Raw genomic sequence first — 72089 nt, forward strand, 5'->3', positions numbered from 1 at the left:
AATCAACAATAAAGTGTGCAATCTAATTGTTGACAATGGGAGTACTGAAAATTTGGTGTCGCAAAAGTTAGTTGATCATTTGAAGTTGACTACAGAGATCCATGAAAAGCCTTATACTCTCGGATGGGTTAGCAAGAATTCTCAAGTTCAGGTGTCCTTAACATGCAAGGTTCCTATATCCATTGGAAAACACTACAAAGAAGAGGTACTATGTGATGTTCTTGATATGGATGTTTGTCATGTTTTATTTGGTCGCCCTTGGCTATTTGATAACAATGTGACTTACAAGGGACGTGATAATGTAATGTTATTTAAGTGGGGTGATCGTAAGATTGCTATGGCTCCAGTTCTGACTTTTAATAGTAGTCCAGTTCAGAAAAAGTCTAATTTTCTTGTTATGGCCAAAGATGATAATGATCTTATTGAAGCTATTAAAGAAACAGGAGTTTTCTTCCCTATAGCGATTAAAGGGTTGATGAACGCTACAAAAAAAGAGGCTATTCCGGAAGAAGTGCACAAGATTTTACAAAACTTTAAAGAGCTAATTGCAGATGAGTTGCCTAATGGGTTGCCCCCTATGCGAGATGTCCAGCACCATATTGATCTAATTCCAGGATCTAGCTTACCGAATCTTCCACACTATCGCATGAGTCCCAAGGAAAATGAGATTTTGAGGGAGCAGATTGAAGATTTATTGAAGAAAGGTTTCATTCGTGAAAGCATGAGTCCTTGTGCTGTTCCTGTTCTTCTTGTTCCTAAAAAGGATAAGACATGGCGGATGTGTGTCGATAGTAGAGCTATCAACAAAATAACTATTAAGTATCGTTTTCCTATTCCTCGATTGGAAGACATGCTTGACGAGTTAGCAGGTTCAAAGTTTTTTACAAAGATTGATCTTCGTAGTGGATATCATCAGATTCGTATTCGGCCCGGAGATGAGTGGAAGACAGCTTTTAAGAGTAAGGATGGGTTATTTGAGTGGTTGGTGCTGCCATTTGGCATGTCTAATGCCCCTTCTACTTTCATGAGGCTGATGAATCAAGTACTTCGTCCTTTCATTGGTTCTTTTGTGGTGGTCTATTTCGATGATATTCTGATTTATAGTAAGAACAAAGAGGATCACTTGGCGCACTTGAAAGAGGTTTTAAAGGTTTTGCAAGAAAATCAGTTATATATTAATTTGAAGAAGTGTACGTTTTGCACCAATAAGTTACTGTTTTTGGGTTTCATTGTGGGCGAAGATGGTATTCAAGCTGATGAAGAGAAAGTTAGAGCTATTTTAGACTGGCCTGCTCCTAAATCTGTTACTGAGGTACGAAGCTTTCATGGTTTGGCTACTTTCTATAGGCGATTTGTTAAAGATTTCAGTACTATTACTGCTCCTATAACTGAATGTTTGAAGAAAGGGAAATTTAATTGGGGGCTTGAACAAGAGAGGAGTTTTGCCTTGATAAAAGAGAAACTTTGTAATGCACCTGTTCTGGCTCTGCCAGATTTTGACAAGATTTTTCAAGTGGAGTGTGATGCTAGTGCAGTGGGTGTAGGGGCTGTTCTCTCTCAAGAAAAGAGGCCAGTTGCATTCTTCAGTGAAAAATTGTCTGAGGCGCGTCAAAAATGGAGTACTTACGATCAAGAATTCTATGCTATATTTCGAGCTCTAAGGCAGTGGGAGCACTATTTGATTCAGAGGGAATTTATTTTGTTCACGGACCATCAAGCTTTGAAATTTCTTCACAGCCAGAAAATTATCAATAAGATGCATGCGCGGTGGGTAAGTTTTATACAGAAATTTCCTTTTATTATTCAACATAAATCTGGTACCCTCAATACAGTGGCAGATGCTCTGAGTCGAAGGGTTTCTTTGTTGGTTACCTTGGAGCAGGAAATTTTGGGCTTTGAGTTGCTTAAAGAGTTGTATGCTGGTGATGCCGAGTTTAAGGATTTATGGGTCAAGTGTAGCACAAATCATCCTTTTGCAGATTTTCATATACAAGATGGATACTTGTTTAAAGGAACTCAGTTATGTATACCTTGTTCTTCATTGAGGGAAAAGCTGATTCGAGATCTTCATGGTGGGGGGCTTAGTGGACATTTGGGCCGAGACAAAACCATTGCTAGTTTGGAGGAGAGGTATTATTGGCCGCACCTCAGGAAGGATGCAGGTGCAATTGTGAAGAGGTGTTATACTTGTCAGGTTTCCAAAGGACAGTCCCAAAACACCGGCCTTTATATGCCATTACCAGTTCCCGATGATGTATGGATGGATTTATCCATGGATTTTGTGCTTGGGCTACCTCGGACCCAACGAGGTGTGGATTCTGTATTCGTGGTTGTTGATAGATTTTCCAAGATGACACATTTTATTGCATGTAAGAAGACTGCTGATGCATCCAATATTGCCAAACTATTTTTTAGAGAGATTGTACGTCTACATGGAGTGCCAAAGTCTATTACTTCCGACAGGGACACAAAATTCCTTAGTCACTTTTGGATCACTTTATGGAGGTTGTTCGGAACAGCTCTAAACAGGAGTTCTACAGCTCATCCTCAAACTGATGGGCAGACTGAGGTAACTAATCGAACTTTGGGAAATATGATACGGAGTGTTTGTAGTGAGAAGCCAAAACAGTGGGACTTAGCTTTACCTCAGGTGGAGTTTGCTTACAACAGTGCTATGCATTCTGCAACAGGAAAGTCGCCTTTTTCTTTGGTTTATACTTCTGTTCCTAAACATGTTGTTGATTTAGTTCGGTTACCTAAAGCTTCTGGAGTTAGTGTTGCGGCCGAAAGTATGGCTCAAGAAGTAATTTCCGTGAAAGAAAGTGTCAAGGCTAAATTGGAAGCTGCAGGAAGGAAGAACAAAGCTGCTGTAGACAAACGAAGGAGATTCAAAGTCTTCAAAGAGGGAGATGAGGTAATGGTGTTCTTACGCAAGGAAAGGTTTCCGGTTGGTACATATAGCAAGTTGCAACCACGAAAATATGGTCCGTTTAAGGTGTCGAGGAAGATCAATGATAATGCTTATGTTGTGGCTCTTCCTGATTCCATGAACATCTCCAATACATTTAATGTGGCCGATATTTTTGAGTATCATGCTGATTCTGTTCTATATCCGGATGAGAACTCGGGGTCGAGTTCTTCAGAGGTGGAGGAGACCAACTGACGCAGTTCGGAAGCGTAGGAAAAACAAACGTTAATCCTAAAGAACAAGATTGATTCCGCAAGCACAAATTCAATCGATAATTCCGGAATCCACCAGAAAGATGAGAAAACTCTCTAGGTTTTGATATCAATAATAATTCATCATATCCATCATAATATGGTTTTTATAGGGATATAAAAACCCTACAAGGAAATAAAGACATGTCCTAATTAAAGCCAAATAATAATAAAGTAGGAAAATCCTAATTAAAATCAAATATTAATAAAGTAAGCATGATCATGTTGCTTTGAGCATGACCATGCAACCAAGCCCTCCATCCCTCGCCTGTGCTACTGGATGGTTTTGCCAATCTGGCATGATCATGCAAGTTTTGGCAGGTTCATGCTAAGCCTTTAGCATGATCACGCCGTCCGTAGACGCTCTTCTTTCTATCCATTGCGTCTTCTATACGTGCAGCTAATCGTCCTACATCAGTCATGGATCTCACACTGCTTCAACGGCAGCAGGAGAATTAGTGTATGATACTAGCTACCATGGGATAGCTGCAGGTGATGTGAGAGGTGCAGTTCCAAATGCAAGAATTGCTGTGTACAAAGTTTGCTGGACAAATGGCTGTGCCTCTGCAGATATTTTAGCCGCCTTTGACGATGCAATTGCAGACGGGGTTGACCTTTTATCAGTTTCCTTTGGATCCGTGTTCCCAATCCCCTATCATGAGGAGCCGATCTCTATTGGTTCTTTTCATGCAATGAAAAATGGCATCTTAACCTCTTGTTCAGCTGGAGATAATGGTCCATACCGCAGAGAGATTGCTAACTATTTTCCTTGGGCACTGACTGTGGGTGCTAGCACTATCGACAGACTTTTTGTCACCAAAGTAGTGCTCGGAAATGGACAGCAAATTCTTGTAAGGGTTTACAGATACGATAAAGATTGTTATTTCTTAGTAATCAATCTTTAAGTGACTATGTCTTTTTTTTAACCTACAGGGCAATTCACTTAATAGTTTCTATTTGGGTACCACGACATTCCCCTTGGTGTACTCTGGTGATGCAGGGAACGTGACATTTGGTGTTGACTTCAATATTGCTAGGCTCTGCATTCCTGGAACTCTCAACACCAATATAACCAAAGGAGGAATACTTCTCTGTGACAAAGCTGTTGATGGTGAAATAGTCACAGCAAGCGGAGCGGTTGGGATGATTGCACCCGCTTACAATGATTTTATATCTTATGCATTCGCAGTACCCGCTGTAATCATCAGCCCAGATGACTATGAAAGTATAATTGAATACACAAGAACTGCACAGTAAGTATTGTTAAATTGATCATGATCCATTGGAGTCTCTCTGCTATTATCCTAAGTTTTAGTACACTTAGTAATGTAACATGGAGGTCAGAGCTCTTTTGACCTAGAAACTATTTGTACAGCTCACCAACTGCTACTATTTTTACAACGGTATCAGAGGTAGATGTGATGGCTCCTACTGTGGCTGACTTCTCAGGAAGAGGGCCAAACCCAATCAGCCCAAATATTTTGAAGGTAAATAAGTAGTACTAAATTGCGTTGTATATCATCAGTTCTCTTGATGTCTCAATCTTCTTCTCATTAACCCAATGTTTTAATATTAACACCAATCACAACAGCCTGATTTGACCGCACCTGGTGTAAATATCTTTGCGGCCTGGTCTCCCCTTGCATTCCCATCTGTAGATGCGAATGATCCACGACAAGAAGACTATTACATTGTATCAGGCACATCCATGTCCTGCCCTCATGCCACTGGTGCTGCTGCGTATGTTAAGTCTTTCCATCCGTCATGGTCCCCCGCTGCAATCAAGTCAGCCCTCATGACTACGGGTAAGACCAGAATTAGCCATTTGGCTCATGTAGCACAAATTCTTAATGTATAAGAAGCTATAATTCTCAATGTTCTTTTTATATTTTTAGCAACCATTGTCGACCCAAGGAAGAATGAGGATGGAGAGTTTGCTTATGGCTCTGGACAAATCAACCCGATAGAGGCAGTTGACCCTGGCCTAATCTTTAATGCATCAGAAGCAGATTTTGTAAATTTTCTCTGTGCAGAAGGTTACAACAGCACTCTAGTAGGACTCATATCGGGTGATTCAAGCACTTGCCCTGGCACACTTGGCAAAGCAACAGACCTCAATTACCCATCTTTCGCTCTTTCATTGCTTGATGGAGAGCAGATAGATGTCACATATCCAAGAACCGTCACCAACGTGGGGTCTCCTAATTCTACCTATTTTGCCTGGGTAACAATGCCTCCAGAGTTCACTGTGGTCGTAGAGCCCTCAACACTGACATTTGGAGAAGTTGGAGACACGAAATCATTTACAGTAAGAATAACAGGATCGCCTTTATACCAAGTACCGCTAGTCTCAGGATCCATTCAGTGGACTGATGGTACTCACAATGTTAGAACTCCGATTGCACTTTTCAACAACATGCCTACTATTTGGGCATCTTTGGGTAGCACCTCTCCGCTAGAGAAGAACACGCAGCCATGGAATGCCCCTGCAGTATTCAATAATTAATAAATTAACGCTGGTATCTTTTGGTAATAAGAGGTCAAGGATATTTAGCTGGATGCATTCATATATGTTACCAGAATTTAGCTCCTTCCAAAACCCTGATTCCATTTTAAGGAAGATTACAATAAGAATCATTGTGCAAACGCAGACTCTATATGTAAACCACCATTATCCTGATACTGTCAATTAAATTTGGTTGAGGATTATGAAAAAGTCACAGCTTTTCGCAAGCTCGATTTCCCTCCGTCTAGCAGTGCACAAGGTCCACCTCCCAATATTTGCTAAGATTTCCAGACAAGAATTAAGAGAATGAACACAATCACCTCCTTGATAACTCTCATCCCTTAAAATTTGTACAAAAACAATGTTATCCATTTATACCAGAAGATTATTTATACCAATAACTCTTGCTATTTTGGCTAGGCCATCAGCTCATCTTCGAAAGAATTGCAGTAACCCAATCTTAAAAAAAAAGAGTTAAAAACACTGTAATGTACTGAACCATAGCTACTATGGTGAATCATCCTCCACCCCCAGCAGTTCAGGAAGATTCTTTTGCCGCTCCATTCCACCTCCAGTGAACCAAGATGCGTTGTTTTGGACTTTTGGCAAGTCAAAAATAGGCTTCTTGTGGGCAGGTTCGGGCTGGGATTGGGATTCTGCTATATGTGACATGTCCTATATAAATTTTGTTTAACCATCTTCGCCCATTTCTCGTGGAAATTTGTTTTTACTGCGCGAGAGCATAAGAGTGAATTGCATTTTGCATCCCTTATCTATGGGCAAAAAACAATTTTGTATACCTTTTCAAAATTGCGTTTTGCATGCATCCCGTATGTTTCAAACTCGATACAAACTACACTCTCAATCCGTTTTAGCATCCAATTAAGACGTTAACGTTAAGTTTTTAAAGGTACAATAATATTTATACATTTCAACGGTTATATTATTACCACTTTAGGCATGTACAAGTCTTTTCAGTTAGGTTTACAACAATCTCATGATCCCCGCTGACATTGTGACGCGAACTTGTCATCGCCATTCCATGCTGGTATTGCTTGCGCAGCTTTCTCCACAACTCTGTAAATACAAGCTCTCAGTTCATTGAATAGAACATGTTAGGTGCAATTATATAAAGATAGTCACTTATAAGAAGAAACATAATTAGGATTGGGATATAAAGAGGTGATATATACACAATAATATAACCGTTGATATGTATAAAGCCTGTTATACCCTTTAAAAACTCAATGTTAACATCTTAGTTGGATGCTAAAACGGATTGAGGGTGCAACTTGCATCGGATTTGAAACATATGGGATGCAAGATGCAATTTTAAAAAATAGGTATACAAAATTGTTTTTTGGCCATAGATAAGGGATGCAAAATGCAATTCACTCAGAGCATAATTATACGAAACCGGTCCTGGCCGATCCAAACCGTCCAAATCGAATATTTCGATTTCTTAATGGTTTGGTTTGCATTTGATAACTGTAAAACAAGAATTTTGGGTCGACTGAAATATCCGAACCGAACCGTTAGCACATATGTTAATTAAATAATATTTTTATATATTTAGTTAGGTATTTAAGTGTTAAGTGTTGATCAATATTATAATTATTTCTTACTTTTAAAATTATTCTTCCTCTTTTTCTCCATCCTTATTTTATTTACTCTTCATTAATAATCAAACATTCTCTTTTTCCTTTTAAATAAAATATTTTGTTAAGTTTTTAATATAAAATGAATTATTTATTTTCATAACAATGTATATGGGTAACACCTAAAATTATTTATATCGAAGAGATATGCAAGTTTCACTTTTATCTTTTATTAAATATTTTGTTAAGTGCCAAAAAAGGGAAGACCTAGAATTATAATAATTAATAGAGAAAAGTGCATTTTGTGTACCTGTATTATGGCCTATACAACACTTGCAATACTGTAGTTTCATATCCTGCACCCGTGGTACTGGACTATCTAATTTTATGCAGTGAGTGTATCACCGTCAGTTTAACACTGACGCTGTTAGTTTAATTAGGTATCACCAATAAAACAACCCTCCGCCACTGCTTCTTACCTACTCGCAGCACCTCCGATTGAACACCCCCACGCCTCTAATCATACCCATACACATACTACTAATATATAAGTACAACTATATTTCGCCATCACTTCACCCAATCACAGCACCATAACCCATGTTAACACCCATCAGCACCTCTGTTATAACCCCAATTCCGAATCAACCCACGCACCTCCGTCGCTAAACCCACAAACAGCCACTCCCCTTTCAATTCGTCGCCCATCACCCACAACTGCCCAAGAGGTCGCGACCACTTGAACAAGCTCCAGTCGCCTGGCTCCTTACTTTCTCAACCCTTATTCTCATCGCACAGCGACAAATTCAGTATCGCCGTCACTCCGTACTCTTGTAATTAAGGATCAATTGACGAAATAAGCGATATCAGCGGCTTTATCGCGCCGGCCTGCGTGATTAATTGAGCCTCAGCTCGACTGCAGATCAGAACCATGTTTTCGGTTTTCGGTTAATCGGAGATGTGAGAGTCGCTGTGTGTATGTATAGTGTGTGTTGAGGTTGGGAGAGAATGAGTTTGGGAAAGAAGAGAAGATGGGGAAGAAGGAGATGATGAGAACACTTGGAAGAGGAGAGAGCAAGATAGCTATAATGTGTGTTAATTATTTAAAAGACTGAATTAACCCTGCTAATTACATTTTAATCTCACGACGTTATGCGTGAGATGATGGAAGTACACCAACTGCATAAAATCGAGAAGTACGATACATCGGGTGCAGGATATTAAAGTACAGTATTGAAAGTGCTGTAATGGGTTAAGTTCAGGTACACAAAGTGCACTTTTCTCTAATTAATAAAGATGTACATTTATTTTAATATTTTGGTATTAAACCGAAACCAAACCGAACCAATCCGTTAAAAATCGGGTCGGTTTGAATTGGTTCTGTTAACATTCGGTTTGAATACAGTTTGTAAATTTTGAAAACCGAAAAATTCGGTTTGGACCTCCAAAACCGTCCAAATCGAACTATGCTCGCCCCTAGTATTTACCACATGTCCACATCCCATCGGCATATTTTTCTTCCCACCCTGTTATTATATATAGTATATAATTTTTCAGAAAAAAAATATTTATTTGAAATCGTGCTAATTTTCAGAAAAAAAAAAGTAAATAGTATTATCAGAATTGAAAGATGATTTTATTAAATAAATGTTGAGCTTTTATATATAATTGATTAATATTCCGCATTATAATCAAATCATGTGTAATCGTAAAGAGTGACTATTATTTAGAAACAAAGAAAGAGCATGAGGTAAAATATTTTGTTAGTTATAATTTTTTTTCTTGTGAGTTTGTGATCAAAATTGAATCGAGAATTTTGAACATGAAACTGCACTTTGCGAGTTTAAATTTAAAATTCCCGAAACTTCAATTTCTATTGCAGTTTTATCACAAAACCGCCCCAAATCCGCTTAATGGTCTACCCTTGTTTCCAGGGTATTTGGTGTCCAAGATGTTGGGCTCGCTCTTATTTTATAGCCCTGCATGTAACGTACAGTAAAAACAAAAAAACATACGAACGTTAGATTTTCAAAAACTGGTTAAAGCGGATGAGGGGTTTAGATTGCGGATCTCAAAAAAACTAACTTGACGTAGCTAACTCTGGTTAGAGTATTTAATTTGAAAACCCATATAAAGGCCTCTCTGCCCATTTCTATATTCTGCCATCTCCTCTCTGCTGCGTACATTTCTTTAAACCCCTCATTTCAATTCCCGAGAACAAAAGAGCGTACCCGTAGATTATACACTAAAAGTTGTGGTCCTATTTCTTTTTTTTCAGTTCCATACACTTCTTTTATTGAATTTGCACTTTCTTGTTAAACACCTTTCATTTTCTCTCAATGCTGCAAACTTAAAATTGCAGACCCTTTGTGAAACCATAGTTTGGTTATGGGCAAGGAATGGTTGTACCCCTGGGGTGGCGGTCGCGGTGGCAGTGGTAGTGGTAGTAGTAGTGGTAGATCGAGAAGGAGAGGTGACAGTGGAAGTGTTGTTAGTAATAGTACTAGTAGTAGTAGTAGTACACCTTCGGGCTGCATCAATGCTGTCATTCATCTCTTCGATTTTCATCCTTTTCATTTCTCCAGTCATTTGCATCATCAATCTCACGACGACAGTACCAGCTTCATGCCAGATGAAAATAATACTAGTGTTCCTCTCAAAGGTCCGAAATCATCTCCAATTGAACCCACACACAGACACACATGGTGTGTCTCGTATTATTAGTTGTTGTAATAATAGGTGTTGTCTACTTGTGAAATATGCAGGAGCGGAAGCTCTAAGAAACAGTCTGGACATACATGATGGGACCAACTACATGGAAGCGGCAACATTATCATCAGCTAACCTGAAAAAAGAGGGAACTTTACATGTCGAGGTAAGAAAAGAATTTGTACGACCAGTAAATTTATTATGTTTCGCTTTCGTGCTTTTAATGATACATTTTCATCATCACTGATTCTTTTTACAACTGAGAGTAGGTGTTATAGTGATTATTTATAGATAAATAATTCGATTGTTGTGGTTGAAAAATCCAGACGGATATGCAGATCAGAACAAGTGGTCACGCGAGATCATCATTCAGAAGAGACGACGATAATTCAACAATTTGCAGCGATTCACCAGGGGGGACCAAGACTCCCACTTTGGTAGCAAGACTGATGGGTCTCGATCTTCTTCCTGATAGCTCCTCTCCTCGTGTTTCTTCGTCTTCGAGTACAATTAATCATTCATTACAAAATATTGTATTGAACAAAAAGAAAGCGACTCGTTCTTCCTTTTCGAATGCTAGTGATTTAATTAGCCATTCGGTTCCGGTGACACCGAGAACATCATCATCCTCATCAGCACGAAGATCGGATATTGATCAAAGGTTTTCTCTGCAGATAAACAAAGAAAACATTGATGTTGGTAGTTGTCAGGAACTAGAGTTCTCGAGATTTCTGAAATCGAAGATTAATGCGGCAAGGATGCATGAAGATAAGAATATGAGCCCCGGGCACTACGCAAGACAAATAGTTAAACAGTTCAAAGAAAGTGTCAGTAGGCGAGTCGGTAAGGACATTACCAACACTTCTAATCATGATTACCAGAGAAGAGATCAAAATGTTGTTCTTCTAAAACCAAAGAAACCATCTAATCTCGGCAATGGATCTGAAACGACGACTAAATCTCCGAGGCTCAGGCTGTCCGAGACGAAGAGCAGGCCAACAGTGACAAAAGTTCATCAAGATTTTCAGCATTCCCCAAAGCTCTTGTCATCATCACAATTATGCGCGGATAAACAATCCAAACATGAAACGGTGTCTTTAAGATCAAAGCCGCAGAAGGCTGTCTTGATACTGAGGGAAGAAAAAGAGAAGCAAAAAAGTTCAGTTAAAAAGTCCAAGCTAGTTGTTCATGGTGATGAGAATATGAAATGCAGTTCAAAGTTCAAAAAGCCGCCACAAACATGGGATCTGATGAGGAACAAGCAGGAAGAGGCCTTTGTTAGGTCAGCAGCATTAACAAATGCCAGAGCATCCCAAACTTCAGACAATAAATGCAAGAAAACTCCTCTTCCAGATCTTCTTTCACTCAAAAAGAAGGTAATAAAATTATATTCTACACCTAATAATTCTGTTTCTTTTTTACTGCAACTCTGCAAGGGAGACGACAATAATGGAGTCTCCCTGGTAGCCCGTTTGGGTAAACTTAAAATAAAATTTACGTATCACTTTTAAGTTTAGGTAGAATTACTGTATTTGTCTATACTCATGCATGCATATTATTATTAGACTACATGTGCATAATTTATGCAATCATGAACTAGTAGTCAGGTGTGTTGCTTCTGAATAATAATTGCTTTTCAGCACTAAATACTTTTCAAAAATAGAAAACATTTATGTATTTCTCTTCATATATTGTTTGGTTTTTCATATGTATGTAGGAGTTAAAAAGGCAAAAGAAGTTCTGTGATTCTGAAGCATCTGATCCTCCTTCAGCAAAAACGAATACAAAGCTGCTATCTTGTAACTTGAGCCAATCGTGCCAACAAGACCCGAATGACCAAAACAGTTTGATGGCAGCAGAACAACTAACTGACTACATTTCAAGAATCTTAAACTGTACGGGCATTTTCCCTTTTACTCCGATATCAATCTTCAAATTTAACTCTCTTTTACACCCTCTACATCCATCCGTATTTCATCAATTGCCAAAACTACCCAATGGGAAGCTCGTTTTCGAGCTGGTTGATCAGCTTTTGGCTGGAATCTTGCAGTCTCATTTTGGTGAGAGGTTTATGTTCGGGGATGAGTTAAAATGTTATACCCGGTGCACAAAACTCGAGCATACAGGGAAAGTCCGGCTCGACCGGGAGCAATTGTTAAATACATTGTTCAACAAAATAAAAAACTTTCGGTCGGTGAATTGTCTAGTTCAGGAAGACATTGATGAACTGATAGATAAAGATCTACCACCCAAGTTGTTGGAGTTTGAAGAAGAAGTTGAGGGAATAGTGATGGAGATTGAAGATTACATCTTGGAGAGGCTTGTGCATGAAACTGTGACCGTTTGTTGATTGTGTGGTAGTCCGTACAGAATGAAGAGAATAATTATTTGTATGTTTTTCATTTAAATTCAAAAGGAGGGAACACAATCTGACTCGGGTCACATGTGATCGGAATTCACGTGACGCAATGAGATGCTATTCGCATGGTTCTTTGCCTCGTGTCTCGTTTCTATTCTCATTGTAATTGCATGTGTAAATCAAGATTTTATGAGTCGAGTCATTTATTTGTATGATAAGTTTGTTAATTGTTATATATATTTGTGAAAAAATGTTTTGTATATTAGTTATATTAATTGTTCAATCAATCTCCATCTCTCAAATTTATTTAGGTGGAATGAAATTTTTATTATAAATTGAGGGTGATTAGAAAAAATTATCTATAATTATTCATTCATTAAATCATTTCATTCCAACTATTTGAACTACAAATCTAACCTACATTTTTGGAAGAAATCTTCATTCCATTTGTTTATCATGTTTTCCTATCATCTTTTTTATGAAAATTTTTAACTCACTCATATTTAATCATTATTATCTCATACTTTCTTCCTTCTCCATAAAATTTCTCTATATATTTTCATTCCATTCTCCCTTCATTCCATTCATCTAAATGAACACAATTTTAATTTCCATCTCTCAAATTTATTGTACGACATTTTATTTGTTAATAAAATCTGAAATTTGTTATTATTATTATTATTATTATTATTATTATTATTATTATTATTATTATTATTATTATTATTATTATTATTATTTGTCATATGAAATCTATTATTTTAATATGACGTAAATATGTAATACCAGGCATAATAATAATTCAGACATGATACAGTAGTATTTGTACCTTTGTATTCATTGTACAAACTACAAAGGTACTTTCTTTTCCTCTAGCCGTTAATGCACTGCTAATTATCCTAGTCTCTTATATTTGTGAAAATGTGATGCACATCATTAAACAATTCTATTATTATATAACTTTTTGAAATACAAATCTTTAAATTTTGATTTTCAGGCACGGTCCTCTACACTCTCGTAATCATTTAACACATTTTCTAGTGTATCCCATGCACTCACCAGCAACTTATTATTCAATCTTATCTTATTAATATGGGGCCGTTTGGGTGAACTTAAAATAAGTACTTCTTGCTTAAAATTAAAAAATGGAGTAGAAGTTAGAAAACTTATAAGTGATTAAAGTGTTTGGAAAATAAGCAGAAGCCCTCAAACAAAAGCTAGCATTCCTAGCTTTTTATAAGTGCTTCCTGACTTTTTACACAAACGATACAAATAAATTGCTTCTAATTTATAAACGAGAAGTCCGGTTTTTAAGCCGCAAACAAACACCCACTATAATGACTCTCTTCATCAACAAAATTCTCAACAATTAAAATTTTCCACCTAAAATTGTTGTTAATTTGTGTCTATCAATAGATATTAAAAACACCCGTCATTTAAAAGTGCTAGACTAAGGGGCCATTTGTTAATGGCTTAACTGAACAGGACGAGACGGTGCCTTTATTCAGATCATTTGGCTCGCTGCACTTTTTGCTGGACGAAATAAAATTAGCTGGACGACTCGATAAAATTAGCTGGATGACTGAGGTGAAAATGGAGGTGGTTTCGTCCGGCAGCCTATTCTATACTCTATAAACATTGTTACGTTTTTTAATTTTTTTAATTTTTGTTGAAATTGATTACTTTGAAAAATTTCACCGTTAAACTTTTTTCCTCTTGTTAACGTGAGCTCGTGGGTTTACCCAGTGCGCACCCGAAGGGTAGCGGCTGCGGGTTCCTACGTTATAAAAAAAAAAAAAAACTTTGAAACTATGTAAAATTTATATTTATGATTTATAACTTACATAAATATTGATAATTAAATCTAGATTTGTGCTTGAATTAAAATAATCAAATATATTTTAATTTGGTAACTATTAAAAAATAAATAAATATGTTAATAAAATGACTAAATTATCGATGACAAACCAGATCACAAGTATCAATCGAGTGACCAATAAATTTTTGATTTTTAATAATCTAATAATGATCAGTGACTAGTCGCTATCCATATATCAATCCAATAACTATCAAATTTTTAATATCTTGGTACATATTTTTATAAAATATAGTATATTGAGTGTGATTAAATAATTCAAGTGGTTAAGGACAAAATTTGAATTTTCTTATAATGACATGCACAAGTTTATAAGGTATATAAGTCTAATTGTCGAAAATTTTTTATTGTATTTCTTATATAATGCTATTATGTAAATAGTATTTTGTAAAAACAACAATATATCATTAAGTATAAAAAAAAAAGAAATTTCAAACAAATATTATCATTCAGAATTTTGGAAAATTACATTTGTCAAATGACATCACTCATTCATGATTCAGATTATCACTGGTTCAGATATAAATGGTCCAGAAGTTATGATTAAGACTAAACAAATGACCCCTAACAGCTCACGACATCATTAAATAAATTTAAACTATATTTCATTTTAATCTCCATTGATTATGTAAATTTCTGATACTCTTTCTTGTCATTTTTAAAACAAATTTGCCCATGAACACATGTATTTATATTTTTCAAAAAAAATTATGTGTAATGTCATAAAATATCCCTACATTTATAATTTATCTTTATAATTTGATTTAAAATAAGTTGGTTATTCCGACAAAAAAAGTTAATTTCTTACCTATTTATAGGTGAAGCAATTATTAATCTATTTGTTTAAAGATAAATTATTATCAAAAAAAAATTATAATAATCTGTCATTATGTAGTAGTCATGATTATTTCTTATATTTGCTATATAATTTCATAATATATATTCAGGACGTTTGACTTAATTTTAAAAAATGATACGTAATCTATTAAAGTGATCTTTTACCTAAATTGGATCCTTTATCTATATGTAAAATTAAATTTCAAAACTAAAAATGACGCGCTAAAAAAATTAAGATTTTTGAATTTGACTTGTAAATTATTACACTATTTTTGACTTGTAAATAAAAAAACTCGACTTTTAAATCCAACCAACCCCACCTCATATTCAGACTTCTGCGAACAATCGTGACTTAAAATCCTCCCTCACTCTCCAACATTTTCGAAAACTGAGACTCCTAGTGTTGGGTTATAAGCCTTTCGGCCCAATCCATTACGGCCCAAAGCAGGTCCAGCCCACCGTTTGAACTTAAACGTTACTATGGCAACGGTCGAGGCGAGAGAATCCCGCCTCCTTTACTCATCATAACTTCCCTCCCGCATCGGGCGGGAACGTTACATAGCAGGGCTCCTCCTCCTCCTATAAAAAGTGGGTAAATCAGTGGTAAAATTCATTCACAACTTTATACATTCTTACATACTCGCTTGCAGTTCTCTAAACCCTTCCTAGAGCCACTAATTTATTCTCACACCGGAGGTGAATCGGGGGGACAAACCCTCGCATTCTTCTCTGTTTCAGGTCATACTTCGGCTTTGGTATCCGGCAGAACTTTGGCTCTAACATTGGCGCCGTCTGTGGGAAACTGCAAGTAGAATTTCTCATAAATCAACACCATGACAAACACCACCGAACAAACCACTGGAAATACCTCCAACCCAAACCCAGGTTTCGACTTTGGCAATAGTCCCGAAGGGCTGTTGCCCACCCCCGAAGAACAACAGCAGATGCTGTTGAAATGGCGAGAAGAGCAGGCTGCTAAAGCCCAATCTTCCAAGACCAAGGAGCAAGAAGCTGCCCGACTAGCCAAGAAGAGGGAAGCCGACGAACTCCGGCTGAAGGCCCTCCAGCTACAAAGGGAAGAGATTGAGCTCCAAGAGAGAGCCCTCCGAGAGGCCTTGGAGGCCGAAGGAGATCGAGTGCCGGAAGGCGAAGGAAATAAGAAGAGGAATCGGGAAGACCAAGACGGGTCTTCGGACTCCGAGTCGCATTCCCGAGGGCCTCGTCACAGGCATGTCACACCTTCGGATACCGAAGGAGAGGAAGGTCCCCACGTTAGGGACCGACTTCGCCGAATGGAGAAGGCCATGTTTGGGGACAAGACGTTGACCCATGAGCCAGTGATAGTCGAGGAGATCGAGCAATATCGGCCGCCCCCGGGTAGACAGTTCCCGAAGATGAATGAATTTAACGGGAAGGGCGACCCGATCGATCACTGCGACAAATACGAGTCCCTGATGACTGGAATGGGACATTGTGACATCATGCTATGCAAGATGTTTAAGACCTACCTGAAGGGATCCGCTACGATGTGGTACCGATCCCTACGACCAAGGTCGGTCAGTTCTTATGATCAATTGAAACGCAAGTTTTTGAGGCACTACTCTCACTTGTGCCGAAGAGAGAAGGATACAGAAGCCCTAATTCATTGCCGACAGAGACCCAATGAGGAGTTGGGCGACTACTTGGCCAGGTTCAAGGAAGAAGCTGGGATGGTCACTAATCTGGATAAGGTGAAGGCTGCAGGGTTCCTGACGGCCGGTCTGGATCCGGTGAAGGGTAAGAAGCTCCGATCATCTTTGTATGATATACCCCCTAAATCGCTGAATGACATCTATTTGCGGGGAGAAAGCATCAGAAGGAAGATGGAATCCATCGGGGGACACAAGAGCGATCGGAAAGATGATCGGTACAGTTCCCGTTCGGACGGCAGGGGAAAAAGGAATGATAGCCACCGAGGCAGGAGAGATGAAAGGGATGAAAAGCTGGATCGGGGGGCCGAACGAAGGAGAGATAGAGACAGCACTGTGTTCACTCCTCTGAATACATCTGTCTCCAAGATTCTTAACGAAATTAAAGGAAAACCAGGATTCGTTCGGCCGCCGAAGATGAAGATCCCAGATTACAAGAAAAACTCTGATAAGTATTGCGACTATCATCGTGACAACGGGCACAATACCGATGAATGCTACCACCTGAAGAAGTTAATAGAGAGGATGGTCAAGGCTGGAGATTTGAACCAGTATGTTAAGGATCTGAGGGATCGGTTGGGTCCCAAAGAAGATAAAGGGAAGGCGCCCGAAGAAGGTGAGAGGTACAGAGGTGAGGTCCGAACGATTTTCGGGGGAACAATTCTGGACCGAAGTAGCAAAACGGCTAAGAAGAAGTACGCCCGACAGGTCTACAACCTCTATAGCATCAACTCCACCAAACAGTCGTATCCTATAATGTTTTCACAAGAAGATTATGAGGATGTTATGCTGCCGCACGAGGATCCGTTGGTCATTAATCCCGTGATCGGCCAAAACAAGATCTGGAAGGTTCTGGTTGACGGGGGAAGTTCTGTTAACGTCCTCTACTACAACACCTACCAGAAGATGAACCTGGAAGGCAAGCAGATCGATACCTGCTATGAGGCACCCCTCTATGGCTTCGGCAATCAGCCGGTCCCGATCGAAGGTACGATCCACTTGCCCCTATTGCTCGGTAAATCCCCTTATACTGTGGAAAAACAGGTCAAGTTTTATGTGGTCCGAGTTGAGAGTCCCTTCAATGCCATCTTGGGGAGACCTGTTCTCACTGCTTTCGAAGCCATTGCCTCTATTCCCCATCTTAAGTTGAAGTTCCCGACCGAAAAGGGGGTGGGAGAGATGAGAGGTGATCAGAAGGCAGCTAGGATCATTATGCTGGAAGACTTGGAGAAAGAAAAGGATCTAGGTGGCGCCGAAGGAAACAAACGGCGCCGAACCGAAGATGGTCCTGGGGGCAGCGGCCATGCCCTCCATATTGAGTTGGAGAAGTTTGGAAATGATCTCTCAAACCCGATAGCCGAACCGGGCACCGAAACCGAAGAGGTGGAATTATATGCAGGGTGCTCGGGAAAAATGGTTCGGATCGGTAAAGATATGGAGCCAGGGTTGAAGGAAAAAGTGATTGATGTGGTCCGTCGCTACCATGATGTCTTTGCCTGGGGACCCGAGGATATGCCAGGGTTGGATGAGTCGATCGCTCGGCACAGGCTAAATGTTCATCCTCAGGCTGTGCCCGTGAAGCAGAAGAAGAGGAACTTCGCGGTGGAGAGGCAAAAAGTGATTGAGGCCGAAGTGGAGAAGTTACTGGAGGCCAAGTTCATCGAAGAAATCGAGTATCCAGAGTGGTTGGCAAATGTGGTGGTGGTCAAAAAGTCAAACAACAAGTGGAGAATGTGTGTCGATTATACCGACCTCAACAAGAATTGCCCGAAGGATCACTATCCTTTGCCGAACATCGATCAGCTGATAGATGCCACCTCTGGCTATCAAATACTCAGCTTTTTGGATGCATTCTCAGGGTATCATCAGATCGCCATGGATGCCGAGGATATTCCGAAGACAGCATTCATCACCCCGAAGGGAACCTATGCTTACATCAAGATGCCCTTCGGCCTGAAAAATGCGGGGGCCACTTTTCAAAGGATGGTGAACAAAGTCTTCGCCGATCAGATAGGCCGAAACATGGAATGTTACGTAGATGATATGATAGTGAAGTCCTTATTTCAAGATCACGCCGATGACCTCAAGGAATGCTTCGAGACCCTAAGACGGAACAACATGAAGATCAACCCCGCCAAGTGCACCTTCGGGGTTTGTAGTGGCAAGTTCCTAGGGTACATGGTCAGCGCAAGGGGGATCGAGGCGAATCCCGAGAAGATAAAGGCAGTGATAGAAATGGAAGCCCCGAAGACCATTCGGGACATTCAGAAGCTAACGGGGCGACTGGCAGCCCTCCGAAGGTTCATCTCTCGGTCGGCAGAAAAGGCGCTCCCCTTCTTTGAAGTTTTGAAGGGAGCCAAGAATTTTGAGTGGGGGCCGAACTGCATAAAGGCCTTCGAAGAAATAAAGGAATATCTGGTTAAAGCCCCTCTGCTGCTGAGGCCCGATCCGAAGGAGACCCTCCAGTTGTACTTGGCAGTAAGTGACCGAACCCTTGGTGCGGTCTTGGTAAAGGAGCACGAGAAAAACCAACATCCGGTCTTCTATGTGTCTCATATGCTGAGGGATGCCGAAACCCGATACCCGAATGCCGAGAAGTTCGCATATGGGCTGGTCATGGCCTCGCGAAAATTGCGACACTATTTTCAAGGGCGAACGATACAAGTGGTCACCGACCAACCTCTGAAGAAGATTCTCAGCCGACCGGAGGCTTCGGGCAGAGTCGTCGCCTGGTCTGTAGAATTGGGGGAATACGACTTAGAGTATGTTCCCCGAACAGCCATTAAAGCCCAAGCCTTGGTTGACTTCATGGTAGAGTGCCGTTTTTCCGGGCCGACGGACTTGGAACCGAAGGAACAGCTCATTCGGACTCCTGGTAGGTGGAAGTTGTTTGTGGATGGGTCGGTGGCCGGGTCAAAATGTGGGGCCGGATTGATCCTTTCTAGTCCCGATGGATTTGAGATTTGTCAAGCCATCCGGTTCACTTTCCCTTTGACCAACAATGAGGCCGAGTACGAAGCCCTCTTGGCAGGAGTGGGTCTAGCCAAAAATCTGGAGGTAAGGCACTTGAGGGCTTTCAGCGACTCCATGCTGGTTGTCAAGCACTTTTCTGGGGAGTATGAACAGAAAGAGCCCCGAACGAAGGCTTACGCCGCTAAAGTACGCGAACAAACTCAGTTTTTCGAAACATTTGAATTGAGCGCCATCGGTCGGGAAGACAATGGCCGCGCCGATGCTCTCTCTCGATTAGCCTCGGCCGAAACACAGAATTTGACGGGGTCCATCTACTTGACGGAGGTAAAAATGCCTTCGGTCGACAAGAAAGCTTGCCTGGAAATTCATCAAGGCATAAATTGGATGACCCCCATCAGAGCATACTTGGAAAAAGGGTTCTTGCCCTTAGAGAAGAAGGAAGCCCAAAAGATAAAGTACCGAGCAGCTAGCTACACACTGATCGGGGGCCGACTCTTTAGGCGATCAGTCTCTCAGCCGCTGCTCCGATGCTTAGATCCAGAAGAACAACTTCTAGCCCTGGAGACAGTTCATGAAGGCATCTGCGGCGAGCACCTGGCCGGCCGATCCCTAGCCCTAAAGATACTCCGACAGGGATTCTTTTGGCCGACCATCAGAGAAGATGCAGCCAACTATTCAAAGAAATGCCGACAGTGTCAAATCCACAGCAATGTTCCGAAGCAACCCCCGGAAGAAATGACTTCGGTCCTCAGCCCAATCCCTTTCTCCATGTGGGCCATCGACATAGTCGGAATCCTACCAACCAGCACCCGGCAAGCCAAATATTGCATAGTGGCCATTGACTACATGACAAAGTGGGTCGAAGCCCGACCGCTCTCAGCTATCACCGAACAGGCTGCCAAGAAATTCTTCCTGGAGCAGATAATTGTGAGGTTTGGCATACCGATGGTGTGTGTGTCCGATAACGGCACCCAGTTTGTTGGGAAAAAGTTCAAGGAATTCTTGGCCAGCTTCGGCATTCAACAGAGGTTCAGCTCGGTCGGTCACCCCCAAGGAAACGGGGCGATCGAGGCAGCAAACAAGATCATCTTCCACGGAATCAAGAAGCGCCTTGGAGAAGCTAAGGGACTATGGGCCGAAGAGCTCCCTTGGGTCCTGTGGGCATACCGAACCACTCCTCGCTCTTCGACAGGAGAAACCCCATTTCGGTTAGCTTACGGGACCGACTCGCTTGTCCCGGTTGAGGTTGGCCTGGAATCTTACCGAACCCAGGTCTTCAATCCTGATACCAATGAATATGGCCTCCGAGGCAACCTGGATCTCTTAGAAGAAGAAAGAGAAGCCGCCCATCAGAGGAACGTCCGATACCAACAGCAAGCATCTCAATATTATGATTCGGGTATCCGAAAACGTTCTTTCAGAGTTGGGGACATGGTTCTCCGAGACTTGGCTACTTCCATGCCGACGAAGCAAGGAAAGCTTATGCCAAACTGGGAAGGCCCCTACACTGTTGTTGAGATAGTTCGGCCGGGAACGTACAAACTTGCCACTCCAGATGGAAGCCCCATTAAGAACACCTGGCATGCTTCCCAGCTCCGGAAATATTATCAGGGCAACCTGATCAAAATTACGGGACCAAAGGAGTTATCCTTGATTTAACTTAATATTTGCACGATTGTTTTTATCTACAATGGGGCCGATCGAATACATAACTTAAAGATAATAACAATCCCCAAATATTGGGGGATCGAGGCATTGTGCTGAAGCCAATTTTTAAGGCTAAATACGCACATTTCCGAATTCAATTAGTGTGTATCGAGATTTGTCGGTCAGACGTAAAACTGAGACCGAACGGTCAAAGACGTACATATAAAAAAAAATATATATATATCGAACATGTATTGAAACCCTTCGGTTTAAGACATACATACAGTCGCAAAAAAGCTTACTGGTCGGCCTAAAGGTTGCGACAACAAAAGTATGGAGACCGACCGGTCGAAGACATACACTATCTAAGACATACATCAGAAACAAAAACATGTATGGAGATAAAACCAAGTATGAAAAGCAAGCCCGAAGGCAAAATTAATTAGAAGCCCGAAGGCGAAATATTTATACAAAGCCCGAAGGCAGATCGTTTTTACAAATAATGGCCCGAAGGCCAATGAAAGTACAAAATTAGAATTACTCCGAGTAGTCAGTCTCGGGATCGGATGAAACAACAAGGGGTTCGTCCGGATCCTCACGGCCGACCGGATCAGAAGCTCCTTCGTCCAAAAGTAACTTGTGATCCAAGCCTTCCTTGTGAGCCCGACGGACCGCCTCGTCATATCCAATGTCGAGGAACCGATCCTCGGTCTTCTCAAGAAGCTTCCTCGTCTTCTTCTCCTTCTTTCGGGCAGCCTTCAACGCCAGGTTGCGGCGCTGAACCCTCCTGGTCAGAGTATCGACTTGCCCCTTCAGACGGCCTTCCGACTCCCGAAGGTCCTTCAGGTCCTGGTGGGCAGCATCCAGCTCCGTCTTCAGGGCCGCCAGGGTATCTTCAGCTAGATTGGCTCGAATAGTAAGGGCGTTCACCCCAGCCATCTGCTTCTGCATGTCCTGGACCTTATCAGTCACCGCCGCCGCCCAAGGAGAAGCCTGCACATAAATGGACAAGTTAAAAAAGATATACCGGGCCCATAAAGTGGAAGGGACTAAAGGATGAGAACACTTACCAGAGATAGGAAGCACATCAGCTGCTCGCACGCTTGCAGAGCAGTCGCCGACTCATAGGTCCCCCGGTCGGCCGGCAACATTTGCGATCGGCAGAGATCGCCCGCAACTTCCTTGATCCGATCAGGAGCCTGGATCGCAATCGAATCGGTCGCCAAAACCGACCACTCCGGAATGTAAGGCCGGACCTCCGATGAACCGTCCGGCCTGTTCCTCTTCCTAGAGGCTTCGGCGGCCGGAATCTCCACCACCTCGGAGGCTTTCTCAACCGTCCCCTCCGCACGACCAACCTCCGGGGTCTTCTCCTTCGCCACATCCGCCTGGACTATGGCACCAACTGTTGTTTCGCCGCGGGCCTTTGCTTCGGCCTCCTTCTTTGCCGCCATGGCCTTCGCCGTCTTCCTCTTCAGGGCTTCGGTTCGGGAAGACACTGCACAAAGAAGACAGCGTTAAAACAATAAACAGGTACAAATCAAGTGATCAACTATCGAGGGAAAAGCAAAGAAGAAATAGAAAGACTACCGTCACTACCCCAAAGAGTGAAGAGCCACTCCTTCTCCCGACTGGTCGACAGCAGAATCCGGTTCGGCTCCTGGACTTTGTTCAATTTCTCAAAGTCCTCCAGGTCCTTACCGACCAGAGGGGGAGTGGTGATGATGGAGGGGTCTACCTCCCTCCACAGAGAGAACTTGTGGATCGAGTGACCCCCCAGGTAGAACCACCGTTCGTGGGTACCCTTGTTGCTCGAGTTGGTTTCACACCAATTCGGTCGGCCGGTCTTGCGGCCGATGGTATAAAAGCCATTGCTCTTGGCGTTTTTCTTGAAATCATGATGATTCCAGAAGAGAGCTGGCCGAGGAGACACGCCGGCCATCAGACACCGATGCTGGAATACGTTTATGTACGTAAATCCGTTCGGGTCCAACTGGCCTAAGGCGATCCCCGTCTGCTTCAGAAGTTTCTTCAGCAGGGGGAGCATCGGGAGCCGAAAGCCGCACTTAAAGGCGTTTTCGGAGATGCCCACACACTTGTGCCCTTCTTCCGACTCAGGTGTTTGGTAGATACAATCGCTCTCTATGGCTGGATAAATATCCCACGACCGATGTATCTGGTACTTTATCCGAAACGACTTCAGATCCGCTTCGGTCAGTAAGGAAGGAAAGTTGGCCATAGGAAACTTCAGCACATCGCTAAAGTGATCCGCGGCCGAATAAGACGTCCCGACTATGTCACCCGACCGATCCATTTGCCTGCAAACGAGAGAAGGCAAACATGAGCCATGTACTCGGAAAGAAAGAAAAAGAAGAAAAAGAAGCAAGCCCGAGTACAGAGGGCCGAATCGGGTCGGGCCAGCAGGACTCGACTAACCTAACCCTAGAAAGCCGACTCAGGCAACAAACATTCAAAACTCAAACAAGAATTAAAGCACAAATAACACAATAAGTGGAGGAAGCGACGGCGACAAGTCACCGGTTATAAACTCAGAGACCGCCGGAAAACCCCTACTGCGATCCTGATCTACGACTACCAGTACAATGCAAGCACATAACAAGAACAAAAAACCCCCCAAAAATCGGTAAGCCGGCGGGACAACTCCTACCAGGAAAGAAAATACGCAAAGCAACAAAATACAGTGCACTAACATCTAGCAGCATCCTAAACATAAAGGATGATAACTGACAAAGAGGGGAGAACAACTTACTTGTCGTAGAAGAGATGTGGAGAAAACGGGTGAAAGAAGCCGGAAAAAGAACCACCGCCGGTTAACAACTATCGCCTGGGAGCAAGAAGCTTGAGAGAATGGAGAGTTGAGAGGAAAACAAGAGGATATTGGAAATATGAAAAGAAACGGGTGGTAATGATTTGTATTTATAAACGAATTGTGAAAAGGCGCGCCCTATTAATGGCACCCTTTGGAATGCACGGCCCAGATTCAGCGCGTATCTCGAGGCCACGCCATCCGGCGCCCAAACGACACCACGCGTCCATCGGACCAAGCATTTTGAAATCAGACCGAAACAACTGCTCAGCTCCCACTACAGCCTCACCCTGTCGGTCGGTCAAAGACAACTTAGGCTTCGGCCGCGTTTGAAACCCGACCGAAGCCTGGGGACATGTTGGGTTATAAGCCTTTCGGCCCAATCCATTACGGCCCAAAGCAGGTCCAGCCCACCGTTTGAACTTAAACGTTACTATGGCAACGGTCGAGGCGAGAGAATCCCGCCTCCTTTACTCATCATAACTTCCCTCCCGCATCGGGCGGGAACGTTACATAGCAGGGCTCCTCCTCCTCCTATAAAAAGTGGGTAAATCAGTGGTAAAATTCATTCACAACTTTATACATTCTTACATACTCGCTTGCAGTTCTCTAAACCCTTCCTAGAGCCACTAATTTATTCTCACACCGGAGGTGAATCGGGGGGACAAACCCTCGCATTCTTCTCTGTTTCAGGTCATACTTCGGCTTTGGTATCCGGCAGAACTTTGGCTCTAACACCTAGTCTCCTATGCACCAACAATTTTGCAGCATAAATTTGAGCACAAGAAAAACGCGGGAATGCAGCAAGTAAACAACCACCATAATTTAAACTTGATTTGACCTGCAATATCTAATGACGACAACAACCGGTATTTAAACTTGATTTGACCCAGTACAATAGAAGATGAAGATCCACCCAGTCTCAAGTGTTATGAAGACACTTGAATGCAATTTAAATGTCGAGCTATAATTGTTTAAAATGGTAGTACTCTGAATTAAAATGACAGGAGTAATTAAAATTGAAATGTCAATAAAATAGACTAAACCGGGTGGACCACTTGCCACTCAATTAATAGGTGAGCCAAGGAGTTACTGAGATTTTCTGTTTCTGCAACCGAAAGATGCCTGACATATTTAAATACATTTTTCTGTAAGTAATTTATTGAGATATTTGTTCCGATTCATATTTTTGTTTTATCGGTGTAACTTGGAATTTGTAATTTTTAGATACTTACATACTACTTGTATATGTACATATATTGAATTGCATATTATAGTGGCGGATACTTGGAAGTGAAATGTTTTGTAAATGTATATTGTATATAAAGTAAAATATGTACATCGATAGATAAATATTTAATAAAATAAAAATCTCTACGGAATGAATACTTTCGTACGCTTTCTAAAAATGGTGATGCTAGGACTGTAAGCTGAACAACCTGGATTGCTAGTAGATTATCATGTGACTCTGTGCTAATAGATCTAGTACATACGGGACATTTGAATTTCTGTCGAATCGGATAGAAATACGGAGATTATAGAATAAACTCAATATTTATGTTTGGTCCTGAAATTGCTGAAAATCTGCCTACGTAAGATATGTCGGACATATTTTGTTTGATTTAATGCAGTTTTGACCAAATATCTACGAGACTACGAATAGTATTTTAAAATATGTTTTCTGAATAAAAAAATTAATATTTTTATTCAGAAAAAAAATTATAAAAAATCATAATCATCTTGTATGGCTATTCTATCGAAAGGTAGAATGCCATAACTTATAAGAGTAACATCGTCCAGACAAACCCCCCAAAAGGTCTGTAGAAGTTGAAAAATCAGAGTATAATTGGATTTCAATAATTCTTTTCATTTGAAATCTTAAATCATTTACTTGTGGCTCCTACAACGCTCTCGAAATTATTCTAAACACGTACATGCAGATATGTTTTAATATATTTGTCGTCGAGAGTTCAATCGATTGACACTATATATCTACTTGGTTTATGCAGGGAAAAGATTATTCTACCAGGAAGTAGCCAATAAGCCAAGCACTAGTGGGGAGCATTCAGTATATAAAACAAAGTATGTTTCGGAGAATCTTCAGAATTATCCCTGTTTACCTTTTACTTTGTCTCTGGATCATCTCACTTCTTATCTTTTCTTCACAATAATCCAATGCCTCTGTTCCATTCACCAACCAAACTCTTTAAACATAATTTCCAGATTGTCAATTTTGCAAATACACAAGTCCATGATGGATCTAACATAAATCTAAAAGCAATAATAAGTCTCTCAGTTTCAAATGTCACAGATAATGCTGCTGTCAGATAAACTGCACCAGTATACAAGTCAGGACAAAAGATTCCAGGACAAACAATTGATGTCCATATCATAGTTAACTTGCTAGCTTGGAGAAAAAAAAGGGTAAAAATGACACCTGCCAGAAATGTGGGTGTTAAACATGGCACTGTTATTGCTAAAAATATATCCAGAATACCAGGGCATATTAGTATAATATTGTAACACAGACATACATAAACATGATCATCTCCCCGAGACAGAATCACTCTATTATATTTTAAATAATATACATAAAACCATTCAAAATATATTCATCACTGGAAAAGGTGCAGCTATTATAACATGACATAAATACCTGAAGTGATGTAAACATTGGCAAATCAAACTGTTGTAGTGTAGCATGTGTGTGCATATTCATAATAATTGAGATAAAGCTATAGCACTGCTGAGTATAGTCATTGTCAATGTATATAAAGTATATAACATGTAGTAAGGCACTTGTTACAGTTTAAATTGTTCAATTTCAGTTCATATAGCTTTGAACCAGTACCGTGTACACATACATATGCCTTTGAAATACCAGATTATACAGTAGTGTTGTTGGTTTAGAGAATTAAGATGTATGGAAGAACTTCCTTTCTTACTTGCTACCAGATCCCCGGGTAGCAATTTCGGTAACGGGGGATTCAGCAAATATTAGATTGTCGCAATTTTGAACTATTCTAACTTCTATAGTGCGAAGGATACACAAAGTTCAATATTAGAACGGACCAAAGAGCGGGATCACATATCTCAATGAACTGTAGAGAGGACAGGTTATGTTTAGTCTTTGGAACGACATGGAATGGACCAGAATGGGGCCGATATGGACCAAAACCATAAAGTGATTACTACATAAACAAGACAACTCAGCTCAAACACATAAACATGCCATAACTCATAAGAATGAAGGCAATAATGAAATCATAACATAAAAAATTTCGTAAGTATGGATCACTATTATCTCCAGCATCAAAGAGGTCCAAAATTTGACACTGAAACACCCATTCATATAACATAGCAACATAAGAAGCTAAACATTCAGTTCTCTCAGATCTCTACTCATGTAAGAAACATATAGCTAGGAAAATGATACTATTACTATCTGTGCAGTTGAAATAGAACTAGTACTTCAAAAATAAACAGAACTCTTCACCAAGTTACGTGACTACACCAACATTACCAAGTCTAATTATTGCTGAAAGGGGAAACCAAAACAAATAGAATTCAGTCCTTTCTGATTTTTCACGATCCCGCCCTGAAAAAGATCTCCAATTTGACTGACCATGGCATGGTGATCAGACCACCGTCTAGTCCTGGACGAATAAACCTGTTCAGACCGGGGGTTTTTTTAGGAAAATGATTTGTTATAAAAAAGTAGAATGTTGCTTGGAAAATGGTGAGAGGCGATAGTATCCGGTGCAAAGAGCTCCCGTACCAATAGGCCAGATACAAAGCCGTTACTAACTTTACCTAATACCATCTAAAGTCATTCAGCTCTTAGCATCACCCCTATATAACCGGTAACAGGAGTTGGGGAGTTATTTTATATAGAAAATGGAAATATACACCTTTAACAAATAATGGGCCAGAACCTAGACTAGTTCTATTCTCTTTCCGATTAGTATTTATATTCGCTTTCCCATTAGTATTTATACATCTTCTCTTTGTAAAATTACAGAAGTCGTAAGCAAATGGTTATGGATATTTGATATCTGACACCAGAAAATTTCGCTCAACATTGGGAGGTAATGAACACGTATAATAGGTATTGAAATAGTTTTAAGCAATTACTCAGTTAATATTCTGTACAAAATAAATAACACAAATATACAGAGTAATGAAAAAATCTCGAATAAAAAGGACTAAACAATATACCTGCAACTTTTAAAAGTCTTTCACCCCCATAGTTCCAGTAGAGGATAGTCATTCTTATGAACTTCTACCATCAACATTGAACCCAGCCCCATGCAATCTGGCCCAGCATGTCCTCTACCCTTGGGTACTGCTCCACTCCCTTCTTAGTCCTTGGACTACAGTTCTCTTCTTCCTTCACCATCAACTTGAGCTTGTTGACGGTGACCACTCATTTCTGTAGCATTCCCAACATTTCCTTGATTAGACAGATTGCCGGGGATCTAATACATGATACCAGTGAACTAAGAACTGATACTGTAACAGGACCTGTTGTGCTCTGTGCAGCCCTCCCGTACACAAAATATTATTTATCAGTAGTTATTGTACTTTCTACTGTGTTTACACAATAACCACATCCCAGCTACTGAAAATGTCAACAGCTGAGCAATCAGAAAATCTCAAAACTTTTTAAGGATAATTAATTCACTTTGGCAACACATTCAAATAATAAGTCAATTAGGTATAACTATTCCCTGCACAGGTAACTGCAGACCTTCAGCAACTAGTAGCATTATGCGATCCGACACAGTGCATGCATATAATATATATTACATTAACTGTCACTGATTAATGTTTTCTGACACTGCATGTAATGCAAATTTCTTAATCAACCAGGCAACATAACCGCGTAAGTTACCCAATCTTTGAATAGATAATCCGCAGCAATGCTATTATAATTTATCACCGTTAAGAATTACAGCTTGCATATATGTATACACACAAACACATCATCATCAGCATAATATGGTGCCTTAATGATACCAATTGTCACCTGGATAGAAAAATTAGGACTTAAGGTAAACAATAGAGTACTTGGACAAAATTCGCTAGCAGGGTTGGAGGAAGTTAGTAGATATTGTAAGAGAATCAAATAAATTAAATACACTTGTGCTAGGTTAAGATTTGTAGATTTATACTAAATTCATTTTTATTATTCACTTTGTAGATTTACGCTAGTAATTTTTTCTTGTTTGTGCTTTATCCAACCCATGTAAAGTAAGCTCATATTTACACAACTTGCTTGTTTGTGCTTTATCCAACTTGCATTAACGATAACAAAATAACTTCATAATGCAAGAAAATCACATTTATTTTCAAATAAATTATATTATCTTTCATTTTCTTATTTCAGCTTTTATGTATGTAGACATGAATTTCTAAAATTCGAGGGTAGAATTGTCCCGATCATGGTTGTTACGTCGCTTGACTAGTCGCGACTAGTCGACGACTAGTCGAGCAGTCGGTGGAGGACGGTCGACTGGCCTCCTCGACTGGCTGTTTGTAAGTATTTCGCTCGACTGGTTCATGACTGGTCGACTGGGTCGACTTGTCGACCCGACTGGTCGACCCAGTCGCCCGACTGGTTCCAGATTTGCAAAAAAAGCCCAGATTTGCAAAAAAAAAACCATCCAATCGGCCTCCAGTCGCCCTAATTCGCCTCCAGTGGCCTCTAACTCCAAATTTTCACAGGTATGCTTCATATTATTTGTAAAACCAGAGTACCCACACTCATATATACATACATAACACATATATATACACAGACTCACTGAGTCATATATGTATATACACACAGAATAGTTGTATGTATAAATACACATAGTCAAACAATATATATTACACACAATTATACACACACACTTATAGAACAGATACTGGAATTAATACACTTGTTTTTTGTTTTTTGTTCAATGTTCCAGGATAACAGAAAATGGAGGACACAACTGACCCAACTGACCCTAATTATGATCTCTGTCTTAGTTTACTTTGCTTCCTATAATCCTATTTGTGCAGTCAATTGTGTGTAGAAGTGTAGAATATGTAGATATATATAAAATTACTAATTTTATACTTTGTCGACTAGTGTTGACTAGTCTACGACTAATCACGACTCGACTTGCCGGACACTCCGGTCGACTCGACTCGACTTACCGACATAACAACCATGGTCCCGATACGAAAGTTGACGAGTCTGAACTGTCAAAATTCTGAAGTCCAGGGACCGATTTATTAATTTCTAAAACTTTGATGACTAGTTGCAGTCTTAGGAAATCAAGGGTCTGAATTCTGAAATCTGAAGCTTCAGAACCTTAATTTTAGTTTCTACGAGTTCAGGGTTTCTTCTTGAAAATCCAAAATCTTAAAGGTAAATTATAGTTTTTCCAAATATTTTTTTAAAAAAATTAGTTTTACAACTGTTATTATAACCACAACGGCAGTTGATGATAGCAGCGGCTCTAGATGCTAATTTTTAACTCACCCCCTTCTTTTCTTGAATCTAATTCCTCTCCCTAGTGGAATTTTTTTCTGTTGTAAATGGTAACTCCAACCTCAACAAAAATGACGGCCCATGAACAGTGACTCCATTGGATAGTAACCAAATGAACATGAACTCCGGTGAACAATACTACCTTCTTAGGCTCAAATTTCAAGAACTGTCAACCATTAACAAACTGATAGGGTAACCTCAGATCTCATACTAATTTGACGAAAGACAGAATTGCAAAGCACTTATTGCAGTGGTTTCTTTGATAAGAAGAAATAAAAATAAGAGCAAGATTCGCTTGGGTGATTAACAGCAATTATTTACTATATCCCAAGGGTTTCCAGAGAGAAGGGAGAACATGGATCACAAAAAGACTCAATTATATACTTCAATATTATTTCAGCAACCAAGTTTAATTGAACAGAGGTGCAAAATAATGTGTAGATGCTGACCACTAGGGCCGATCAACAACAAGGTCTTTGATAAATAGTATATAGAGCCTACACAATCATACATATCTTTTGAATATTATGTTAGGTCCTATTAATTCACTATATAATATGATATAGTGATCACAATCTGTAAAACAGTAAGACAATATGAGTAATTGGAAACAATAAACTCTTATATTCACAAAGCTTTGAAGGTTACAAAAACTCTCTCAGTGATTTATATTCTATCACTGAGAGCTGCTAGGGTTCTTAATAATGTACTCGATAACTCAACTCCTATAGAGTAACCCTAATCTGTGTTTATATAGACACAGTTACAAAATCAATCTCTGATTTGATATCCTATAAATCAGCTAATAAATCTATCAATCAAAGATTGCTCCAGTTTTCTGTTTAGTTTCCATAGTCAGCAAATCACTCCTCAGCTTCTATCCTTCCTTGAAGTATATCCGCTTCTGAGCTCTTTCCACGTGTAAACTCTGATAGATCTTGACTATGTAAACTCTGATCAGACTTTATTAAACTCTGTCAGACTTTGCTAAACTCTGATCAGCTTCTAGCTTAAACTCTGATGATTCCTGTTCTAAAACAAACTTTAAGAACATTAGTAATCATCAATTATATCTAACAATCTCCCCCAACTTGTGCATAAATAAATTATGTGCAAGTTAACAGATAATTGATGATGTCAAAACATTTAAGTCAAATGCAACAGAGTTTAACTATATAACAGAAAACTTTTAAAACTTACAGATACTTTACTCCTTAGCTGCATAGACACCATTTGCTGTCTTTAGATACTCTCTGATGAGTTCTTTTTCAGCATCTTCAAGCACTGTAATCATTTGTCTCTTGATCTCTCTTAACTCTGGATCTGAAACTCCAGTTTGATAAATTGCAGCTCTGAGATCATATATCTTGTTCTTCTTCAAGTCCCTATCCAGCCTGATATTGTAAGCTTTATCAGACTCTTCATTAAATGCAAGAGTTCTGATTCCACCTATTGTTTCAATCTTTGCTGAATTTTTCTTCATCTCCACCAGCTGTCCTTTATGATTGAGATATTTGGGAATGAAAGGTCCAGCATTTTTGTTTCCTGTAATCCCCATCTTCCTTCTGATTTGATCTTTTAGCAGGTTGGAGATGTGTTGTCCTGACTTGTTCTTCACTTGAAATATGTATGATACATATCTCAATTCTTCCCAGTGTTTAGCATATAGATCTGCTTCAAGTACTCTAAACACTGTTCCATCAGACATGAAGTAGATAAGGATATTATCTCCTCTGTCATTCTTTACCAACTGGACTGAATCAAGCTTGTCCATTTTGTCTTGCAATACTCCAGTCTTGGGAGCACAGAGAGATGAGGGGTCATCTGGTCTTGATCCTATACTCTGATCAAATTTTTCATACTTGGATCCCAGCCCTCCTTTATCTCTTCCTGCCTTTTGATGAGAAAATGGTTTGATTGAGCCTTTTTCAAAACTTATTTCAGTCATCAAAGTAGGCTTTGCAAATCCAGCCAGTGGAGTAGTTGTTGGTTTGAACACAACTTGAGCTATGTCAGAGACTGTGTCTTTCTTTGCTTCCTTATTGACTTGAGCTGTGTCAGAGGTCAATCTCTCTTTTTGAGGTTCTGCAACATGAGCTTTGTCAGAGATTGCAGCTTCTGTTTTCTTTTCCTTCACAACTTGATCCTTGTCAGAGGTTGTAGACTTCTTCTTTTCCCAGCCTTTCTCCAGATTTTCATCTACTTTGCTTTTACCCTTGGAGGTGTATTCATCTTTGGAGTATACCTTCTTGATTGGTAAACTCTGATCAGCAACAGTAGCTTCCTTGATCAGTATTCCTTTTTCTTTTGGCTTGGTAGTTGACTTTGCAGGCTTTTGGATCTTTCCAGAGTTTATGGCTTCAATATGTTCCTTTTTCAGCTCTTCTTCCTCTGCAGCAATCAACTCCAAATCCAAATTTGCTTCTGGATTTTCTTGTTCAAAAATCAATCTAGCAAGCTCTTCATCAGTCATGGGTTTGTCTGATCCAGTCACTGGTCTTTGCTTAGATCCAGATGTGATGTTGTGAGTTGGACCAGACTTTGTGCTTTGCTTAGATTGTTTCTGACTGTCAGAGTTTGAAACTCTTCCACCAGTCCCTGCTTGAAATCTTTTGTGCTTTGTAAAATCATCAGCATCATCATCATCATCCTTTTTCTTCCTTTTCAGAGGTTGAGTAGTAGACTTGCATTTGACTTGAGCTACTCTCTCCCCCTTTTTGACATCATCCTCATCAGGAATCAGAATGGATGTGATCAGAGAAAGTGAAGTTTGGATAGCTTCAAGCTGCTTTGCCATCTTTTCTTGATTGGATTCAATCAAGGTCATTCTTTTGTCCAGGGATTCATTTGTAGTGACCAGCTTCTGTACACTTTCTTTCATAGGATTGATGGTCCTCTTCTTTTCCAGTTCATTTGTCTCCTTGACACTTGCCACCTCTGTTCTTAGACTATCTATAGATTTAGATGTCTGGGCATGAGCAGGATGAAATGTCTTCAGATATAGAATTGTGCCCTTGAGGCTTGACATAACATCAGAGTTTGTAATTTTCTTTTCTGCCATAGATAAGAACTCTTCAGCTTTAGGTGTTTCCAAGGAATGCTGGTGGCTCAACCAGAGTTTATCCCAGACTTCATTTGGTGGATCAACCTGAAGATCCCTTGGGAGTGGCTCAGAGGCTGTATTCAGAGTTTGTAGCCTGGCATTGAACTGGCTAGTAGACTCCCATTTCTGTTGTGTCAGAGGAGCTCCATCATTTTCATCCTTGTCAGTATCTGAACTGGCATCATCCTCAGTATCAGAGTTTGCTTTTTCATCTTCAGGAACAGGATCAGCAACTTTTTCCACATTTTCCTGAGCAGATTTTTCTTGAGCTTCAGACTGTGATTTGATAGGCTCTTCACCAGTCTGAGCAAGAGATTGTAAAGTTTCCACTGCTACTTTGTCAGTTTCCTCAACTACATCAGACCTGTAGTTCTCTGGAGCTGTATCATGAACAATGGCATCCTCAGGAATTTTCATTGGAGATTGAGGAATTGGACCATGATCAGATAATGGAGTTTGAGAATCAGACAAATTTGCCCCAGCTTCAGCAGTAACTGGTTCATCACACTTGATCTCTTCATCTACCTTGGGAGATGTAGGAGATGATGATGTGGCATCAGTGATAGGAACAGCTTGAAGAGGTTCCACCATCAGAGGTTGAGAAGGATCATCAGGAATTTGGCTTGATGGTGCTTGCTCTTCTTGGATAGTGAAATCAGTAATTTCAGATTCTGGAATTTTGGCCCTCTTTGGCTTGTGTGCCCTTCTTTTGAATCTAGCTGGTTTTTGTTGAGGACTGGGCTGTGCAGGTTCATTGGTTGTGGTAGGTGTAGGTTCAGAGTTTACATCTTGTGCAGGTTCAAGATCATCAAAGTCATATGCTGCAACAAGTCTTCTTCGTTTCTTCTGCTTTGGAGGAGAAGCAGCTTCAGTGTTCACGGGGATCTCAGAGTTTGGAGTATCAGAGTTTAAGTGAGCCTCAGAGTTTACTGGCTCATCAGCGTTTGTTGCTACAGCAGAGTTTGTTGGCACATCAGAGTTTGGTGTAGTAACAGAGGTTCTTGTTCTTTTGGCAGTAGAGGGGGCTGCATCAGACTTTGCAGCCCTTTTGGTCTTGGATGCAGAAGTTCTGGGTTGTTTGGGGATGGTAGTAGAGACTGGAGGTTGAGGCTGTTGTGGTTGTGGTTGTTGGTGTACTGGGAGCACATCCATCCTAGCTCTAACTTGAGCTGGAATTAAAAGAGGTCTTTGAATTGGATACTTCTCATCCTTGGAGATGAGGTCCTTAAATACTCTTTTATGAAGCCTGAATGGCTGGATTTCATCATCAACACCAAAATCTACCTCACCAACAGTTTCATTAAACAATAACTGACAGAATCTTGAGAAATATATTACTTTTCTATTCTCATGCATTCTCTCACCAATGTTTCTAAGAACTAATCTACCAAAATCAAAATTAGTAGAGTAGAGCAGAGAATACCCAATCTGCAGCATGTCCATTGGAATGGCATCCCAGTTTGTAGACTTCTTTTGAAATGCCCTGGTGATGCAGTCGAAAAAGAAACTCCATTCTCTTCTGAGCCCTGGGCGCTTTAGTTGTCCCAATTTGTCAAGCGATTCACTGTAGCCCAAATCAATCATCATAGTTCTCAGATTTGCATCTCCATTTGTGACATAAGCAGTGTCGAGCTCTGGCAAATTGAAAGCAGTTCTGACTGTGGCTGGAGTAACAAAATACTCCTCCCCTTCATACGAGAACACAATCGATGGTGATCCCTCATCACCACCATTGTCATACTTACCCGTCCTCCAGAAGTTTATGATCTGGCTGCCTGAAAGTCTGGCAGGAGCTGTGAGAGCGGTAGCAATGGCACTCTGTGCCAGAAATTGCTGCATAGGGTGGTAATCCCTTGGAGCGTCGGCAGTGTTTAGAATAGCAGCATGGTTATTGGTGACAAATTCCACACCTGCAAAGATGAATGCTGTAGTGGCCATTAGAACAGAGTTTAAGAAAGAAGGTGTTTGAGGAAGTGTGTGTGAGAAAATTTGAATGTCAGAGAGAAGAGTTTGTTGAGAGAGTATGTGTAAGAGTATAAGTGAATAAGTGTATAAGTGAATGATGAGAATTAAAATCTGATGTGATAAACCCTTCAGATTTTGTGTAGTTGTACACGCATGACTCTTTGTTCACTCGGACACCTGTCAGATTTTAACTTGTGGATGAGAGTTAGTGGCATGGAGAAAAGAAAGTAATCATTATGAGCGCAGTAAAACAGTGCAGTTATAAATGCTGATTACACGTTCTCCTATTAAAATGTTTTTCATGTAAGCCCACTAACAATACACCCGTTTGAAATACTCCTTTCATATTCTCTGAATATTTGAACTCCTGTAATGTATAAGAGTTTAGAAAATCAAGATCAAATTCTTCAAATTTTAAACTCTGAGATTTACATTAAATAGAGTAAATTCCAAATACCTCAGAATAAAGACATGATTTTCAGAATATTCATCAATAAATCAGAGTTTGTCATTAAATCCATAGCTCAAGAATGTGCTTGTGAAATAATGTGTGTGATTAACATATTAAAACAGAGACTAGAGAATTTCACAATTTCGTAATTATAAGGTAGACAAGAATAATTTATTTAAACTCTCAAGACATAGACAATTTGGCATACTCTGATGAAGAAATATATGAAATAACCTAACCCCCCCCTTTTTTTTTTTTTTTTTTTTCAAGGACGCTTTTCAGTGTAAATGAATCACGACCTTTAAATATTATTTGGCAACAGTATTTCTCCAGTAATCAGAGATTGTGACTGGTCACCATAGATTGTAAAATCTTGGCAATTACTTAATACCAGTAAGTGTTTGGGTCTTTCCAGTCACTGTCATATAGACATCTAAGATCTCAAAGGAGTACTATGCTTATTTGCAGGGGTTTTTATCTAGCATCAGAGTTTATAAACACTGTCTAATTTTCTGAGAGAGAATGCAAATTAGTCAGTCTCACTTATAATTAAGATATGTGAAGTAATAGAGTCTCAATGATATCAACATGCATATAGTGTAAAGTAGTAGCACAAAATTGAGATCAAGATTAAAGAACTGAACTGAGATTCAGGATTACTAATTCATATCATGCTTCATAGTATCTTCACAGGTTTGTTTTCTCAGAGAAATAAAAATGAGATTATTAATCAAGATTCAAAGTTTACAAACATCAGAGAATATTGTCAGAGAATGACGATCAGAGAATATCATCAGAGTATAACACACAGAGTATATCATCAGAGAATGTCATTAGATATTAACAATCAGAGTATATCATGGCAGATGTGAGTGATACATATGGTAAATTTGACAATTTAAATTTTAAAGATCTAACCAATATGTTTACTCAGTTCCTGATATCATTCCCAGCTCATTCACCAGCCTAGTAAAAGTTGCTTCACTTAATGGCTTGGTGAAAATGTCTGCTAGCTGCTGTTCAGTAGGAACAAAGTGAAGTTCAATGGTTCCTTCCTCCACATGCTCCCTTATAAAATGATATCTTATACTGATGTGCTTTGTCAGAGAATGTTGAACTGGATTTCCTGTCATAGCAATAGCACTTTGGTTATCACAATAAATAGGAATTTTAGAGAAGGATAACCCATAGTCCAACAGTTGATTCTTCATCCAAAGAATTTGAGCACAACAGCTGCCTGCAGCAATATACTCTGATTCTGCTGTTGATGTTGAGATGGACTTCTGCTTCTTACTGTACCAAGAAACTAGTCTTCCACCCAGAAATTGACAACTCCCACTTGTGCTTTTCCTGTCAATTTTGCAACCTGCAAAATCTGCATCAGAGTATCCAATTAGACTAAAGTCTGATTCTCTAGGATACCATAATCCCAATGATGTGGTTCCTTTGAGATATCTGAATATCCTCTTTACTGCAATCAGATGAGGCTCTCTTGGATCTGCCTGAAATCTTGCACATAGACATGTGGCATACATAATGTCTGGTCTACTTGCAGTCAGATAAAGCAAAGATCCAATCATTCCTCTATAGTTTGTGATATCCACTGATGCACCAGTATCTTTGTCTAATTTTGTTGCTGTTGCCATAGGGGTAGTTGCAGCAGAACTGTCTTGCATACCAAATTTCTTTAACAGATTTCTGGTATACTTGGCTTGATTTATAAAAATCCCATCTTCAGTCTGTTCAACTTGTAAACCCAGAAAATAACTGAGTTCCCCCATCATGCTCATTTGGTACCTAGACTGCATGAGCTTGGCAAATCTTTGACAGAGTTTAGCATTAGTGGAGCCAAAAATAATGTCATCAACATAGATTTGAACTAAAAGCAGATCATTACCATGATTCAAATAAAACAGAGTTTTATCTATGGTACCTCTAGTAAATCCACTTTCAAGAAGAAATTGAGCTAGAGTTTCATACCATGCCCTTGGAGCCTGCTTTAGTCCATAAAGTGCTTTGTCTAACCTGTAGACATAGTCTGGATGTTTTGTTTCTGAACACCCATTTTGCACCAACTATGGATCTGTCTTTAGGTCTTGGCACTAGGGTCCAGACTTTATTTCTTTCAAATTCATTTAACTCTTCTTGCATTGCTTGAATCCAATCAGGATCTTGAAGAGCTTCCTCCACCTTTTTGGGTTCTGTTTGTGACAGAAAGCAATGATGTAGACACTCATTGGCTGTAGCTGTCCTTGTTTGTACACCTGCTTCTGGATTTCCAATAATCAAATCAGGTGTATGAGATTTTGTCCACTTCCTTGCATGTGGAAGTTGACCATTTTCATCATTGGATCCTCCCCCTTGATCCATGCTCTCCTGATTCTGCTGATTATTCTCTGTAGCTCTTCCTGCAATTGTGCTATCAGAGTTTGAATCAGTATTCTCTGATGAGTTTGAGTTAGCATTCTCTGATGAGTCTTGAGTAGAGTCTGAAACATTTTGATGCTCCCCCTCAGCAAGTGCTTCATCATCATGAACTTGTGAATTTTCACCAGAGTTTGCTGTGTTTTGTTCACAGTCAGAGTTTGACTGTTCATCAGAGTTTGTTGAATCAGAGGATATTTCTTCATTTTCAAAATGCAGTTCTTCATGATCATCCATATCTGCTAAGCCCATAATTCTTTTGTCATCAAATGACACATGTATGGATTCCATGATGACCTTGGTTCTCAGATTATAGACTCTGAAGGCTTTTGTTATCAGAGGATAACCTACAAAAATACCTTCATCAGCTTTTAAATCAAACTTGGTAAGCTGTTCTGGATGAGTCTTCAATACAAAGCATTTGCACCCAAATATATGAAAATACTTCAGATTTGGCTTCTTTTTCTTCACCATCTCATATGGGGTTTTGCCATGCTTATTAATCAAGGTTGCATTTTGAGTGAAACAAGCTGTTTGAACAGCTTCTGCCCAGAAATAAGTAGGCAATTTAGCCTCATCAAGCATAGTTCTGGCAGCTTCTATAAGAGTTCTGTTTTTCCTTTCAACTACACCATTTTGCTGTGGTGTACCAGGTGCAGAGAACTGTTGTACTACACCTCTTTCTTTGCAGAACTCTTCCATTGTTGAATTTCTAAACTCAGTTCCATTATCACTTCTAATGATCTTCACTTTGTCTTCAGATCCATGATCCAGTTGTGTCACATGATCCATCAGATGCAAGGCTGTTTCATCTTTAGAGTGAAGAAAATATACCCAAGTATATCTAGTATACTCATCAACAATGACAAGAGCATATTTCTTCCTTGCAATGGATGGTACATTGACTGGTCCAAATAGATCAACATGTAGAAGATGATATGGTTTGTTTATTGAGAATTCAGTCTTACTCTTGAAAGATGTCTTTCTCTGCTTGGCTTTTTGACATGAATCACACAATCCATCAGATGTCAGTAGTGATTCAGGGAGTCCTCTCTCAAGCTTTTTCTTTATAAGCTCATTTATGGAATTGAAATTTAGATGTGAAAGCTTCTTGTGCCATTTCCAACTTTCTTCTGCAGAGATCCTTGTAGACAAGCAAATTGCTTTTCCTTCAGAGTTTGTAGGCAAGTGGATTTCATAAATATTCCCATGTCTGTGAGCAGTTACTGCCACTTTGCCTGTTGACTTGCTTACTATCTCACTGTGTTCTTCATAGAAATCAACATGATATCCTCTGTCACAGATCTGACTGACAGAGAGTAAATTGTGTTTCAGCCCTTGAACAAGAGCTACATTTGATATGATGACATTTCCAAGATTGATGTTGCCATATCCCAGAGTCCTTCCTATGTTGCCATCTCCATAAGAAACACTTGGGCCAGCCTTCTCCACAAACTCTGACAGCAGGGTCTTATTTCCAGTCATGTGTCCTGAACATCCACTGTCCAAGACTAGGATATTCTTCCTGTTGCCCTGCAATCATAAAGACCACTAGTTGTTAGTTTTAAGGACCCAGACTTGCTTGGATCCCTTGGCCTTGTTAAGTTTGTTAGCTTTTGCAGCGGTATTATTATCAGAGTTTGAGCTAACAGACTTTGCAACAGAGTTTGTACTGGAAACAGAGTTTGTACTTGCAGAGTTTTTATTAACCTTTAAAGAAGGTTTCAATTGATAATAATCATAATACAAACTATGATATTCTTTGCAAGTATAAATAGAATGCCATAAACTACCACAATGAAAACAAGGATCTTGTGGTTTATATCTAATACTACTTTTTCTAACTCCAGACTTTGTAGGTAAAGAGTTAATGTCCTTGTTCTTCCTGCAAAAATTAGCAAGATGATTAGTATTACCACAGTTATGGCATGTCTTCCTAGGTGCATTTGGAACAGGCATGTAGTTATTACTCTTGTCTATGCCAATTTTGCCATTTCTATTTTTCCTAGGCTCCTTGTTTCTGTCATCAGACTTTACCTCTTTAAGCTTATGTTTAAGCTGTTTCTGAGTCATCAGTCCTATGTTAACCTGTTTGGGCTTTTCAGATTTTAAATTGTTGTTAATCTCTGATTTTGGTCTACATTGTTTAGGCTCAGAGGATTCAACAACAAATTTAACAGGTTTAACCTTAGGTTTTTGAGTTTTAACAAACTCTGTTTTTGATGACTCAGCTTCTGTGTTATCAGTGTAACCTAGTCCCTTCTTCCAGTTTCCACTACCTAAGATATCCTGAGTAGTTTTGCCTGAATTAGTCCATGTTTTAATGATCTCTCTTTCCTTGGCAAGTTCTGATTGAAGAGATGCATACCTCTTTGATAATTCATCTTTGACAATGACAGCATCATCTCTTTCTTTTTGAACTTCCAACATTTGAACTAATTCTTTTTCTAGAAAATCATTCCTTTTCTTTACACTCAGAGTTTCAGATTTTAATCTTTCATTCTCTAAAGTCTGATCTCTAAAGCTGATATGTAAAGTTTTAAGAAACAATCTTAACTCAGTTATATCTTCAGTATCAAAGGCAAGAGTAGAGTGAGGTACCTTAGCAGGAGATTCAGTATTGTTGTCAGTGTTTGCCATTAGAGCATAATTGACTTCTTCTTCTGAATCAGATGTATCTGTCCAGTTTCCTTTCTTGGTGATAAAGGCTTTTTCTTTTTCCTTCTTGGCTTTCTTGCATTCAGATGCAAAGTGTCCCTTTTCACCACAGTTGAAACAGGTATACTTGTCAGCTTTCCCAGCTTTTCCTTCTTTGCCCTCATTCTTCTTAAAGTTTTTCTTGTCATAAACTCTGTCAGAGTTTCTGTCTTTCCTTGAAAAACTTTTGCCTTTGTTGAACTTTTTGTAGGCCAACTTCTTGAAGCTCTTCACCATCAATGCTGCTAACTGCATCATCTCATCATCACTTTCTTCAGAGTCTGAGGAAACATCAGAGTTTGAGTCATCAGAGTTTGATGTCTCAATGTCAGACTTTGTGACATGAGCTTTTCCCTTGCTCTTAGCAGCTTCCTCTTGAACTTTCAGAGCAACAGACTTTGTTTTTCCTCCATGTCGTTTGCTCCTCTGTTCCATCTCAAGTTCATGAGTCTTCAGTCTTCCATAAACATCATCAAGAGACATTTCTCCAAGATCAAGATTGTCTCTTATTGTAGTGACCTTCAAATCCCATTTTTCAGGAAGAGCTAGAAGGAATTTGAGGTTTGAGTCTTCAAGATCATATTCCTTGTCCACCAGAGATAAGTCATTCAGCAGTTTGACAAATCTGTCATACAGATCTGTCAGGGACTCACCAGATTTTGAGTCAAAGTGCTCATACTCCTGTGTAAGGATTGTTTTTCTGTTTTTCTTAATGGCCTGAGTTCCTTGACATCTGGTTTCCAGAGCATCCCAGATTTGTTTAGCAGTTTTGCACCCAATCACCCTATTAGACATTGCATTATCAAGGGCACTATGCAACAGATGCTTCACCTTTGCATCTTTACTGATAGATGAGATGTCCTCTGGAGTATAATCTTTCTTTTCTTTTGGAACCATCTTTTGAGGTTCATCTGCAATCCCAACAGAGAGCTTGGTGGGCATATGTGGTCCATCATAAATCCGGTCAAGGTATTCTGGATCAACAGAGTCTAAGAATATGATCATTCTTTCTTTCCAGACTGGATATTCAGATGCCTTAAGGGTTGGGACTCTAAAGGATGAAGCTTGTGATTTTTCAGACATGATTGTGTTTAAGATCTCACTGTAGTAATCTTAACAGACCTGGCTCTGATACCACTTGTTAGGTCCTATTAATTCACTATATAATATGATATAGTGATCACAATCTGTAAAACAGTAAGACAATATGAGTAATTGGAAACAATAAACTCTTATATTCACAAAGCTTTGAAGGTTACAAAAACTCTCTCAGTGATTTATATTCTATCACTGAGAGCTGCTAGGGTTCTTAATAATGTACTCGATAACTCAACTCCTATAGAGTAACCCTAATCTGTGTTTATATAGACACAGTTACAAAATCAATCTCTGATTTGATATCCTATAAATCAGCTAATAAATCTATCAATCAAAGATTGCTCCAGTTTTCTGTTTAGTTTCCATAGTCAGCAAATCACTCCTCAGCTTCTATCCTTCCTTGAAGTATATCCGCTTCTGAGCTCTTTCCACGTGTAAACTCTGATAGATCTTGACTATGTAAACTCTGATCAGACTTTATTAAACTCTGTCAGACTTTGCTAAACTCTGATCAGCTTCTAGCTTAAACTCTGATGATTCCTGTTCTAAAACAAACTTTAAGAACATTAGTAATCATCAATTATATCTAACATATTAAACTATATAATAAATTATATAAACTCTATTTTATTTCCACTTCTGTTCCTCGCCATCTTATCAGGTAGGATTTAGGAATGCTTGAGCTTAGTTTTCAGTGGTACTGATTGACCACACAGGTCATACAATATGGTTGTTCTAGGTAATTTTATTAGGTTCCTAACTCTAGGTTTGTTCCACAAAAATTCATATAATACAAATAGTCAATTTCTTTCACTTTTGTTTTCAGAATTTCTTGATTTGAATACTTAGGGCCTTATTCTTTATATTTTTCTTCTAAAAGATTTATCTTCATTTGCTCAATCAGTTGATTTCAATAATACATGATCACAACAGTTCCCAATGAGCTATTATATGTATTAAGGGTCTATATGACAAAAATATAGGTGATTTTTTTTTAATGCACTTTTACACCCCCACTATTTTCGTTCAAAAAAGGATGTGTCCCAGAACGTTATAAAATGCAAATTACAACCCATAATTTTGGCCCACACAATCATTTTGGATCCCTTCCATTAAATTTCTGTTTAAGGTGATTGTAACTATAAAAACATGAGGGTATTTTAGACTTTTAAATTCGAATGAAAAAAATTATATATATAAACATATTTATGATAAAAAAATTCCCCCAATACACACTGGATAATCAGCACTTTACATGATTTAAAAAAAAATATATGTTAATATATATTTTTATCTTTAAGCTTTAAAAGTCTAACATAAAAATAAAACAAGTAATTACATATAACACAAAATATATAATTATAATGTCTTAATGATAAAATATCTAAATTAAATTTGATATAGCTTTTTAATATATATTTAAAGATCATGCCAAAAATTTCAATTAATTCATATAACTTTGAAGTTTCAAAATTATTTAATTTTAATAAATAAATTACAGAAATTCCCATTTTTCCCCATTTAACGAAAAATTAACAAAAGGGGTGCTAAATGACTTCGTTGGTGAAAGTTATGGGATGCAATTTGCATTTTTTAAACTTCTGCTACACATTGATTTTTGAACGAAAATTGTGAGGCGCAAAATGCAATTACGTCAGAAGAATATGTTATATGACGTGAAATAGTACAACCCCTAATCTCAGATGCTCACAAACAAAAGGCCCTCTTGACAATCTCCGACCAATAATTAACCTACTCTAATTATCCACATATCCGCTGACCAACGAACATTGGCTTATTAAGGCAAAAACAATCAATTGTCTCCAAATTCCTTTGCCTCAGTTTCAATGAACTAAGAGAATCCATATTTCCTTTGATTTTTTGCACATGTAAGATTCAACTTCTTATGTTTGATCAGGCTCAGACTAGATTAATGGCATGTGAAAAATGGATTAGGAATACCCAATGGAGGATCTTATGATATCATGCCTAAAAAATTATGGGAGTTTGGCTCAAAGGGGCTAAAATCCGGATAATAACTTGTAAAGGGTCTGCGAACGAATGTGGATCCTGTTATGGTAGGATTTTGACTCCATTCATGTTGCCACAACCTACTTAAGTATTCTTTTAGAGCCTGTTTGGGTGAGTTTAAAATAATGACTTATGACTTAAAATGACTTTATATGATAAGTAAGGAATAATTTTAAGTTAGTATTTATTTTGGGGTAACTTTTTATATTATGGGGCACTTATCATTTATTAAAAAAGTAAATAAATAATAAGTTCATCGATTGTTCATTTGAATGATGATATAAACTTTTTTTCATTCAAAATTATAAAAATAAAGTAAGATTTTCGAAAAAATACAATCTACCAATTTCTAGCTTTAAGTTGTTTTTCTAATTTTAAGTCACTTGACTTTTTAAACAAGAGACAGCTAAAGTCAAAATTCAGTATCAGCCCACAGCTTCATGCGTAGCCAAACAGGCTCTTAGTGGGGATATTTTTGCTTAAAATTCCTCTTTCCTCTTCTGGATTAGATTTGAAGGTTGTCGCCATATTTCAATGAATTTATGAAGTTGCTGAAACATGGGATTGACTAAACTAGAATTTCTCTATTTCAACAACTCTAGTGAAATGTCCATACTTCACGTCGCAGGGAAGTATAATGTACACTACAAGCTTCCTTTCCTTTCCATATAGTATATTAAGTAAACATGACTAAAATACCCTTACACATTAACTACATTATTTTGTTGGACACAAAATTGGTTCAGATGTGTAAGGCAATATTGGGGTGGGGGGAGAGGGGGATTACAATCTACTCTTAAAAGGAAAACAAAACTTTTCTCAGAGTTCATCAAAAGAAGTTGAGTCTAAAGATTAACACATAGTGGTATAAAATTTGTTCCACGGCATTAAACAATAGCAAAGCCAAGAATATGTGATTCGGATAGTTTCATTTGTTATTGTTTTGAAACATTTGCAAGTAAGATAACTGGTTGTACGAATTTGTAAGATCTTACTCTAATTGTCACGTTTTAACAATGATTTATATACAAAAGACAGACGCATTCCAGACTATATAACTCACATAAGGGCCAGAGCCCAGAGGTCTGCTTGAGTTTTGAATTTGTCAATTATTATCATGAAAATGTGAACTGCAAACTACAAGTAAAAAGTTTGATATGCAATCTGCAAATCAGATCAACCTAATAAATGTCGTGAATATAACTCAATCAAGAGCAAGAGCAACTGAAGGAAAAGAGCAAGGAAATACTGTGTGCACATCTGGCAAACAAGCAGCTCCAAAATGCTAGCGGATTGCGTCCAACCACAGATACATAGTATTGAGTAGTTAATTTTCGTGAAACAAAGGCAATAACACCCTAAACATGGTTAAGTGGCATGAGATGTAAAATTCTAATTTGCAACAGCAGGCAAAGCTGGCTATTACACTTAAGTATAAAATTCCAGGGTCATTTTAATCCTAATTTTTCATAATCCCAGCATAATCTCCTTCACTAGGGCAACGAAACAATTTACTCATCGTGTTTGAGAGAAGCTTCGAATCAATTTTATGCTAGTGAATTTAAGAGAATCTAAGAACACGCAAATTTACCGCAGGATTGAATACTGTCGAGTAATAATTTCCTAGTATTCAAGAGCAGAGCAAATATGACATGACAGTTTCTATGTTGAATTAAGAATACAAAATTGAGCAAAAATTACGCAAAGAGCGAAAAAGATACCAACATTCTTGGCGTGGCTGATGACCGGGAAGATTCCATCAGGGCAGGAGGCGAGGCTGTATGTGTCACGCTTCTGGCCTGCTGCTTATACCAACTCTCACCATTTTTTGTGTCAACCGAGGACCAAGAGCCCGTTTGGCTGAGCAATCAGAAAATCTAATTTGTATATTCGTGCTTTATTTTTGTCTGAACTTATATTCGTGCTTGGAGTTCATTCTTATTCTAATTTAATTTTTATTATTATCATATTTTTTATATATAAAAAAAAAAATTTATGTTTTGAAATTTGGCAAGTATTATTCAACGCTCCAATATGTATACTCTTAGAGATTTAACCTTTACAAATTTTTATATATATTATAAATGGGTAGTATAAATATATATATGTATAATTTATCTAATTTTTTAATATATATTATTATAGTAATTTTACAAATGTTTTATATTAATTAAGTTATTTTTTCGTATTTATTATGTCTATATTTATAAGAAAAAATATTTTCAATCTTATATAAGTTACATGATTATTTTCTGGTTATCTCGAAATATAAGATGGTAGAGTTAATACCCACACTGTCTCGTTGTTTGTATAATTTTTTCTACTTGTATTTTAAGATAGTATGACCGTCTGAAAATCTAGATTTAGCTTAAAATTCTAAATTTAAACAATAACTTGTTTGAAAATATGAATTTGGATTTCTTTCTTTGTTTTTTTTTTTTGCAAGGAAAAATATGAATTTGGATTTCAAATATTAATATAAATATGAAAATTTGAAATCATCACTTAAATCATGTTATTTTGAAATCAATCATTGAAATAAAACACATGTTTACAAATGTGGCTTTTTTTTTTTGAAAAGAAGGAGATAATTTAATAAATAACAGCCATACGACATCTACAAGAATGATCGAGTCGAATAAACATAAAATAGATTAACACACCTTTATAACCAAGATGAGAAAAAATAAACCAAATAGTCTATAGATTTTGGCTCTGTGTTCATCATCTTTTTCAAAAAATCCATTTGAGCTATCAATCACAAATGCAATTCCCGGATGACTTTTATTAATAAATCCAAGCTAGCTCTTACAAAAAGGAGAGAAAAATCGCACATTCTCATCCGGAGAGAGAAATCAAACTATAATTATAGCAAACGAGTAAAAATCCAACTGCAAACTAAAATGATTTTCTTAGTAAAGCTTCCTCTTTAGGAAACTAAATCAAAGAACAAGTAATTAAGCCGAATGATTAATAGGTGATTTTCTTTAGGAAACTAAACGAGGAAGCTTTAATAGGTGGCTCGTTTCCTCCAAATGTATCAATTGAGTTACTGATTTCCATATTGACTCAAATTAGACACTCATTAAAAAAATTTATATCAAAATTATCACTCTATCGTTAGTCGAAATTTTAAAAGTATTATATATTAAGTTTCGCACATTTTTTATGAATGGTATTACATCTAAATGAAAGATTATGAGTTCTAGTATTTTTGATAATATTTTTAGATTTTTAAAAATTTATCTTCTATTTATTTTAATTTAAATCAAATAAAACAATCAAAAAATTAAAAACAAATAGTTGATAAAATTTTAAAAATCTAAAAATATTAGCGAAAATAGTAGGACTCAGAATCTTTCATTTGAATGTAATACCATTCATAAAAAATGTGCGAAACTCAATATATAATACTTTCAAAATTTCGACTAACGATAGAGTGATATTTTTGATACAAATTTTTCTAATGAGTGTCTAATTTGAGTCAATTTGAAAAGCAGTAACTCAATTGATATATTTGGACGAAACGAGTCACCTATTTGATATTTATCCCATAAAACAAGTAAGAAAAATCAAATAACAAGTAATTAAGCCGAAGGATTTGAGGCTTTCCACCGGAAAAACGATGAAAACCCCGTTAGAATGAGAAAAGAGAGAGGAGGCGGATTGAGAGAAGAGTCCAAATGTCCTCTTAAAATATAATGATTGAGATAAAATTATATCACCGAACCGGCATTCCCATTTATTTGTGCATTTGCTTGTTATAATTTAGTATAAATATAATAAACAAATATGTAAAAGTTAAGAAAATATTAATCCTCCCACATATATGATATATATAATTATATATTATATAATATTATAAATAACTATTAGTACTACTCCCTTCTTCCCTTTTTACATGTCCATTTTGGAAAAAAAAATTGTCTCAAATTACTTGTCAACTTCTCTTTTCAAAGCAACTTTTTGTATGTTTTTTCAAGAATTAACAACTTTCAATGTTTGACTAACATATATATATATATACACAACTCTATCTAATTCAATCCAACTAACATTTTCTTAAAATGCGTTATTTTTTCAAAAGAGACAAGTAAAAGGGGACGGAGGGAGTACTTTTTACGATATCAAACGCATATAAATAATTGTAAGTAATCCGTTTTCAATCTTAGAGCATGAGCCAGAACTCTCTTCAAAGCTTTTTCTTCAAGTGTCTTCTGAGTCTCTATACTCTGGCAAGCTTCTTTGCTTCTCCTCTTTTCTTTTTCTGTCAAACACACCCATTTATATCTATAACCAATCTCCTTCGATATATGTATATAACATTTTTAGGTTCTTGCTGCTCCCACGAAGCGTTAAAGGCGAAAGTGGGAACCCATTTCTATTCAGGTTACTTCTTTTAAATATGATTGCAATTTGGTAGAATATACAATTCACATTATATGTTGTCTAATTGTAGCATTATACACTGATGATAAACAATCGTTTAACAGATAATCTGATTATTCATTATAATATGATTAGAAATTACTGTAAAGATTTTTATTCTTTTTTGGGGGTGGTGTTTGTGTGTTTGTTACGGTGAATGAGTCCGGTTGAGGGGAACTGGAACATCATCTTCCCATGTGCATTGTTTGAATTAGCAATTCGGTTGTTTGGACTTTAAAACAGGAACCTCATCCTCGTTCGGTGGGTCGCTTGCGATTCCATATTTAATCCATGGGCACTATATTCAATGACTGATAAAAAACACAAAAAATGGTCGTATGCACCTAGACATGTAAGCGGATCCGCTTTGTATTAGATCGACCTAAATCCATTGAATTTTATCAGATTCGGGCAACTTCGTATTTTTAAAAGGCTGTTCCATATCCTTTCCAGATTCATTTATATTATCTGATAATCAGATAGGGTTCATATATCCATATCAAATTGTATTTATACAAATCCATATCCATATATATAGGTCTGGGTCGGATATCTGTGATAAATAACTAGGAAGAGATTATATTGTGAATATGTTCTATATTCTCATAGAGAAGAGTATCCTTTATATATTAGGTGTACTAGCTAATTACAGGCAGATTATATGGAAATTGCTAAATACAAGCTGATTACACGCTATTGTTGTTTTTGGACATTTAACAATATCCCCAAATCCACCAATCTCAAATCTATTAATTCCACCATGATTAGTATTCCCGCAAAGCACACACTTAACCATATCTCTATTAGTATCCGGATACGGGAAATATGCAAACTTCCAACCGGAATCTTTCGCCTTTGCTTTTCTTTTTGGATCCCTAGCCAATTCTCTCCTTGTTTGTTCATCTTCATTTTTCATTTTATTTTTTGCATAAAAAATGTATAGAAAAATTACAATCATTGCATGTTTATTAAAATGATGATGAGACACCCTGTAAGGCAGGGCTGTCCAAGATAGTTATGTAAAAACAGGACAGGACAGGACATTGCTAGTTGGAAAACAGAACACTTGGAAACAGAGTAATAAGGAAACAAAGTAATGAAGCATGTAGAATAAACATAGCATGCTGAGGATAGCTACTGTCTGTCATTTTTTTTTTGTAAAAATTTTGAGAAATGACCAGGCTGAGTAATTCTTGCCATTGAAACAAACTAAACTGTTCTTGTACTTTTCTGACGACATGATCAGTTGGTTTCTGGTTTCTTTGATAAAGAAGAATATGGTAAACTTGGACTAGGAAAAAAAATCAGGATTGATAAACTCATTCACAAATTTATGTCCTATGTGCATTAACTAAAAGACTTGCTATTGACAGGGCGGGTGTAGCTTGTTATTGAGTAGAAATTCAAGTTCTGGTTCATCGGACGATGGCCGTATTTGGAAGTTTGAGGTTTGGGGTAATATTAGACGTTTGCGGTGTTTTAGAGGTTTGACCATTTCAATCCTCTAATAGCCTAATGCTAGTGTTTGATAGTTAGCGGATTGAAATAGAGGTTTTGGCTCAAAAAGCTAATTTTCAAAAAACTACTTTGAGGAGCTTTTTGGGTTAGAAGTTTTGGTATGTGTCACAAAAAACTAATCAAACAACTATTTACCAAATAATTTTACAAGAAACCGCTAATTCAATCCGCTAGTCAAAAAATCTATTTCAATCAGCTAGTCAAAACATCTAATTCAATCCGCTAAAAGCTAACCGCTAATTCCCAAACAGGGCCGATACCTTACCTCTTTGTCTTGATACACACACAAACACACACATTATACCCCATGCACACTGAAAATCTTGTTGACAAGGATGTTCTAACATGGGTTTTGATTCTATTGTATAGAAACAAGGGACAAGAGACCAGGGGACATGTGCATTTCTGATTCTGATGTCGTGAAGCAGCATTGGGCCACCTATTTTAGAAAATATTTCTCTTGGTATGTTTATGAGACTCTTCAGTGTATGTTCCAAACTTAATGATTTGAACTTGGTATCTATATAATCATAAGTAGATTTAATTCAACAAATTTGAATGCGGCAATTAAATGATTATCTTAAAGAATAGGGACTGTGTCGAGGAGCATGGGTGGGGATAAATAGTATATGTTGGTGTCTGAGCATGTTTGTCAAGGTTTTTGTATTTATTCAATTTGCTGATGACTAAATGCATACTGATCATGTAAATTGTCAACCATTTGTTAAATTCGATCTTATTAGGTGGAACCTGGAAATGCTTACATTCAGCAATTAACTAAGTGCTTGCAAATACACAAGTTGATAAAAGTGTGGTGTCTAAGCTAGGTGCACGCTTTTTAACTGATGGGTATAACACGATTTTACCAACTGAGATTTCAGTGTGAAAGGCTTGATTATATTCATTAGTAGCATGAAGGTATATATAGGTACATAGCCTGATACATGGATAAGTTTAAACTACGTCAAAGTCTATCTATCTGTTTTCCTGTTACTATTGTTACAACTGTATACATATACTTAGGGATGAGGTTTGACTTGATCAGACTGCGGAATGCACGTTACGCCCCCTCAAGATGGAGGCTCTATTGGAGACTCCCGGCTTGGTGCGAAGATGAAGAAAACTTTGTCGAGAGAGAGGTTTCGTAAGAATGTCAGGAAATTGATCCTTAGAGTGAACATGGGCAACACGAAGAGATCCAGCAGCTACTTGTTCACGCACAAAATGATAATCCAAGGAGATGTGCTTCATGCGCGAGTGAAATACAGGATTGGAGCTCAAATATGTTGCCCCTGTATTATCACAGTAGATGGTAGGCTGAGATGAAGCAGGAATATGTAACTCAGATAATAGATTTTTAAGCCAAATGAGTTCAGCTGCTGCATTAGCGACGGCCTTGTATTCCGCCTCTGAAGAAGACCTCAAAACAGATTTTTGTTTAGATGATTTCCATGAAATTGGATTGGAACCCAAGCACACAACATAACCTGTAGTGGAACGTCCAGTGTCTCTTTCTCCACCCCAATCTGAATCGCTAAAAGCAGATAATTGTAGCGGAGAATTTTTGCGCAAGAACATACCATAATGAATTGTCCCTTTGAGGTATCGCAGGATGTGTTTAAGAGCAACCCAATGGTTTTCAGTAGGAGCATGCATAAATTGAGATAATTTATTAACTGCGAAAGACACATCCGGACGAGTGATTGGTAAGTATTGTAGCCCTCCAACAAGCTTGCGATATGGAGTAGGATCAATAGATTGAGAGCCATCATGAAGCACTAAATTTGATGTAGCTGACATAGGCGTGATCATCTCTTTGGCACCATCTAAATGATGTTGCGATAATAAATCAGAAATATGTTTAGCTTGAGACAAGAATAGACTCGAATTGGTAGGAATAACTTCAACTCCCAGAAAATGATGCAGTGGTCCCAAATCTTTCAGGGAGAATTTTTGATTCAAACATGCAACAAACTTATTAACAGACGGCACATTGTTCCCAGTAAGCACAATATCATCCACATAAACCATAAAATAAATAATGATGCCCGCTGAGTGATAGATAAATAATGCAGAATCAGCAACAGAACTTTTAAAACCATACTCAAGCAGAAAGGTTTTAAGAGCTTTATACCATTCATGAGATGCCTGTTTTAAACCATAGATAGTTCTGCGAAGTCTGCAAATATGATGTGGATATGAAGGGTGCAAAAAGCCAGGAGGTTGGACCATGTATACCTCATCATTCAGGTGCCCGTTAAGGAATGCGTTGTTAATGTCCAGTTGACGAGTTGGCCAGCCACGAGAAAGAGCAATACTTAACACAATCCGAATTGTTGCTGGTTTGGTGACCGGGCTAAAAGTTTCTGAATAATCAACACCTGGACGCTGTTGAAAGCCTTTTGCAACAAGGCGCGCCTTATATTTATTAACAGACCCATTTGGATTTCTTTTAATCCGAAAAACCCACTTACACGCTATTGTTGGCTGATTTGATTTTGGCACCAAGTCCCAAGTGCCATTTTTAGTGAAAGCATCAAATTCAAGGGACATTGCTTCGCGCCAGTGAGGTTCCTTTAAAGCTTGTGATACTGATTTAGGCTCTAATGAAGGAGAAATGGAATGAAGGGTGGTATGATTTATGAATTGTGAGTTAAAGTATTTTGGATTGGGACGTCTAGAACGAGGTTCCGGCAGTAGATTGGGAGAGGGTGAAGGTGGATGAGATACTGAAGTAGACTCAATTTGTGATGAAGCCGAGGGAGGTGAAGATACAATGGGTGAATTTATTTGACTAGAGGATGAAGATGTGGGACCTTCATGTGAAGCAGGTGGGGTTTTTGTAAAGGAAGCAGTTTGAGTGGTTTGTGATTGAGGTAAAATAGTGGTAGTTAAAGGTGGTGTAGTAGCAACGGTGGGGTTCAAAGGAGGATAGTACGAGTCTGGCACAACTGGGAGAGCAGAATCACGCGTCTTATTATGCATAGGAAATTGGGACTCCACAAAATGAACATGTCGTGAGTGATACAGACGATTATGATTGAGATCAAGGCACTTGTAGGAGGACTTAGAAGGAGAGTATCCTAAGAAAATACATGGCACAGATTTAGGTTGTAGTTTCGAGTTATTGTATGGACGAAGCCATGGATAACAAAGACAACCGAAAATCTTTAACCGTGAGTAATTTGGTGATTTACCAAAGAGTGACTCAAATGGGGTGCAATACTGATTGGTTCTGGATGGCAAACGATCGATGAGATATGTTGCCGCTTGGAAAGCGTGAGACCAGAAGGTTAAAGGTAGTGATGCCTGATGTAAAAGAGTGAGACCTGTTTGGACAATATGACCATGACGACGTTCAGCCATGCCATTGTGTTCAGGAGTGTGTGGAGGAGTAGTAAAATGTGAGATGCCTTGAGAATTCAGAAAAGAAGCAAGTGCGACAAATTCGCCACCATTATCTGAAAAAATGGATTTAATGGATAAATTAAAGAATTTTTCCACAACCTGTTTGAACTGAATAAAGACATGGTGCACATCTGATTTTTGTTTTATAGGATAAAGCCATATGTATTTGGTGTAGTGATCAACAAATAAGAGATAATATTTAAATTTATCAATGGAAGTGACAGCAGGGCCCCAAACATCAGTATATATCAATTCTAAAGGGCGAGAACTAGTCATTGATGAAACACCAAAAGGTTGTTTATGACTTTTATTACAGTTGCAGGCATTACATGAAAACAGTGAATCAGATGGAATAGAACTAACTAAATTATTTGATAGAAGCAAATGCCTCAGAACAGGAAAAGCTGGGTGGCCCAGCCGATTGTGCCAAGATTCATTCAACGTGGAGTTGGTGACATTTATTTGAGGAGACATGAAATTTTGTGGAATAGAATGAGCATAATAGACATCATTGTAATTCTCCCCGCGCAGTAGTACCACTCCCGTTTGAGGTCCTTGACCTGAAACTGTAAGGGAAAAAATTCAATTGAAACATTGTTAGTGTTGCAGAATTTTGCCACTGAGATAAGATTTTTATTTAAAGAAGGAACACATAAAACATCATTTAATATGAAATTTTTTGCATCAAAATTTAAATGAGAGGTTCTCGTATGTGTTATTGGAAGACCTGAACTATTGCCGATCAAAACTTCTTCTGGACCTCCATAATCTGAAAAAGAAGTGTAATTAGTTGGGTCATTCGTGATATGATGTGAAGCGCCTGTATCAAACAACCATTGTTGTATCTGATTTGGTTGAAGCATGGTGTTATTAACTGCAGGTGTTGGATTCTGGATATCATTGTCCTTCAAAAAACGAGCTACTTGTCGGCACTCTTTGGTGGCATGTCCTTGGCGTTGACAAAATTGACAATAGGGACGGTTATTTTTGATATAGGACTGAGTCTGCTTGTTGAAATATTACTGATTGTTTCGGCCAGAGTGGGAGCCATAAGGCCGTCCTGGAGATGATTGATTCCAAGATGAATTTGTACGAGGAGTAAATGATGAGTTTGAATACATACCTCGTGAATTATGATTAACTTTCTGTGTGAAGTTTGCAGTCACAACAGTAGGCTCGGGAACTTTATTTTTCAGGCCTCGTTCATGGTCAACAAGTTGTTTGTGAAGAGCAGCAAATGTCATAGGTGCCTCACGTACTTTGATGGCTGATCGAATGTTACTGTATTCATCACTGAGACCATTTAGAGTCAATAGTACGAGATCGTCATCCGCCATTGGATGACCTGCAATGGCAAGTTCATCAGCTGTTGTGCGTATATCTCTGAGATACTCTGAGATGGGCCTGGAGCCACATGGGTTTGAAAGGAGATGACTTTTGAGAGACATTACTCGTGACCTTGATTTGTTTGCGAACATGATAACAATTCGCTCCCACATTTCGTTGGCAGAGAGAGTAGTTGAAACAAGTGGTTGTATGGTCTCATGGCAACTTCCTAGGAGTGCACTCAAAATGATTTTATCTTGTCTGTTCCATACCACAAAGGCATGATTGGGTACCTTATCTTTTAAAAATTGCGCCGGAATTTTGATTGTCCCATCGATGTAGCTTATCACTCCAAGACCAATTAGAGTTGATTTCACCTATGTGCTCCATACAGGGAAATTGTTTTGAGTTAATTTGGTTGGTAAATATGTAGGGGCATTGAGATGAATGATTTCTGTGTCTGAGGTAACAGTTTGGGTCGAGGAAGCCATTGAAAAATTGTTTGAGATTAAGATGGTTCAGAATGTAAAGATTGTTTGTTTACGGATCTAGTGGTTGTTAAACCGATAGTGGCTCTGATACCATAACACGATTTTACCAACTGAGATTTCAGTGTGAAAGGCTTGATTATATTCATTAGTAGCATGAAGGTATATATAGGTACATAGCCTGATACATGGATAAGTTTAAACTACGTCAAAGTCTATCTATCTGTTTTCCTGTTACTATTGTTACAACTGTATACATATACTTAGGGATGAGGTTTGACTTGATCAGATTGCGGAATGCACGTTAGGGTATAGGTCTATCATTTATCAGTCTGTACAATCTACCGCATTTCTCTTTCTTTCTAGCTTTAATCTCTCCTCCCCTTGTAAATTCTATCTACTTTAAGTAATTTATTATCATGACCCTTCTTTTTTCAGGGAACTGGTTCTGCAGGTACATAAATCAAAATCTGCATTGCGTAAGTACAGAAGGCTTAGTGAAGATGTCCAGAACCAGGATGGTGAAAACAACCAAAAGATTATAGCTTCATCTCTTTTATCACAGAAAATAGATTTCTATTACTTTTTTTGGCCCATATAAAATTCATAAACACAACAAAAAGATCACAAACAATAGATGAAAACAACATAAGATAGGATACGATAAGTTAGTAAACAATAATTATATTAGGACCAGTTACGTAGGCGTAGGCGCTTAGCCCACACTATTGTTATATAAATAATTGTAATGCTTAAACAACTTGCATATTAAGCAAGAGAAAATTCACTCTGCAAATAAGTAGGAGACTGGCTTTAATTAAGATTATGCAATAAAATTTCTCAACAACTTAATATATATAGAAAAAACCAATTTCAGAAGCAAGGGAGCATACACACACTTTAGTGCAATACATCTCATGCTTTGTATGGGAGGGTGCTATTTGTTGTTAGCAATAACTATTTTTATTAGGAAACTAAAATTAAAGAAAATTTACTTGCCGTCCTTGCATGTTTAAAAACCTCTTCATGTAATGACGGTTTTTCCTGCTAGTATAGTCCTTTGAACTTTGAGATTGACAAATTATGCTAGTTCATTATCTTAGGCATCTAAACTGTTGTTAATACATGGACAAAATTTCAATAGGAAACTCTTAAATGGAGTACTAATCGGAGTACCTGCAATATATTTTGCTTACTGAATATTATAGAAATGTTAAAAAACATATTGCAGGCACTCCATTTAAGAGTACTCTAATATACTGTAGTATTATATAAATCTTTGATAGCATGACCTCAAATATGTTGTCTATCTCAAAGCTTGAGGACTGTACTAGGAACAAAACATTGCTGTCATTACATAGATAGTATATTTTTAACAATTGCTATGTAGGTAAGTATGTTGCATGTCGTGCCATTACATAGATAGAATTTTTAACAATCATTTTGTAGGTGAGTAAGTTGAATGTTATGGTAGATTGCATAATTCTTTAGTTAATTCCTTGTTTATTTTACATCATTTCTATTTAACGTAGTCACTTATATTTCGTAATAACATTTTTGTATGTGGAAGAATAAGTTGCACACCTATATATAAGTAGCACACTTATAAAAATGCAAGCTTAATTTGTGCGGATTTTCTTTAATATTTATAATTTTCTTATTTTTTTGATATTTTTTCGATATCTTGTATTATTCTAATTATTTTTTAAATATTTAATTAGTATCATACTATCATGTAAAAACTACTATTAGACCCTTTGTCCCAATTCAACTGTCAAGTTACTATTGTCAAAATTAGATTGACCACTATTTGACAAAACGTTGAATATTATTATTCACAAATTTTAAAAACTGAAAATTGCCTTTTTGAATTTACTGTTGTCAAAATTTAATTGACCACTTTTTGACAAAAAGTTAAATATTATTATTCTCAAATTTAGGAAAATTGAAAATTACTTTTTAAAGTAGATTAGATATACTTTTTAATGATATAATATTTATAAAAAATTTCAATTATATAATACATGTAATTGTTAGTCAAAATTAGGTCAATTTGTCGTCAAAAAAGTCAAACATGATGGTTATTTGGGAATGAAGGAGTATAATTTTGTGAGTGGATCAATACTTAAAAATCTGTGATGGATGAAGTAATGACTTTATTTGTTGTTTTGTAATCCACTTGTGTCTTTTTTGCACGTCAAAATTTGTATTACATGTTATATACTTATATATGAACATTATTAATAATATCTAAGTATCAAAAAGTTTGAATGTAACTAGAACTATATCTAATGTCTTTAACTCCAGCTTGAACAACTCACTTAATTTAATATTACAACCTCTCTTGTATTATTTATCTATATTAATTATCTATATTAATTATCATACCAACCAATCAAATTATCAATGAACCAATTTTTTTAATGTTTCCACTTTAATAATATAGTATACATATAATATGTTACCCTAACATAAGTACAAGTTGTCGGATAGGACACATATCTAAGTGTCTCTGACTCCAAAAATCTGAAAGTGAAAGTTTGGGACACTGTCCAATTTTTGGACATAATGTGATATGGACACAAGATACCAACATGATACAATATATAAAATATAAATAACCAAAGATGGAAAGTAAGACACCATAGCAAAAAGAAACAATAAAACTCAGAGTAACACTATTCTGTAAGGGACCTTGCAAAGTAGTCGTTTTCTTCATTTGTATTTCATTTTGCTTGCTTTTTATATCTTCCTATTCATATTTTTTTTTTACCGTTGGTTCGATTCATGCGTGGTCTTTAAGTTGGACAAAGTGTCCACAATTTAGTATAAAGAATTCGGCATGAAATAAGTGTCGTGTCCGGGTGTCAAGTGAAACAAAAGTCGGAGTAATATAGGATATAAGTAGCATGTTTATAATATATAAATCATGCACATGTATCACACTAAACTATGTGGAGAATTTTAATATATGCAATCTTAATAAAAGGCAGATTCCTATTTATTTGCTGTGTATCTTCCCTTGTGTGGAATATGTGTGTCCGAGCATTATTATTTACACTGGACAATATTGTAGGCTATGCAGGTGCTTCTAATTTAGTTTACCTAGTCTGGTTGCGTTTAATCTTATTTAAGAAGTTCCTAATTGATTTTTTTTGTCGTGTTGTGATTTTATATAACCAAATAAATCATTTAAGTTTCCCTTTCTATAAATATGGAGAAGGATCTATAATTTGAGGTCCCATTCACCCTCCTGCTTGTTGACACGTTCACCAGACCTTAGGTACATAACATGGTACCTTCAGTAGGGCGCACATTTGTTATAGATTACAGCTCCTGCTTCCCTGTACCTTTCAAGTTGTGTGGAATACTCAGGATTTTATATTTTGTAGAGTAGATTTGATACAGGTGAGGAAATAGTTACATATATATCTTTAGTGGTTTATGATTGAAGAAGAAAACCTTAGACTAAAAATTATTGTAGTTTGGTTTAGATTTATAAACAGAAGTTACAAAACCTCACTGCACTAGCATTAGTTTTGTCTGAGGAATTGGGAGATGAACAACACTGTTTGCTAGTCTATGATGCTATAAAGTGTGCACAGTGTATTCCATTAAGTAGATGTCATGTTGATATTCATTACACCCTGCAAACCCCTATTTGTTTTCTGTGATATAATAATAGCTTGGGCAGGACATTACCCTTATATCAGCTTGAACATCATACATCACTATGTTCTGTTCCTTTTGGACTATCTTGCTACCAGTTGGGGTCATGTGACCTGTTGTCTCTTAGCGAATTGTTTTCTGTATTATCATTGGCCAAATTTCTTTTCTTCGAATTGTAGATCGACACCAACTTGTGTTTGTACAAGATTTTCTCCAATACAACACAGCCCATGATGAACCTTTCCATTAGCAACAGCCTGAGGGACATCTTGGTGCAGCATAGCCTTGAAAATGTGATGCGTCAGTGGCACTTCATTTGTCTTCTACCTTTAGGTTATGAGTATCATTTTTTGTTAGAAATTGATAGGCTTACTTTTATCTAGAAGTGACTATTTGTCTTTTCCTACTGTGTATTCGTGTTCTTAAAAGCAATAGAATACTTCAATTCTTTGTTGAAATTGATTCATTTTTTTTTTGCTAAATGAAATGTGGTTCTAGCGTTCCGCATAATCTCCAATTTTCTTAGCATGTCTACAGGAGTTGAAACTTCTTAATGTTTTTAATGACACCTTCTCCAATAAAAGGAAATTACTCCCTCCGTCCCCTTTTACATGTCCACTTTGAAAAAAAAAATTGTCCCAAATTACTTGTCCACTTCTCTTTTCAAAACAACTTTTTGTATGTTTTTTCAAAAAGTAACAACTTCCAATGTTTGACTAGCATATATATATACACAACTTTATCTATAATTCATTACATTTATTAGGGATATGTATGAAAACAAGATATCCAACTAACATTTTCTTAAGATGCGTTAGTTTTTTTCAAAAGGGACAAGTAAAAGGGGACGGAGGGAGTAGTCAACAATCCACCTCGAGAACTTGACCTTTAAGTTGGAGCTTCTTAATACTCTCTCTGTTTTGAAATATTATTCGTTTGACTTTTTGACATGTACTTCTAAGTCTTTTGACTGCATTGTTAAAATTATTATTTTTGAAATTTTCCTTTTTTTGAATAAAAGTATATGATTGATATTTCAATTTAAAAAAAGAAAATTTTTAAATTAATAATTTTAATTATGTGGTCAAAGAACTTAGAATTGTATGTCAAAAAGTCAAACGACCTATATTTCAAAACAAAGGGAGTATATGTTTATGATATTCTTAAATATTAGGAATTTAGTCAACAATTGATCTTTAGTTCTTGACCTGAAGTCCTGATTGTTTACCTTGTTTACTGTTTGGCTTTGTGTTGATGGTATTTGTACCTTTGTATCGTAGATGCAAGTGGAAATTTATTTGTTTTTAAAAGTGTAACACGTGATTTGTAGAAAACTTCCTAGTATTTAGCTGACTGACCTACTGTGATAGAACTGGATTTTACTTTACTTAGCTGGGGTGCTGTTGCAATAGCCAATTAGAGGAAGAAAAGTAGTTCTATAAACTGTGAATCCTGGTTAAGCATTGAAGTCATCTACATGGACTGGCGGTTACCTTAGTCGTGATGTGGATGCAATAAGCAGGTAAAAGAAAGTTAAGTAATGTTGTAAGCTGTGAATCCTGAATAAGCATCGGGGTTACCTACATGGACCAAGTCATGGTCATACACTCATACATCCAGAATGGAGTAATCGTATGTCCTGGATGGTTAATGTGAACTTCCAGTGGCTTCCCTTGGTTTTTCCCATTGTCTTGTTCGGAGTTCTCTGTTTGATTTTGAAATAGAAACTTCGTGTAATCTTTAGTAATTATGTTATTATTACTCTTGTTTTGATTGGGGTGTTTGTCTGCTTTCTTTTGAAATGTTGAGCAGAAATATGTGGAGGTCTATGATTTAGCTTAAAGTTATGTTTTTGCAAATTGGTGATAAGGTGGGTCGACAAAACTTGGACCGTATTAGCATAAAGTTTTAGTGATCAGATGTGGTCAAACACTATTGTGCATGTTTTCTCAATTAATCATGCAATGACAATGAGTATTTCACCACCAATCAAATGTCTTTAGCCAAAATGTAGAGTCATTATGAGGATTTGATTTGCTTCCCCTTGCTAATAAGATCTTATAAATCCCTTGCTAAATCCCTATCCCGGGGTCCAACTTTGTCATTACTGGTTTTGTTGTTAGCAGAAACTTCTTTTGTTGTGTCCCATCTTTTTTGCTCACTTTACTCCACCATAATTCAGTAGCACCTGTTCATTTTATTCAATTATTTTAGTTGATAAAATTGCATAGTATTTATATTATTTATCCAAATATCTGAACAAATATCACGGAAAGGTACTAGCCACAAAAACAAGACAGTCAGGTTGATTAGTGTCCGTACTCTCCTAAAATTTCTCATTATGCCCACGATTAAGTATATTAGCCCGGGAAAAGACAATTCCACTCCCGGAAGCTTGTCCCTATATGAGAATACAGTGCTTGTGAATCACTGGAACAGGGTCTTCATAAAAAATGTTTTGTAAGATAATACAGTACACTTTATGATGTTTTTGTCACAAAACATATCTAGTAGTCTCCATGGCCTCTCTTGAAATAGTAATCTACGTGTAATTTAGCTTACTCCTATTCCTTAGGTTCTTTAAGGTGAGAGATGGGGTATTTGACTCTTTGGCACACATCTGAAGACTCTTATTAAGTATTTTTTTCACAAATTATAAAAAAATCTCAATAAAAATGTATTGTTTAAATATTTATATTGAATATTTTTAAAAAATAAGTTATGAAATTATATTTTATATGCACCTTAAAATGCGTACTAAACCATACAAAAAACCTATAAAAAAATGAGAGTGACTAAGGAAATATATATTTGTGTGTGTAGTGTGTGTTATACTACATCAAGGATGCCTTCATTTAGATGAAATCGAATGATCGGTGAATGGAATGAAATTTATAGTCTAAATTAAGGTTGTTTATAGAATTTTTTTCTAATTTTCATTTATTCTGCCATTCCCTTCTAGACGATTTGATAAAAAAAAAAAAACAATCGAAACCAGATGTTTTGAAAAAGATGCTCATTCCACTTTTTCTATCATATTTCCTTCTAATCTTAATCGGACAAAATTTTACACTCGTATTTTTTCTATCATTCATAAATCTCCTCTATAATTTTTCATTTTATACCATGAAGAAAGAATGTGGAACCGCTAGTGTAGCTTTTAGTTAATGCCAGACACTGAATGCTTATTGGTGGCTTAAAATGGGAAAAAAAGAAAAGAAAAGAAAAGAAAAAGTTAAGGTCGTAAATGAAGGTACAATATTCTGTTGCTGTTTGTACCGGGAGTGATCGACAGAGGAAGTGCCATCTATGTATCCTACTACATTTGCTTGTGAGTTGTGAGTCTTCTGACATGATTGGAGTATAGTTTAGAAAGTGTTGATGCATGGGGCATTGTTACTATAATCAACAAGTACAAATCGAATTTTTGTTAAGCTGGCGACACTGTTACGCGGGGACCTTGATTAGACCTACTCCTTCTTTCCACCATTCTTTGTGTGTAAAATGTACTCCCTCCGTCCCCTCCATTTCTTTACATTTTCTTTTTTGGATGTCCGACCCAATTCTTTACATTTCAAAACTTATCCAAAATAGTTAATGGGTTCCACCACTTCTTCACTTTTCTTTCCTTTTCACACTATTTTTACTCCAATATCTTCTTTTTATACATTAAAAATCAATGGGTCCCACCACTTCACCCACTTTTTCTTCTCTTTTCCACTACTTTATACATATTTTTTATCGGTGTCCAACCCAAACGATAAGAAATGGGAGGGACGGAGGGAGTAAATTATTCACGACTCGTTTGTCGAACTCGGATAGGCTGCGGAAAAAGAGAAACTGTGTGACACAGGAATTAAGCAGACTTTTGCAATTTATTTTCTGTTTCTTTTCCACCTTATTTGTGTACACATATAATTATATAACTATGTACGCGTGCAGTATAGGGGTGTCAAACGGATAATTCGGATACGGATCTGCCTGTATCCGGATCCGAATCCGAATCCGAAAATCCATATCCGCATCCGTATCCGAATCCGAAATTTTTTAAAGGATGATATCCGAATCCGGATCCGACGGATACTATCCGGATTCGGATAATATCCGGATCCGAATCTGATTTTTATTCAGAATTTTTATTTTTCTATTAAAATTTCTAAAAAATCATAAAAAAAATAGTAAAAATAAAAAAATAATTTTTAAAAACTGAGTAAAAAATTTAAAATCATTAAAGAAGGTTTATATTAATTTAAAATTTAATTCTTATTAATCTTTCAATATAAATTTGTTGTCTTTAAAATATTAAACTCAAATAAAATTATGATATATGTCTATAATTTTTTAAAATTATACAAAATTTATATAAATATATTATTTTATGTATACATATATAAATACACACATTATATAGTTATTGAATAATATTAATAATATATAATATTTAATATCATATATATTTAATTTCGGATGCGGATATTATCGGATACGAATATGCCTATATCCGTATCCGTATCTGGAATTGTCGGATTCGGATGCGGATAATATCCGCTTCGTCTCGGATACGGATAATATCCGCTTTATCTCGGATACGAATGCGGATTTTTCGGACGGATATCGAATTTTTCGGACTTTTTTGACAGCCCTACGTGCATGCATATATGTAGACCTAATTAGATGTATATTGTGGGTTGGAAATACACTGACTACGCATCAGTAATTCTAGTTTAATATAAATTTTATTGTTATACTTGAAATATTTGATAAAATTATTGGTTTATTAAATATAATTTTTTAGAGGTTCACTTGATAAATTTGACTTTTTTAAATTATAAGAAAAATAAATACTAACTAAAAATTTATAATATCGTGCCTCGCAGTCGCAGCTGCTAGTTTTAAATTGTTATATAACATGATATACATGCCATAGTTCTCTTCCTATCCATATTTTTTAAATTTATTTATTAATTTATATATCTCACAAACAGGAGAGTTGGTTACGAGAGCACAGCAAAATCTTGATCAATTAATAAAATAATTAATAATTAATATTTAAATTATGGATGGTCTCAACACAAAATGAAATATATTTAATTTTAATTAGTTAATATTCTACAAAGAGAGAGTAAATGGAGTACATGGGTATGACTCATTCAAAAAAGTACATGCTACTTCTGTGTTACTTAAAGGTGAAAAAATAGTTTTTCATCTATATATCTGGATATTTTTTGATATTTGTAATATATTAAGTATAATAATTTCTAATATTATAATAAAATATAATAAATTATCTTTTAAAATCATCTTATATATTTTGTAAAGCCAAAATTTAAAGATAAAAATAAATAATCATGATCTCAAATTCATATATTCTAACACAAAAAATTATTTATAAATTATTCACACGAAAACGGGAACACTCTAAATATTGAAATACTGAGCAAGTTCGAGATATTTTTTGAATCTATATATCAGCGCTTTTTCTGTGGTGTGCTCATGAGCACACATTAAGCGCTAACTTTCATGAGTATAGTGCATTTTTATTGGTCCTCCAATCATGAATATGGATGCCCCCTGCATTTACACCAAGTCCATCAATAAAAATCTACCAAACTCATCAAATTTAGTGTTTATTTTGTGCCCTTGGGCACATATTAGAAAGACCCATATATCAATCATCAGCTCCATCTCCAATATACGTGCATGATTGACGCCTCATTTGAAATTCTGATTTTTATCTTGAAACTACAAAAAGAAAAGCATATTTCAATTCTATCTGAATGAAATATTCAATTATTAGTATAAATTGGATATCTGAAATGATAAATTGACCAGGTTATTGTATAATTTGAATATCCAATATATAACATATTCTCAACCACAATGCGATTAAATTGCTCTACATTTCAAGGGCTATTCACGAACAATGATAAAAACTCGGTTGGCTTGGTTCGTTAAGAACTCGAGCTCGAACACATAAATGTGTTCGTTAAGAAAACGAGCTTGAGCCGAGCTTTAAGTCTGTTCGGCTCGAGCTTGACTCGTTAAAACTCGAAAAAATGCAATATTTTCAGGATAATTTCATAATATATACATGTTATTAAACGTCGAATTCAACATATAATATATCAAATCGATCAGGAGAATATTAACTATAATATGGTACCATCGAAAAACACTAAAAATTTTATTTGGCTTGCTATTTTAAGAGTTAAGTAACGGTTTGACCTTTTTTTTTTTGGCTCGGCTCGTATTTGTCGTGAATAAACTCGTGTTCGGCTTGTTAGTTCACGAGCTCGAGCTTGTTCGATAAGAAAGCTCAGCTCGATTTGATAGAAAAAAATTTAAAACTCGTCTCGGCACGGTTCGTATACAACCGCTAGTACTCGAAATTACAATATTGTTACATACCTAATGATCCAGCTTTGACTGATCCTTAAGTAGCCGCTGAAATTAATCGGGGTAGACGAACAAATGGGCACTGCATTTAGGGTTTCAAGACTTAAAGCTCTCAATATATAACATTATAACTCTTCAACCTTCTTACTCACATAATTCCGTAAAGTATATATGATTCGAAAGTACGTAAGCCTCACTATTTAAAATTACTTTGCTATACTTTAGTTCAGATGCTTACTCATTTGAACTTTTACGGTATTAAAATAATCATGCCGATTGAAAAAAAATGTGCTGGAAAACACATAACAGACAGTACTAACTAGGGCTATGCATATCCATCCCAGATTCTTCCATCATGTCCTGTCTCGAAAAGAAGAGATGAAATGGCCCTATGCAGTGATTTTGATATCCGCAAGATATGTTAAAACAAAAAGTTGACAAGCTCCTCTACCAACTCCTTTGATCTGTAATTCATTTGTTTTCATCTATCCCATACTGAATTGATAAATACCTATTCCCATTTTCATTTGAGCTACTAATCACTTCCCCTTCTTTACCCTTAGGCTGTAGTGTATCGACCAGCCAATCAGATCTCTCAGTTTAAAAAAGTTTCTGAGTTTTAAATATAAGAGCATATGTGAGCATAGGGGAAATGGTTAGAATTTTCAGTTAAGAGTAGTCATATATATGTCGGGTACATGAAATATAGTCTATGAATCTTTTATGAAATATATCGTAAATTTTATATAGTAAATTAAGGTCCCTTTTTGTCATTGCACAACTGTTTTTATATAAAAACTGTTCGATAAATTTAAATATTTCGAAAAAAACACGTTCATATTTTTTTTTGAAAGAAACACGTTCATATTTATGAAGAAGCTGATTTCAAAGGATCATATATTTCACTATGAAAACTTACCAAAAATATTAGGGTTTTTTCCATAATTGCCTAATCTATTAAATTTTTTTACAAAAATACTATTGCAAACTTTCGATATTTTAAAAATATCATTTTTTATAAATTATTTATAAAAATACGATTTGCAACTTCTGCAACCTCATTTGCAACAACATTTTACGAGAGTTGCAAATGAAAAATTAATTTGCAACTTAACAAATACAACTTGCAACTTCGGGCAAACTCGTTGGCAATACCATTTGCAACAATCGCAAAATGAAAATTTTAATTCTCAACTTATGCAACTTCATTTGCAACAACTGCAGATTGATGTTGCAAAAAAAGTTGTTGAAGTTACAAGTCGTATTTTTATAAATAATTTTAAAAAAATTGTATTTTTTAAAAAAGTTCAACTTTACCGTATCTTTATAAATAATTTGTAAAAAATTAGTATACTTATGAATATTCCAAAATAATATTATTATACTTATATTATATATTAGAATATGCATATGTCAAATAAAATTATCATATAGTTATCAACAACACTTTTATATCATCACTTTTATAACAGCACACCCCAAATACACTGTAAAAATGAAATTATACATATTTATTTTTAAATATCATTAAGAATTATACAATATTCTAACATATTCTACAACTAATAATAGTTATCCGGATTTATTCAACATCTATTTTTGTAAATCAACTTTTTATTTATACATTAAATGTTATATTATTTTTATTATATATATATATATATATATATATATTATAATATTCTATATCAAAATAATATTATTATATATAACCAGTTACCAAATTTATAATAAAATCAATAATTTGTAATAGTATATTAGAGAACTCAATGTAAGTGGAATATCCATAGAATGTGGGACTATTATCTATAGCTATAACTTTGAAATTATAGAAAAACATAATTATCTATTTTTTTATTAGTAAGAATAAGATTCAATACTTTAAAATTTAAATATTTTGTATGTGTTACCTATTATTATTTTTCAGATAGACGATATTTTTGTTTTTTTCCTTCAAAAATGAAGTTCTTCTTTGTTTCTAGAAATAAAGTATGTTAACTCATTCAAATAAAATAAAAGAAATATTGAAATCAAAACGAATACAATTAGGAGAATATAATATATATGTATATAGCTGGTAAACCTTTTTCTTATCACGTCGATTCATAAACTTATTTGTTAATAGTATAAATTTTTCCTGAATGGGATTGACTAACCTAGACAAAAGTCATTTTTCACTTAAAATTGAAAAAATCATATAGGAAATAAAATCTGGAAAAAACACTAAATATGGTAAAAAGAAAAATTATATTTAATTACTTATATTATTATTGTTAACTTATAAATTAAAAGATACACAAAATTGTAATAAATATAATTGACCGATATAGACCGATCAGTTTCGTCGGTGGTAAATGACCCACTCTTTTTAGATCACTGTCGGTCGAAAATGCCTGCTTTTTTTTTCGACCAGTGTAATGAGTCGATTTTGACGGTCAGAAATGAGATAGTAGTGTCCATAAAATAACACAAATTTAATTGGTTTAGAAAACTATTCTATGTGGTAAAACAAACATGACCCTGATCACAATCATGATGACATTAATCTTTTAACGCTTATTTAAGCCAACCATTATCATTTTGGTCCGGTTTCAATCAAAGTTCCCATTCTTACTTCTTGGTACACTCCAACAACCCCTCTACTCTTATAGGCAGTTCGAAATATGCTAAGAACAGGGGCAAAATTAAGTAATCTGAAATCATGTTGTTGTCCTCTGTCCATGAAATTAAACTTCTAATTAAGCACAACTAGAGTTGACTCATGTCCTGGCTCTGAACGGTGCTTTCTCTTCTGTGCATGTTCACTAGGTTTCCACTTTCCACATCCCACAACCACTTGCTAAGTTATTATTTCCTTGTCCTCACCCAATCATTTTTGCCATCTTTTTCATATATACAATAGAGGAAATATTAGTATATTTTTTCAGTGAATTTTTCAGAGAACTTGACTTTACAAAATATTTAAAAATTAATTTTTAATATATATATATATATATATATATATATGTATATATATATATATATATATATATAAAGTTAAGTTCTATGGAGTACATAAAAACATTGGAGTATTGGAGTACAAATCAAAATTTTTAGTTTGATCCTATATAATATCTTTGATTATCCAAATTTTGATATAATATCATTTATAAGTTGTCTTGCACATAATTGTCAATTAATCAGTAATATCTTTCAACTTTAACAAGTATTAAGATTATTGTTCTGCTGATTAGTTATATTGCAGAACATAGAGTCCTATGATTTATAAAAGTAATTATTCTACCATTTGATCACGATGTTTATGTTGCAGAACATAATGTGCAGGTTGTCAAATATTTACAAATATTATTCGACAAAAAAATTGAAATTTAGATAACTAGATTACATTTTATAAAACTTTGTACTCCAATACTCCAATTTTTTTTTACTCCATAGAACTTAACTCTCTCTCTCTCTCTCTCTCTCTCTCTCTCTCTCTCTCTCTCTCTCTATATATATATATATATATATATATATATATATATATATATACACTTTCTCATGGATTCCATTTTAGTTTTTATTTCAATAGTTTTTATTTCAATAGTTTCTATTTGCAATATATATATATATATATATATATATATATATATATATATATATATATATATATGAGCTTACTCCACTAGAAACTAAATTAGCCTAGAAACTAAAAACTAGTCCCCGGCCAGTTTTTCATCACTGTTCTTAACTATAAAATCACTTATTTGTATATCAGAAATCACTATTTTATATATGCAAAATCTGACAAATAAGGATACACACACACACATGTCTACGATGTATATCATCATCATCTTCACTCATTCTACATTGATAAAACTCGTTGCATCATTATCAACCCCTTCCACTACTGCCGCCATCACTTTCTTAACTTGCCACTACTAATGACTATCTACCATCACCACACACCTCATCCCGTCATTTGCTACCATCATGAACCTCCTACAACTATAAGTGATCATCAATAATCGACCACCGATATCAATCATAAGTAAATTTTCTTAATTATTAAAAATAAAAATTGATGTATTTACTGTATAAAATAGTGATTAAAAGCATAGAAATTAGTGATTTCTGTAGTTATAAACAGTGGTCGAAGGAGTGGTTTCTAGTTTTCTAGAATAACATTAGTTTCTATTTGATCACTTGCCTATATATATATATATATAGAGTTGGGCTCAATGGAGACCAAAAATTTTGGAGTCCTTAGAGACTACAAGATCCACCGTTAATATAATAAGGCAATTAATGGACATGATTAAATATTTTTTCTCCTGCATTTCTTGTCTTGCATTTCTAGTAATGTAATATTAATAATTTACATTATTCTTGTCCTGCATTTCTAGTAGTGTATTATTAATATTCTTGTCCTGCATTTCTTGTTTCAGTTTTAATTCAAAACTATCTTTATAATTTACACTATTTTTACCCTGCATTTCTAGTAATGTAATATTAATAATTTGTCCCGCATATTTGTGATATATCTAAGTGTTATTTTGTCTTGCAACAAATTCAATTCGTTGCAGGACAATGACAATGAGTTCAGTGCCAAACATAGCAATGTCCAACTAAATCTTTATTTTGTATGCAATTATTATTTTTATTTGTTAGGATTTCGGTGATTGAACACCAATATTATGGAATTATTATTTTATGGTATGCAAGATTTAGAATTTCTGCTTGTTGTTCACCGATTTAGAAGTGCAGGACAAAATAGGGAGTGAAAACGAATATGCAGGACAAATATCTGTAAGCCCTTGGATGGGTAAGAAATGGATGGTTGTGATTAAGTCTCTAAAGCCTCCAAAAAAATCAGTCTCCATAGAACTTTTCTCTCTCTCTCTCTCTCTCTCTCTCTCTCTCTCTATATATATATATATATATATATATATATATATATATATATATATATTTATATATATATAGGCTCATGATCAAATAGAAACCACTCTTAAAATAAAAACTAGAAACCAGTTTCCTACCACTATTTATAACTACGGGTATCACTAATTTATACTGCACTAATCACTGTTTTTATAAAGTATGTAAACAGCGATTTTTATTATCAAAATTGAGAAAATCTACTTATCTAAATTATTGATAATCGATTATAGATGATTAATTTCATCCGTAGAAAAGTTCTTGTTGGTAGGAAGCCGCAAGAGAAGTTGATTGATGATGGTAAGTAGTCGTTAGTTTTGTAAGTTATGATGGAAAGTCTATGTGACTATTGGTGATGATAGACAATGGTGGCAAGTCATGGAAACGTTTTGTAATGGTGGTAAGAGGTCCATTATTACGATTTGGGTGAAAATGATGGTCATATACGTTGCATATATATGTATATATATATATATATATTTATATTCGCGAGATATGCTATATATAAATTAGTGATATGTTATGTACAAATTAGTGATTTATGTAGTTAAAAATAGTGATAAAAAACTGTACAGAAACTGGTTATTAAGTGATCTCAGAATCACTGATTCTTAAAATCTTAATAAATACAAAATAACTATGATTAATGATTACCTTATTTAGAAGATTTGATTGCTCATGTCTGATATTAAAATCTTTGCATTAACTCGTGAATTAAATGCGCATACATAGTTGTATATAGGTTGTTTTAAATCAGTAAATATATATTAGTTTATTCACCCAAATACCCTTGTTATATATAAAACCAATTTATTTAAATTAGGATATATCAATGGTCTTAAATAGATCTCTGGGTTCTCTTGATAAGAAGGTTCTCCCTGGAACCTTACTCATATATATATATATATATATATATATATATATATATATTGAAAGGCATATGTTTAGCCTATTTGTAATTAAAGAGGTACCAACTCAACTCTGATAAGAAAGCAAGGTAAATAGCAAGTACTGTTGAAGGAATCCGTACGAAGAACGTCAAGTGATTTATTGAAATTATATGTCTGAAGAATTTCAGGATGCTGCTGCACACCACTGGAAGAAGTTCATTAATATGTTCAAGCCTCAGTGTACAAATAATCTTTTGTAGCACGTCCAGAATTCCAGAAGGTATAAAGTTTTAATACTTTATTTATTCAGAAGATTCCATACTATTGTTACTAATGAAGAAGAACTACGAAGACAAAGAATCGACGAACAAGCCACATCTCAAGTGTCTATTTGATAAAGAATATTTAATTCAGCTAGATACAGATGAACCAGACAGTACATTTGTGTGTCAGCTACTCTAATTAAGTATTCTGCATCAACTACAAGTGGCCGTTCAATCAAGACAAAG

General features: G+C 36.5%; 3 protein-coding genes and 1 long non-coding RNA gene across 6 annotated transcripts; 2 read left to right on the top strand and 2 right to left on the bottom strand.

Annotated features, from left to right (window-relative positions):
• The first annotated feature begins 9461 nt into the window (after positions 1-9461).
• LOC108211913 (uncharacterized) lies at positions 9462-12679 on the top strand. Its single transcript, XM_017383631.2, has 4 exons — positions 9462-9985; positions 10089-10198; positions 10359-11408; positions 11750-12679. The coding sequence occupies exons 1-4, from the start codon at positions 9712-9714 to the stop codon at positions 12380-12382; spliced, it is 2067 nt and encodes a 688-aa protein (XP_017239120.1). The 5' UTR covers positions 9462-9711; the 3' UTR covers positions 12383-12679.
• A 3258-nt stretch (positions 12680-15937) lies between these two features.
• LOC135151358 (uncharacterized) lies at positions 15938-21424 on the top strand. The gene has a single exon (XM_064089766.1). It carries the CDS (start codon positions 15938-15940, stop codon positions 21422-21424), a length of 5487 nt encoding a protein of 1828 aa, XP_063945836.1.
• Positions 21425-21826: 402 nt separating this feature from the next.
• LOC108214705 (uncharacterized) lies at positions 21827-24971 on the bottom strand. The gene is made up of 4 exons (XM_017386858.2): positions 24183-24971; positions 23003-23730; positions 22483-22910; positions 21827-22405 (listed from the first exon to the last, which is right to left on the bottom strand). Exons 2-4 carry the CDS (start codon positions 23724-23726, stop codon positions 21950-21952), a joined length of 1608 nt encoding a protein of 535 aa, XP_017242347.2. The 5' UTR covers positions 23727-23730; positions 24183-24971; the 3' UTR covers positions 21827-21949.
• Positions 24972-26106: 1135 nt separating this feature from the next.
• LOC108213751 (uncharacterized) lies at positions 26107-46420 on the bottom strand. 3 transcript variants are annotated; one of them, XR_010290628.1, is made up of 3 exons: positions 46260-46420; positions 28458-28860; positions 26107-26420 (listed from the first exon to the last, which is right to left on the bottom strand). It is a non-coding gene; the product is annotated as an uncharacterized LOC108213751 (long non-coding RNA). The 3 variants fall into 3 exon arrangements; XR_010290627.1 differs by lacking the exons at positions 26107-26420; positions 46260-46420 and adding an exon at positions 26993-27895 and having other exon boundaries at positions 28458-29541; XR_001805370.2 differs by lacking the exons at positions 26107-26420; positions 46260-46420 and adding an exon at positions 26993-27909 and having other exon boundaries at positions 28458-29541.
• Positions 46421-72089: the final 25669 nt, after the last annotated feature.

This window comes from Daucus carota, chromosome 3, assembly GCF_001625215.2.
Source record: "Daucus carota subsp. sativus chromosome 3, DH1 v3.0, whole genome shotgun sequence".
Lineage (NCBI taxonomy): Eukaryota > Viridiplantae > Streptophyta > Magnoliopsida > Apiales > Apiaceae > Daucus > Daucus carota.

Excerpts from the sequence above, each read along its gene's own strand:
- LOC108211913 (XM_017383631.2), top strand. The coding sequence starts at position 9,712 with ATGGGCAAGGAATGGTTGTACCCCTGGGGTGGCGGTCGCGGTGGCAGT. Across the intron at positions 10,199-10,358 it reads AGGGAACTTTACATGTCGAG|ACGGATATGCAGATCAGAAC; the intron begins GTAAGAAAAGAA and ends TGAAAAATCCAG. Across the intron at positions 11,409-11,749 it reads TTCTTTCACTCAAAAAGAAG|GAGTTAAAAAGGCAAAAGAA; the intron begins GTAATAAAATTA and ends ATATGTATGTAG.
- LOC135151358 (XM_064089766.1), top strand. The coding sequence starts at position 15,938 with ATGACAAACACCACCGAACAAACCACTGGAAATACCTCCAACCCAAAC.
- LOC108214705 (XM_017386858.2), bottom strand. The coding sequence starts at position 23,726 with ATGGATCGGTCGGGTGACATAGTCGGGACGTCTTATTCGGCCGCGGAT. Across the intron at positions 22,911-23,002 it reads CACTCTTTGGGGTAGTGACG|TGTCTTCCCGAACCGAAGCC; the intron begins GTAGTCTTTCTA and ends TTCTTTGTGCAG. Across the intron at positions 22,406-22,482 it reads TGATGTGCTTCCTATCTCTG|GCTTCTCCTTGGGCGGCGGC; the intron begins GTAAGTGTTCTC and ends ATTTATGTGCAG.